The sequence below is a fragment of the Myotis yumanensis genome, unplaced genomic scaffold (assembly GCF_028538775.1).
Source record: "Myotis yumanensis isolate MYYU_CA2020_CCGP unplaced genomic scaffold, mMyoYum1.0.hap1 SCAF_13, whole genome shotgun sequence".
NCBI classification, from domain to species: Eukaryota; Metazoa; Chordata; class Mammalia; order Chiroptera; family Vespertilionidae; genus Myotis; species Myotis yumanensis.
In genome coordinates this window covers 56,323,980-56,394,870 of record NW_027223764.1, presented here as the reverse complement: position 1 = coordinate 56,394,870, position 70,891 = coordinate 56,323,980, and the positions used below count along the sequence as shown (strand labels likewise).

General features: G+C 50.4%; 1 protein-coding gene across 3 annotated transcripts; it reads right to left on the bottom strand.

Annotated features, from left to right (window-relative positions):
• Positions 1 to 29,654: 29,654 nt before the first annotated feature.
• On the bottom strand, positions 29,655 to 58,758 carry TMEM273 (transmembrane protein 273). 3 transcript variants are annotated; one of them, XR_011473608.1, is made up of 7 exons: positions 58,651 to 58,758; positions 42,044 to 42,097; positions 41,134 to 41,274; positions 39,834 to 39,864; positions 38,651 to 38,674; positions 31,606 to 32,185; positions 29,655 to 30,913 (listed from the first exon to the last, which is right to left on the bottom strand). XR_011473608.1 is itself a non-coding variant. In XM_070433178.1 (6 exons), the coding sequence occupies exons 1-6, from the start codon at positions 58,694 to 58,696 to the stop codon at positions 30,792 to 30,794; spliced, it is 321 nt and encodes a 106-aa protein (XP_070289279.1). In that variant the 5' UTR covers positions 58,697 to 58,758; the 3' UTR covers positions 29,655 to 30,791. The 3 variants fall into 3 exon arrangements, 2 of the variants coding, with proteins under 2 accessions (XP_070289279.1, XP_070289280.1); XM_070433178.1 differs by lacking the exon at positions 31,606 to 32,185 and having other exon boundaries at positions 29,655 to 30,816; XM_070433179.1 differs by lacking the exons at positions 31,606 to 32,185; positions 38,651 to 38,674 and having other exon boundaries at positions 29,655 to 30,816.
• Positions 58,759 to 70,891: the final 12,133 nt, after the last annotated feature.

Sequence of the window (70,891 nt, the reverse complement as noted above, 5' to 3'; positions counted from 1 at the left end):
CACCTGGGGCTGTGCGAGGTCTTCCTTCTGCCAGGAGACCCTCCCGAGGCCCCTGGGGTCACTCTCTCACTCCACTCTCTATGAAACAGCACTTCTTCGGAGCAGCCTGCCTGGACACCCGAGGTCCCCGAGGGCCCCCTCTCCATCTGTCACCCCACCCTGCTTTGCTTCTCATGGTGTTTGTTGCCCTAGATGTGGGTATCTGCATAATGGCTATCAATGCAGCCTCCACATGGAGACCTCATTCGTCTTTTCAGTTACACCCCTGACATCTAGAATAACATGTGACACATGAACAATCACCCTAGAAATAATTGTCAAATTAGTAAACAAATAAATGGCCACTTTGGCTGCTGACAAGGGCTCCCCCGGTGGTGGCGCTGCCTCCTCCGGGCCCCATAGACTCTGCAGCCAGTGGGCTGGCTCTCGCCCATGGCTCTGAGAGTCCCCTCCCGTTTTTCCACCTGCACAAACCTCACTCCCGGCACTTCCCTCCAGCACACCGTCCCACCTGCCACCTCTCTCTCCTCCAGAATGTCCTAGTGATGAAACAGTTTGCCGGGAGCCGGTCCATCCTTGCTGCTTGACACAGTCGCTGCAGAGAAGAAATGTCTGCACAGCATATGTTTCAAGGGACCTGGCGTATATGGCATACTGTTCTTAATATGTTTGCTCCCTTTAGCACTATGTGTTTTAACCAAGGTCACCTCTCCGAGAAAGGTTGTTTTCCCAGGTAGGGATTTTTCCCTGAAGTTAAGGAGGGGATAAAACCTCTTAACTAAGTGCCAGGCGGGTAGTTACAAACGATCACCCTTAAGCTACATAATCTTTACTCCCTGGAATGGAGATAAGAAACGCCCTAACCTTTGTAATAGAAATTGACAGGATTAAAATCGGCTGGTATAAATACTGATGTAACAAGACAATAAACATCAGATCCTCATCAGATCCACATCAGCTCCTCATCAGCTCCTCATCAGCTCCTCATCAGAATCTCATCAGATCCTAACCAGAACCTAGCCAGAGAACATGGCAAAAGATCCTGGACAGAACCTGGCTACAGAACTTGGCTGGAGAACCTAGACAGAATATGGCAGGAGACCCTGACAAGAGAACCCGACTATGATGATCAACTGAAGGCTGTCTCCATGTCATTCCTTCTTCGCCGACTCTGTCCACACCTTTGGGGACCCCTGGACCCGCTGGGGCTGGACCCCAGCAACAGTTCAAAAAGGTGATGGACTAGGAGTTATTCCAAAAGTCACCCAGAGCCACCCCACAGCCAACACCCAGGCATCTACTCCTCTCCAGAACCGGAGGCCGCTGTGCGCAGATGAAGTCACAGGCTTACAGACCAACGAAGCCACACTTGTCCCAACAAAGACAGGGTGTCTTTGTGGAAGAGAAAATACTGTAAATGTGTTTTCTTCCTAAATCAATCCAGAGACCTGCTTTATAAAAACAAGGGGTACCAGAACAAAAACAAATAGATCAATGGGAGATAAAGGTAGCTTGGAAAAAGGTCACATTTCATAGTCGAGTTTGTAAGGGACAAAGTAAATAACAAAAGGCTCAGTATATGACAGTGAAAATCTTATTCACCACTTTTTAAATCAACTTTGGTCTTACCTCAGGTGAAACAACTAGGAATATTTTTATATAGTTTGGGAGTTTGTTTTAATTAAAAATGTTTACAGCCAGGCCAGTGTGGCTCAGTAGTTGAGTAATGACCCATGAACCAAGAGGTTACCATTTCGATTCCCCATCACGGCACATGCCCGGGGTTGAGGGCTCGATCCCAGTAGGGGGTGTGCAGGAGGCAGCCGATAGATATTTTTCTCATCAATGTTTCTGTCTCACTATCCCTCTCCCATTCTCTTTCTCTAAAAAACCAATGAAGCATATTTTTAAAATATGTACAAAGATGTGAACAATAATATAAATGCAGCTGCTGTCAAATGGAACTGGAGCTGCCAGGCCAGAGGAACTGCCTAACGTGTTTTAGGCCTCAAACCGTGGAATGTCAAAAACTGGGCGAAATGGCTTCTGAAGTGGGCTGAGGAACATTGTGTCTCAAAAGCACTGTTTGCAAAGAGGACAAGAGGCAGACATGACTCCTGGACTGGGGACCACTGGGCGAAAAGTTAGAAACTTTGTTTAGAATTAGCGTCACTGCGTTCTGGCATCTGCACCGATAGAAATGCCTGCCGTGGATGTGCGTGTGCCCGTCCCTGCCCCACGAACGCCCAGGCCTCGTCTCCTCACCGGGACAGGGTGGGGCTTCCTCCCGAGTTAATGATCCCCCAGGAGCTCTTCTTGCTCTCACTTTGAACGGCCTTCTTATTCTTAAGTTAGCAAAGAAAATGTAAGTTAACATTTGTTAGTAAAGGGTAGCTTTTCTAAACGTAAGTGATAGCAAACTTCACAAGCATCTTTGCCATCTTTTTATAAACTGTATTGCTTTAAAAATCTCACTGTCTCCATTTGCATGTCTCTGACTTTGAGTGAAACTGAAATGAATAGTTCAGTAAGGAAATGAGAGGCAGTTCCCAGGAGAACAATGCGGAGGGCTGGTGACCACATGGTTGTTCAACCTCCTGTCACAAGAAAATGACAAATTAAAACATCATGAGATGCACAATAACATTTCACCCATAAGGTAAGGGAGAATAAAAAGTATTGACAGTTCTGAGTCCTGGTGAAGAAGGACACATGGAAATAAATACTCTTAGATCCTTTTGGTCACAGGATAACTTTCTCAAAGGGGTAGCACTCATTAAAATTGAAAGTGGCAATGCTCTCTCTTTATTTTATTTTATTTTATTTTATTTTGTTACGAAATATACAAGTTTACTGGGTAAAATCCATAGCACAGGTAGTCACCCACTGGCATCTACGTTTATGGTTTGCTTCCTTAGTCCATTCACCTCTTCTTCTGCTAATGGGACCCCGATTTTCTACGGGGTTTTTACCCTCTCAGCCATCCCAGGGATGCTGAGCTAAACTCCAGCTCCAGAGACGAGCCCAGATTGGTTGAAGCCAATCCTATGTTCCTGTCTACGTTGATGGTTCTGAGTTGGGCACAGTTTCATCTAGGCATCAGGAGCAAAACCAGGACCGTAGGAACAATAAGAAGAGCCCTGGCTACCCTGGCTGGTGTGCCTCATGTGGTCGGGTGCTATCCTGTCCCAAAATGTTGCCTGTTTGATTCCCTGTCGGGGCATGTGCTCTGGTTGCAGGCTTGATCCTCAGGAGGGGGAGTGCAGGAGGCTGTCAGTCGGTGTTTCTCTCTCACATTGATGTTTCTCTTTCCTTCTCCCTCTCTCACTAAAAATCAATAAAAATATTTTTAAAAAGAAAAAAACCTTTTGTTCCTCTGAGTGGGAACAGGACTGCAGAAGCATTGGCTGTGTGACGGCGGCCCTCGGGCCTGGGGCCCTGGTGGGGACTGAACATGAAGTGGGCTCTGGGGAGGGCACCTCACTTGTCATGGTTTCCTGAGAAACATCCGCATTTGGTGCTGAGGGTGTAAAATAGCGCATAGAGAAATACCTACTGCCGTAGAGCTCATATTAAAAAATGCAGGACACACTTCCAAGATCCATCAAAATAAAGAAATGGTTACATAAATTGCAACATAAGCAAATTGTGGAATATTATACTGCAATAAATAAAACTAGAGAAAGGGATCTGCATGTACTAACAGATTTATATTAAGTGAAAAAGGGGAATCCCACTTATGCAAAAATTAAGCATGCTAACTCCTCCCGTCAAAAGCCCAAGCCAAGTCCGAGGGTACCTATGTCTGTAAAGGCACGGAGGCGACCGAAGAAATGGGAAGTGGTGACTCCGGAAAGGGAAGGGATTGGGTGGGGCTGTGGGAGATTGTATTCTCCAACGGTGGCCCCACCCCACCAGTATATCTCCCATCCCATCCCGTGTGCTCGTCTCACAACACAAAAGTGTCCCTCCGTATCCAGAAAGACAAGATCCCTTTTCCTGAACCGGGTGGATTTGCCTCAACCAATAGGATGCAAAGGAGTGATGCTTGGAGATAGATGGTCAATGCCAGGTCATAAAAGACAATATGGCTTTCTCTTTGTTCTCTCTCTCTCTCTCTCTCTCCCCGCCCTCTCCCTCCTTTGGACTCAGCCGCCATGCTGTGAGGAAGCCCAAGCTCCATGGAGAGGCCCATGGAGGTGTTCCAGCCAACAGCTTCAGCAGAAGCCCTGGTCAGCCACCAGAGGTGTGAGTGGAGGAGCGGAGCCTTCAGAAAACCCGTCTTCCAGACTTTGAGTCTACCAGCTGGGGCCCCAGGCAACTTAGAGCAGAGAGCAGCCATCCCTGTCAAATGCAGGCGTCTGTCCTGCCTGCATCCCTGACCCTCAGGAACTGTGAGCAGAGTAGAAAGTGTTTCCCACGCTAGGTTTGGGGCGATTTTTTATGCAGCCACAGTGGTTGGGTGGACTGTGATGGTCCTTGCCATGTTTAATGTTGTAGGGAGGCCGCTCATGGGCCAGCATCTGATGGTAGTGAGCCTCCTGCCCCTGAGCACTGTGGGTCCCCCCACCACCCAGGTACTTATGTGTTCAGTCCCACATGCATGCACAGCAGTTACACAATTGTTAGCCTGCACCCCGTGGGAAACCAATTTACAGCGCTTACACACAGTTACTTTTATGTTAGTCTTACCTTTTCCAGTCAAAATCCCCCTCCCCAGTTCCCGGGTCAGCCCTCTTCCCCAGACTCCTCCTAAGTCCTCTCCAGTCCTCTCAGCAGCCCTGCCAGGTCCGTACTGCTAGCTCCACTGTGCAGAGGGGGCTGGGCTCTGGGTTAGGGGAGGGTCAGTGGGAAGGATGGGTGGGTCCTTACACTGCCCAGAGGCCGGGCTGCTTCGCCAGGCTGTGTTACGCTGTCTCTGGGTGGCTTAGAGCAAAGCCCCCCCAAGCTGGGCAATGTCCTTCACCCTCAGGTGGCCTCTGGGCTGCTCTGGCCAGGGCCACAGGAAGACCCTCTGTCCTGGCCCCTCCTCCTGCTCCAGGCAAGCGTGTTTAGCGGAGGCCACCCTTACAGGGGCCTGCCCCAGGGGGTGGGGGAGGATGTCTGGCCCAGGCAGCCCAGCCCCCATCTTCCAGCTGCTTCGCAAGCCTTGCCAAGGCTCACGCTTCATTGCGCAGCCAGCAGGGTCCTTGCGCAAAACCCCAAAAGGACCCACACAGCACTTTGCTGGCGCGCTGACTCCTGCCAATTCGTTCCACACACAGCACGTGAGCCCTGACCCTCATCCAGAGGCCGGTGCTTTCCAGTCTTCACTTCTTTCCTGAAACTCTTCCAGAGACGCCACCGCCGGCTTCCGTTCCCTTCTCACTCCGGAGACTGGCTGGTGCTGCAGTGGAGGCGACAGGGAGAAGCGATCCTTCATCCCAGAGCAGCGAGGGCCAGGATTCGCCTGCCCCTGGCCCGGGAGCCTGATGCCCCCGGCACACCGATTGTGGCATTGCTCTGGCTGAGCTGCTGTTGTCAAGTGTTTCAAACGGGCAACACTTCTCTTCACACCGGAAAGGGGAGACTAACCTCCCTTCCAGCCCCTCCCAGAGCACCCTATTGTCAGGCTCCACACGTGGGAGAGCTGAGCCGCCAGGTGCTGCTGGGTGGGGGCCTGGAGTGGAGTTTCTCCCAGTGAAGGTCACTCTTCGGGGCTTATTGTTGCCTCCACCTTTGTGCTAAGCTTGCGGAGAATCGCGTGAAGCTACCGACATGGTGAGGCTTACAGGAGGGAAGTGCTTTGTGTGTCCATTTTCTGTGGCTTCTTGTAACTGTTTGAGAAGAAGTGAGTCAGTGGACCCCGTAAGGAACACTCAGCCGCAGAGAAATGGACTCGGCAAGCCCTTCCTCCTCCGCCCCAGGCCTGGGAAGGGAGCTGTTTGCCGTCAGACTTAATAACAGGCTACTGCTGCCGCGGTTTGTTTGGAGCTGCCTCCGGGGTTTGACCCAACCTCAGGGCGCCCACACAAATAGCCTGGGCTCCTCTGTCCCTGGAGGAGGGGGCACCCCTCCGGCTGGGCCCTCAGCGTGTCCCTGGCTGTGCTCCAGACCCAGCACCCCCAGCGGGCCCCCGAGCTGCCTGCCTCCAGCCCAGCGCTGGCTCCCTGGGGCCAGGCCTGTGTAATGAGGGTTCTGGATGCAGAAGTGCCTTTTCCAACATCTGCTTCCCGGGAAGGGTGACCTCAGCTGGGAGGAGGGGCTCCCTGGCCGGAGGCCACGCACATGACCAGGACTCCAGGATCCCAGGGCCACTCCCTCTGCATGTTCTTAGAGAGCCACGCTGGGAGCTCTGGGGGAGGGGCCAGGGGAGGGTCTGCCCTCCCTCTCTGTCCAAACGGTGCTGGCCACAGGCCACCTTGGGCACAACTCTCAGCTGCCAGTTGCCAACCCATCTGAGTGAACAAACCTCGGGCGCATTGGCTCCACTTGGCAGGAGAGCTCCCGGAGCCCCCAGGCCAGCAGTGAGCCGCCAGGGTTCCTAAGTGTGCCTGCCGGCCAGTCCCGCCCGCTCCGCTCACACCCAGGCATCCGCAGCCCCACGCAAAGCAGCACGTGTGCTCCCATTTAAACAGAGCAGACTGGGAGGCTCTCTTTTTCTTTGAATATTTTTATTGATTTTTGGAGAGAGAGGAAGAGAGGGGGAGAGAACAATGGATTGGCTGCCTCCTGCGGGCCCCCTACTGGGGATCGAGCCTCCCATCTGGGCATGTGCCCTGATAGGAATCGAACCTGCAACCTTCAGTGCATGGGACGGTACCCAACCAGCTGAGCCACACCGGCCAGGGCTGGGTGCTTGCTTTTTATCCGCACGAGTAGAATGGCTATTACAGGCCCTCATCGTCAGACTGGCTTCTTCCCATTCAGTTCTTCAGAGACAGTGTCTCCTGGGAGATGATGCAGTCCCTCACAGGCGGCCAAGGAGGAGGCCAGCCACTGCCCCTTCCCAGTGCACCACCCCAGCCTCCTGGCTGATTCCAGGCCTCCCGGGGTGAACAGGGGCAAGGTGGGGGCTTCCAGGAAGGCTGGATAAGGCTGTGTGGATTCCCTCAGGAAATTCCCCAAAAAGGAATCTGACCAACACTTAGGCCGGAACCTGCGACCACCCATTCAGACATACATGAGGGCTGGGGGTGTAGTTTTCAGTGTACAAATCTTGCCTTTCCTTGGTTAAATTTATTCCTAAATATTTTATTCTTTTTGATGCTATGTAAATGGAACTGCTTTTAAAAATATCTTTTTTGTACTATTTATTACTGTTGTTCAGAAAACAACTATTTTTGTTATTCAACTTTGGTGAATTTGTTTATTAATTCTAATAGTTTCTGTGTGGATTCTTCAGGGTTTTCTATATATAAAATCATATCATCTGTAAATATAGTTTTACTTCTTCTTTTTCAATTTGGATGCCTTGTATTTCCTTCTGTTTTCTAATTGCTCTGACAAGAACTGTAATAAAATGTTGAAGTGAGCCCTAGCTGGGTTGGCTCAGTGGATAGAGCGTCAGCCTGTGAACTGAAGGGTCCTGGGTTCGAATCTGGTCAAGGGCACATGCCTGTGTTGCGGGCTTGATCCCCAGTAAGGGGTGAGCAGGAAGCAACTGATCGATGGTTCTCATCATTGATGTTTCTATCTCTCTCTTCCTCTCTGAAATCAATAAAAATACATATTTTTAAAAATGTTGAAATGAAGTGGCAAAAGCTGGCACCCTGGTCTTGCTCCAGTCTGGGAGGAAGGCCCTCAGCCTGGCACCACTGGGTGTGATGCCAGCCGTGGCTTTTCATATGCAGCCTTTCCATGTTGGGGAAATGCCCTTCTGGTCCTAGTATACTGAGTGCTTTTATCAGAAAAGGCTGCTGGGTTTGGCTGAATGCTTTTCCTGCATCAACTGAGATAATGACGTATGTGAGGCTTCTCTTAATGTGGTGCCTTACGTTACTTGGTTTTCAAATGTGGAGCCAGCATCGCATTCCCTGGATGGGCTCCCCAGAAGGGAGGTCTGGTCCCAAAGGCCCCGCTTGCTCCCTGAGCTCAGCCAGTGCCGTGGGAGGAGCTCATGGGGAGGTGGACGGGGCGGGCACTCCCACGGCGCACGGGGCAGCGCCTGAGCATGTGCCTCCCTGACCATCTGTCAGGAGAACCAGCCAGCACCGTGAGCACGGCCACCCCTGCTGGGGAGGAAAGAGAAATCCTGCCAGTGTTGGCGGGAAGGAGGTCACCTTCGCTCGGCTCACTTCGCCAGGGGAAGGAGCTGTCCTCAGAGCCCGTGCCTGGTGCTCCTGCCCGTCAGAAATTCAACAAATACAGCAGTCAGTCCCTCCTCCCCCAGCCACGGTTTCCCTTTCCACAGTTTTAGCTACCAGCCGTCAACCACAGTTCGAAATATTAAATAGAAATTTCCAGAATAAACAACTCAGAAGTGTGCAGTTGCGTGCCATGGCGAGTGGCGTGATGACATTCCCAGCATCCTGCTCCGTCCTGTGAGGGATGTGATTCACCCCTTTGTCCAGCGGGTCCATGTTGTATGTACGTGACCACCTGCTGGTCTGTTATGAGATCACAGTGCTTGTGTGCAAGTCACCCTCATTTTACTTAAAATGGCGCACAGAGCAGTGATGCTGGCGATTGGGATAAGCCAAAGAGAAGCCTCAAAGTGCCTCCTTCCAGTGGAAAGGGGTGTGTGTGTGTGTGTGTGTGTGTGTGTGAAGGGTTCAAAGTATGTGTAAGTTCAGGCATCCAGTTGGGATCTTGGAACATGTCCCCCCCATAAACAAGGGGGGCTACCATGTGATGAAGGTCAGAGGCAAACACATAAGAATTTTTATTATTTGTAGGAGAACAATAGAAGCATGTGCATATTATTTAAATTTTTATTTACATTTTAAAACAATTCCCAAAATTGAAGATAACCCAGCAAATTTATTATTACTTTATTGGATACCACACATAATAGGCTATTTATAGAGCACAGCTTCACAGGCAGGGGTACACTTTAATGAAATATCACTGTACAGGCAATTTTTTGTGTTATTTACATCCCATAGTGAAAAAGGTATGAATGGCTCTTACACACCCAGATTCAAGTCGGCTTCCTGGAAACGTACAGCCCACAAGCATTAGCAATGTGATGCAGAGCAGAACGCTGTAGGACTCACCACCCAACCCACAACCAGTGCAATTGATCACAATAAAGCCAAACTAAGATAATTAAAAAGCAAGAACAGCAGCCATTGAAAACTGATCTCTCAAGACCACTGATGAGGTTCTGGAAATAGAGCGTGCGTGCTTCCCCTAATCGCCAGCCTTCTCTCTGCACGAGTCACATGCCGGGAGCCGCTGCACAGTGTGGGAGCCAGATGTCTTAGCAGGGCCCCGCATCGCGTTGCCTGCAAAGCCTAATACTGGACTACTTTCAGACACAACCACCAAACATCTGGAACCAAAATATCCAGATTGCCAATGCATAGCCCTCAGTGAATGCAAACAGTGAAGTCAGTGTAACATGCGCTCATTCTTGTGAGATGGAAAAATGACTTTGAAGCGCTCAGCTGTGCGGGGCCTCCAGTGGTTCTCTGAGCCAGCGAGTGCGGGCCAATGACAGCCAATTATTAAGTCTCTCAATAACTTTTGCAAGCCAGTTGTTTAATATAGTCATTATCAAAATTAAAGTTATAGACACTTATAATTAAATTATCTACACTAATAAAAGAGAAACATGCAAATTGGTGTCACTCCGCTACCCTTCCCATTGGCTAATCAGGGCGATATGCAAATTAACTGCCAGCCAAGATGGCGGCAGGCAGCCAGGCAGCTTGAAGCGAACATGAGGCTTGCTTGCTTCAGTGACAGAGGAAGCTAACGTTCCCCGCCTGCTGCTGCCAGCCTCTGAGCTTGCAGTTTGAAACATTGTTACAAATATAGAAGCTAAACAAAACCCCAGAAACCTGCTTTCAGCCAGCCGGGATCTCAGAGCTGGAGTTGAAACAGTGTTTCGATTATAGAACCCAAACAAACCAGATACCTGCTTTCAGCAGCCGAGGCCTAAGAGCTGGAGCCAAGCCTCAGAGCTAAAGCTGGCCCAGAATAAAAAGAAAAAAAGGAGTGGTTGGGAGCTTCATTCACCCGCCAGCCTGAAAACAGACCTCAGCCCCTCACCCAGACTGGCCAGGCACCCCAGTGGGGACCCCCACCCTGAAGGGGGTGTGACCAGCTGCAAACAGCCATCAGCCCCTCACCCAGGCTGGCCAGGCACCCCAGTGGGGACCCCCACCCTGATCCAGGACACCCTTCAGGGCAAACCAGCTGGCCCCCACCCGTGCACCAGGCCTCTATCCTGTATAGTAAAAGGGTAATATGCCTCCCAGCACCGCGAGGCCTACTGGCACCTGGGATCAGCGTGACAGGGGGCAGCGCCCAAACCCCCTGTTCGCCCTGCAGCTCTGTGTGTGACAGGGGGCGGGGCCACAACCTTCCTATCTGCCCTGCTCTGTGTGTGACAGGGTGTGGCGCCCCAACTGCCCCACCACAGGCCCTGCTCTGTGCCTGATAGGGGGGAGCCCCCCAACCCCCTGATTGGCCCTGCTCTGTGGGTGATAGAGGGCAGTGCCCCAACCCCCTGATCTGCCCTGCTCTGTGCGTGACAGGGTACGGAGCCCCAACCCCCCTGATGGGCCCTGCTCTGTGAGTGACAGGGGGCAGCGCCCCAACCCCCTGATCGGCCCTGCTCTGTGAGTGACAGGGGGCAGCGCCCCAACCCCCCAATCAGCCCTGCTCTGAGCCCGACCAGGGGCTGCACCTAGGGATTGGGCCTGCCCTCTGCCACCCGGGAGCAGGCCTAAGCCAGCAGGTCATTATCTCCCCAGGGGTCCCAGACTGCGAGAGGGCACAGGCCAGGCTGAGGGACCCCCACCTCCCCCCCGAGTGCACAAATTTTTGTGCACCAGGCCTCTAGTAATTAAATAAATTGTATGAAACACAAAAGTATAAATAGGTACAACTCATCAATTCCTAATTATTTCACTACATCATGTGACACACTGGCAGCTTGGAAGAGGGCTTAGAGGGAGAACTGACACAGGATAATTGGCAAAGGCTAAAATCAAGGCCTCCCCCGCACCCTGCCCCTTGCAGGTTGTGAAACATTCAACATTGTACTGCATCACTGGGGCTCCTACAGGTATTTACTGGAGCCCACAGTTCAGGTTGCAAAGATCAGCCCTTTAGACAACTTCTCCCCAATAACTCTACTTTCCAGAAGTTTCCACAATACAGGCCATATCCTAATCCTTCTGAAAAGCTCTTAGGACCCTCCCATCTACATGTGGGCAACAATTTAGGAAGGGCACTCTCACCCATCACTTTGTAATGCCACAGCAACCTAGGAGCGTGGGCAAGGGAACATTCTTTCCCTTTAATAGTGAAGGAACCGGGCCTCGGAAAGGGGAGCGGGGCTCCTGGGCTCGCACACCTGCGGGATGGGAACCTAGCTTCCTTGGCGACATAAGGCAGAGGAGGTGGGCATATTTCACTTCAAACCAGTTTAAATGAGCACCAGGTCCAGAACTGGGTGCTCTGGTGGGGAAATGGATTGAGCAAATCCTCTGGCAGTGTGCAACAACAGCCTTAAACTAAGGGGTGTCTGTCTCGATAATCCTGCTTCTAGGAATTCATTCCCAAGGAAATCAGAGGAGTGCCGAAGATTGTGCTCGCCCGTTTTGAGTGGTGTTACTTATACTCATGGGCGCGGAAGCCACCTATGTCCCAAGGCAGGAAGTCGGGCTACGTTGATTGGCTGGTATTAGCCTCACATGTGGATTTGTTAGAAATGTAAATTCCTAGGCTCCCCCCAGCCCCCCCCCCCCCCCGGTGTGGACCAGCAAACTGTGCTGAAAGAAGCCTGCCTTTCGATTGACTCAAATGCCCTATGACCGAACCCCTGGGCTAGTTAACTATGGGACAACTAAACAGTGGAACACAAGGTGGTTCATGAAGAACATGGAAAAGTATGTTCACAGTATAATAGGTAAGACATATATCATGCAATTCCAGCTCTGCAAACCTAGTATATGCATATATGCATGGTCACACAAATGATGCATGCCAAAATGTGAACAGCATTTATAGTTGGAAAAGGAGTTCCCCATCCTTTTATCTTTATTTTCAATTTTTTGTACAATAAACACAAGAAAGTGTTTTAAACATAAGCAATAAATTACTTCTAGTTTTATTTAAATGAAATGAAATTTAAAAGTAAAATAAAATGTAGGTTTGCTTTGTAACGCCCCTTGGGCCCTGCCCACCATCTCTGGGGTGCTCCATGCAGATTCCCATGCACTTCCCCCCAGGGCAGCAGCCCCTGCATCACAGGCAGCATTGGCTCCCCGGCACAGAAAGGAGGCTGGGCCTTGAGCAGAGACTGTCCCGTCCACACAGGGTTAAAGTCACTGCCAGAAAGAAGCCGTGGGAAAGACATGACATTTGTTTGCGAGGAAACATAAACAAGGACAAATGAAGACAGAGAATGTGGCTCAGGGAGATCTGATCAGAGCCAGCTGAGCAAGCAGGCCTGGTGCGGGGCAGAGAGAAGCGAGCCCCGTGGAGGGAGCTCCCGGGGGGCGGGGGCCCAGCAGCAGGTCCGCAGCCTTTCTGCCAGGAGAGCTGCCCCAGGGGGTGTGGCCCAGGACACAACACACCTGGGAAGCTGGGCTTCTGGTTGCCAGGATGGGAGGAAGGCCCACCCAGAGTCTGTCCTTTTAGCCCCATTCGTAGAACAGAACAGAGTCAGCATTTACCGACCACTGACCTTGGGCCAGACATGGAGCAGGTGTTTCATTATGTCATTTAATTCTTATGATGGGCCTAGAGGAGGCCACTGCCTATGTCACCTCATCTGCCCCCTCAGCCTGACTCAGCCGTGCCTGCAGCTGTCCTCACAGCATCCACCCTCCACCCACCCTACCCCTGTCTCTGGGCCGTCCTTTCCCTAATTCTGTTCCTACCACGTTGCTGCCGTTTGCAGAGCGGCCTTACACTTCACTATGTCCACTCCCCTCCCTGGGCCTCTCAGCCAAAGTCACTGCCACGACCCCTCAGGTCCGCAGGAGCAGCTCCGATGTCTCTCTCTCCCGCAGCCTGGCATGGCTGCTAAACCTGAGGTGCAAGCTGGCACAAAGAGGGCAGGAGGGACACGCTTCCACCCCAATGTCGGGCCCAGCAGCCTCGGAGCCAGGCTCCGCACAGCACCGGGGGTGGCATCATTATACCTGACACCGTCACTCGCATGCCACCCTGGCCAGGCGGCACACACGCTGCAGTTTTACGAGGAAAACTCTCTGCCCTAGAGACATGTCCATGTCGGTGCCAACAGACACACACACAACACTTCCCATTCAGTGTGGTTCACGGCAACAAAAAATTAGAAACGATGCACATTAAAAACTGAGGATAACACTGGAGATAATTTCCATCAATAACAAGATGGAACGTGTTTGAAAGCATTCGTGAGCAGGTGGGGGAAGGCTGCTGCTTAGGTCCTGTTGGGCGGGGAGTGAACTGAGAGAGACTCGAAGAAGGTGGAAGCAGTCACTACTGCAGCTGTTACCTCCAACACCGGGGAATCAGCCTACTGGGCTTTCAGCTTCCTTCTGAGTAACATTGGTCATTTGCATTTTCTGGGAAAACCATCCATTTTACCTAGATGTTCAAATTGACTCCTATGAACGATTCTTTGTTATGCAAATACTCTTATATTTTCAAAGTCTGTCCATCAGTAACAATGAACGTTTACTGAACACCTGCTTCCTGGCTGTCACCGTTCTGGGCTCTGGGATACAAAGTGAGTGAGAGACAGATCCCGGTCCTCAAGACGCCGCGTTCCTGCGGGGGAGGGTAACACAGATCCTCCCTCGGCTTCTGATGTTCAAGTGTCAGGTACGCCTGCTTCTTGAATGTGTGTTGCTGTCCCATTTTGGATGGCGCATCATGGAGACTCTGGGTGCTGAAGAGGTTGGTTTCTAGTCATTGTGTTTTCCTAGATTTTGTATTTGTCTATTTAGCAGCCATTCATCACAGAGCCAAACTGACAGCCAAAGTTGCTTATGCCTCCCCTGCAATCCAGCTTTCGCAAGTAGGTGAAAATCATAGCGTAAACCCTCCAACCAATCCGGGTCCATAGTCCCAACGCCTCCTGATGTCACTGTCACACATGAAGACAATAGTCCCTGCCTTCAGTCACCTGCCCGGATATCAGGGAACTGGAGACCACGAGAGCCAGCGCCTGCCAACCTCACCCACACTGGCCGTCCGAGCCGGCTCCCCCTGCCTGGCCTCCTGTGGGAAACAGTGTGAAGGCTCGGGTCACGCTCCGCCTTGCGCCTGTCCCCCCCCCAAACGGGGGCCCCTGGGGCCCGGCATGGCACGGGGTTACCTTCTTCTTTGGGAGAATATAAGGAATACAGTCATTTGCAATGACATTGACGTGTGTCATCACGTAGTCACCTAAAGTCTGGGCACAGTCATGTGTCTGTCAAGTTAAATCACGGCGAGTGACCTGGCGTCTGTAGACCTGGGCCCGGGTTTTGTGGGTGGGTCTACTCCAGTTTCCCTCCAGTCCTGGGGCAGCACCGTCAGGGTTTCAGGGAAGCAGATGTGTTACTGGGAGACCAGTGAATGTTCTCAGGGAACAGAACCAGCCGGATGTGCAGAAAGCGATTTCTGTTAGGTAACTGGCCTGGGCAGTGAGGAGTCGGTAGGTCCACGCCTGCCAGTTCAAGCCCGAAGGCTGTGCCGTGAAGCATCCTCCTCCTGGAGGCGCTCCGTCTGGGGGGCTCACGCCTTCCGCTGATGGCAGAGGCCCACCCACATGGAGGACAGCGGGTGCAAGTGTTAATCTCATCCACACCCCCCAGAAACACTCAGGGAGAGGTTGCCTGCTTATCCAGACACTGTGGCCCAGCCAAATGCCCAATAGACCAACCCGCGCCCCACGGTCCTCTGACGTGTCAGGGTTTGAGCACCACACTGTTCCTCAGCTGCGGGCAGCTGCTCAGGCCTCTGCTCAGCGCTCCCCGGCGTCCAGCTGCTGTTTTCCAGGGGCCCTTGGCTGTTGCCCTCTGCGTGCCCAGCGAGAAGCCAGCAAGGATTTCAGGGGGGTTTCTGAGCAGAATTCAGGTCTCCCCATCTAAGGCTACTTCCTTTCTGGGATTGGTCCCCTAAGTTCCTAATCATGATAAATGCCTCAAGTCCCACCTAGTACTCCCGCCCAGGGAGACAGCCTCTTTCTGCTTAAACTCCACTGCCCCTGTGCAGTGTAAACAGGACAGCAGGTCAGCGTGGGCCCAGCTCAGTGTGGGGCAGTGTGAGCCCAGCTCAGTGTGGGGCAGTGTGGCCCAGCTCAGTGTGGGCCCAGCTCAGTGTGGGGCAGTGTGGGCCCAGCTCAGTGTGGGCCCAGCTCAGCATGGGGCAGTGTGGGCCCAGCTCAGTGTGGGTCCAGCTCAGTGTGGGGCAGTGTGGGCCCAGCTCAGTGTGGGCCCAGCTCAGTGTGGGGCAGTGTGGGCCCAGCTCAGTGTGGGTCCAGCTCAGTGTGGGGCAGTGTGAGCCCAGCTCAGTGTGAGCCCAGCTCAGTGTGGGCCCACCTCAGTGTGGGGAAGTATGGGCCCAGCTCAGTGTGGGCCCACCTCAGTGTGGGGCAGTGTGGGCCCAGCTCAGTGTGGGCCCAGCTCAGTGTGGGCCCAGCTCAGTGTGGGGAAGTATGGGCCCAGCTCAGTGTGGGGCAGTGTGAGCCCAGCACAGCGTGGGGCAGTGTGGGCCCAGCTCAGTGTGGGGCAGTGTGGGGCCAGCTCAGTGTGAGCCCAGCACAGCATGGGGCAGTGTGGGCCCAGCTCAGTGTGAGCCCAGCTCAGCGTGGGGCAGTGTGAGCCCAGCTCAGCGTGGGGCAGTGTGGGCCCAGCTCAGTGTGAGCCCAGCTCAGCGTGGGGCAGTGTGAGCCCAGCTCAGCGTGGGGCAGTGTGGGCCCAGCTCAGTGTGGGGCAGTGTGAGCCCAGCTCAGTGTGGGCCCAGCTCAGTGTGGGGCAGTGTGGGCCCAGCTCAGTGTGAGCCCAGCTCAGCGTGGGGCAGTGTGAGCCCAGCTCAGCGTGGGGCAGTGTGGGCCCAGCTCAGTGTGGGGCAGTATGGGCCCAGCTCAGTGTGGGGCAGTGTGAGCCCAGCTCAGCATGGGGCAGTGTGGGGCCAGCTCAGTGTGAGCCCAGCTCAGTGTGGGCCCAGCTCAGTGTGGGGCAGTGTGAGCCCAGCTCAGTGTGGGGCAGTGTGAGCCCAGCTCAGTGTGGGGCAGTGTGAGCCCAGCTCAGTGTGGGCCCAGCTCAGTGTGGGGCAGTGTGAGCCCAGCTCAGTGTGGGGCAGTGTGAGCCCAGCTCAGTGTGGGCCCAGCTCAGTGTGGGGCAGTGTGGGCCCAGCTCAGTGTGAGCCCAGCTCAGCGTGGGGCAGTGTGAGCCCAGCTCAGCGTGGGGCAGTGTGGGCCCAGCTCAGTGTGGGGCAGTATGGGCCCAGCTCAGTGTGGGGCAGTGTGAGCCCAGCTCAGTGTGGGGCAGTGTGAGCCCAGCTCAGCGTGGGGCAGTGTGGGCCCAGCTCAGTGTGGGGCAGTGTGGGGCCAGCTCAGTGTGGGCCCAGCTCAGTGTGGGGCAGTGTGGGCCCAGCTCAGTGTGGGGCAGTGTGGGCCCAGCTCAGTGTGGGCCCAGCTCAGTGTGGGCCCAGCTCAGGGTGGGACAGTGTGGGCCCAGCTCAGTGTGGGGCAGTGTGGGCCCAGCTCAGTGTGGGGCAGTGTGGGCCCAGCTCAGTGTGGGCCCAGCTCAGGGTGGGACAGTGTGGGCCCAGCTCAGTGTGGGGCAGTGTGGGCCCAGCTCAGTGTGGGCCCAGCTCAGTGTGAGCCCAGCTCAGTGTGTGCCCAGCTCAGCGGGGGGCAGTGTGGGCCCAGCTCAGTGTGGGCCCAGCTCAGTGTGAGCCCAGCTCAGTGTGGGCCCAGCTCAGTGTGGGGCAGTGTGGGCCCAGCTCAGTGTGGGGCAGTGTGGGCCCAGCTCAGCGTGTGGCAGTGTGGAGCCCTCCTACTTCTCTTCCTTTAAGGCTCGATGTCCCTCTGGCTTCTTCCTGCTTTGAGTGGCTCTTCTGTGCCGTTCGATGTTTTTCCTGTGTTTTGTGCTGTGTTTATAACTGTTATTGAGAGAAGGGTTAGAATGATTCACTACTCAGTCATTTCCAGCTTCAGAAGCCCTCGAGAGTTTTAAACAATATTTTGAGATTTACAGCGAAGAACTATTGTGTGCTAGCATTTTACTATTTTTCAGTTTTTCATTTCTTGGGGTCGGTGAGATCACTTTTGTCCTTTGGCTGCCTAGTAGGACCCCGCGCCTCCACTGCTGCTTCTGCAGAGCTGCTACCGCAGCCTGCTCCTTCCCTGGGGCATCAGGTTGGACTTCATTTCAGGGCTACACTGTCAGGTACATAAGCTTCATGATGCTTCTGTCATCAACGTCAAGTGTCCTCTGTCCCTGTCGAGCTTTTTAGTTGAATTCAGTTTTTCCTGGTATTACTATTTCTACATCTGTCAGATGTTTGTTAGCATTTGCCTGGTATCACCTTTTTCACCTCTTTATTTTCTATCTTACTATAATTTTTATTTTAGTTATGCTTCTTACAAACACCAGGTGGCTGAATTTTTAAATCAAAATAAATATTTGTTTTAAATAGATGTATTTAACTAATTCACATTTATTTTTATATGTTTATACATATCTCTGCCACCCTGATTTATTATCTGTTTATGATGTTTTCTTGTTTGTTCTTCCTCCTCCCCCTTCTCCTCCCCTTTCTCCCCCTCCTCCTCCTCCTCCTCCTCCTTCTTCCTCTTCTTCTGTTGTTTCTCTTAGCCCTGTAATTGCTTGGAAACTTTCCAGCCCCACCCCCTGTTAATTCTAGGAGCGTCACTCAAATTTATATCATACAAATTTAATACTATATGTTTCTATCAATATAGTATTAAGAATTAATCAACATTCTATATTATGGCCCTAACAATATAATGCTTTTACTTCTCTCCCTCATTTTTCTTTCATATAACTTCCCATGCTGATAGCATGTAAAATTTAATGTAGTTAATAGTGCTGTAATTTTGAAAATGATCATTACCTATTTAAATTTAAACATAAATGTTAGAGTTTCTTGGCTCCCTGCCACTTCTTTTATTCCATAGAGTCCTTTAAAATTTGTTTTTAATTTTGCTGAAGTTCATCTTCTAGTCATGTTTTCAGAAAGAATTTCTGGATAGTAAATTTACTGGGGTTTTCAATTTCTGTCATCTTTTCCTCCCCTTCTCACTTGAATGATTGCTTGAGTGTAGAATACTGTGGGGCATACTTTCCCCTGAGAATTTTAAAACTACTGCTCCTTTATGTCCTTTCATTCAGTCCTGCCAATAGAAGTCTACTTTTGGTCACATCTACACTAATAAAAGAGAAACATGGTAATTAGCGTACGACCACTACCCTTCCCATTGGCTAATCAGCATATCCTTATGCAAATTAACTGTCAGCCAAGATGGCGGCCGGCAGCCATGCACTGAAGCGAACAGGGAGGCTTGCTTGCTCCAGTGATTGTGGACTCCAACGTTCCCCGCCTGCGTTGCCGGCCTCTGAGCTGCAACTCTAAGAAATATTGTAAAAAATATAGAAGCTAAACAAAACCCCAGAAACCAGCTTTCAGCAGGCGGGGGTCTCAGAGCTGGAGTTATACATTGTTTCGATTATAGAACACAAACAAACCAGATACCTGCTTTCAGCAGTGGAAGCCTCAGAGCTAGAGCCAGAGCTAAAGCTGGCCCAGAATAAATAAAAAAAAAAAAAAAGAAAAAAAGGAGCGGTTGGGAGCTTCAGTCAACTGCCAGCCTGAAAGCAGCCCTCAGCTCCTCACCCAGATTGGCCAGGCACCCCAGTGGGGACCCCCACCCTGAAGGGGGTGTGACCAGCTGCAAACAGCCATCATCACCTCTTCCAGGCTGGCCAGGCACCCCAGTGGGGACCCCCACCCTGATCCAGGACACCCTTCAGGGCAAACCAGCCAGCCCCTACCCATGCACCAGGCCTCTATCCTATATAGTAAAAGGGTAATATGCCTCCCAGCATCGGGATCAGTGGAGCCGCGAGGCCTCCTGGCACCGGATCAGCGTGACAGGGGGCGGCGCCCAACCCCCTGATCGCCCTGCGGCTCTGTGTGTGACAGGGTGCAGCGCCCCAACCCCCCCCCCCCACAGGCCCTGCTCTGTGTGTGACAGGGTAGAGCCATAACCTCCCCATAGGCCCTGCCCTGAGTGTGAGAGTGGCGGCGCCCCAACCCCCTGATCGGCCCTGCTCTGTGGGTGATAGAGGGCGGCGCCCCAACCCCCCTGCCCCACACGGGCCCTGCTCTGTGTGTGATGGGGTAGAGCCATAACCTCCCCATCGGCCCTGCCCTGAGTGTGACAGTGGTGGCGCCCCAACCCCCTGATCGGACCTGCTCTGTGGGTGATAGAGGGTGGCACCCCAACCCCCTGATCAGCCCTGCTGTGTGTGTGACAGGGGGCGGTGCCCTAACTCCCCTATCGGCCCTACTCTGTGAGTGACAGGGGGGAGCTTCCCAACCCCCTGATTGGCCCTGCTCTGTGCGTGACAGGGGGTGGCGCCGCAACCTCCCCATCGACCTTGCCTTGAGTGTGACAGGGCGGTGCCCCAACCCCCCAATCAGCCCTACCCTGAGCGTGACTAGGGGTGGCATCGCAACCTCCCAATCCGCCCTGCTCTGTGCATGACAGGGGGCAGTGCCCCAACTCCCCAATCAGCCCTGCTCTGAGCCCGACCAGGGGCTGCACCTAGGGATTGGGCCTGCCCTCTGCCACCCAGGAGCAGGCCTAAGCCAGCAGGTCATTATCTCCCGAGGGGTTCCAGACTGCGAGAGGGCACAGGCAGGGCTGAGGGCCCCCTCTTCCCCCCTGAGTGCACAAGTTTTTGTGCACCAGGCCTCTAGTCCTATATAATAAAAGCCTAATATGCTAAGTGTCCGGTTGGCCAGTAGGCCGTTCAACCAATCAAAGTGTAATATGCTATTGATATGCTAAGCTGCTCAACTGCTCGCTATGACGTGCACTGACCACCAGGGGGCAGACAGTCGACTGGGGCAGTGTGGGCCCAGCTCAGTGTGGGGCTGCTCCCGGGTGGCAGAGGGCAGGCCCAATCCCTAGGTGCAGCCCCTGGTCGGGCTCAGAGCAGGGCCGATTGGGGAGTTGGGGGGCCATCCCCTGTCATACACAAAGCAGGGCGGATTGGGAGGTTGCGATGCCACCCTCAGTCACGCTCAGGGTAGGGCTGATTGGGGGGTTGGGGCACCGCCCTCTATCACACTCAAGGCAGGGTCATTATCTCCCGAGGGGTCCCAGTGACGTGCACTGACCACCAGGGGACAGATACTCTGACCGCTAGGTTAGCTTGCTGCCGGGGTCCAGACAATTGGGACTGAGTGAGAGGGGCCGGACATGCCCTGGAGCCCTCCCACAGTCCTTCCCCGGTTGGCCAACCTCCCGTGTCCTTCCTTGACCCTGATTGTGTGCTGGTGGAGTCCCTCGGTCTGGCCTGCACCCTCTTGTAATCCAGGACCCCTTGGGGGATGTCAGAGAGCCAGTTTCGCCCTGAAACGACAGGTCACTATGATGCACACTGACCACCTGGGGGCAGACACTCAAGGCAGGAGCTGCCCCCTAGTGGTCAGTGCTCTCCCACAGCGGGAGCGCCGCTCAGCCAGAAGCTGGGCTCACAGCTGGCGAGTGAGTGGCAGTGGTGGGAGCCTCTCCCGCCTCCAAGGCAGCACTAAGGTTATCTGATGCGAGCCTAAGCCCACAGTTGGACATCCTCCCAGGGCTCCTGGACTGTGAGAGGGCGAAGGCCAGACTGAGGGACTCCCCCCTCCCCCAAGTGCATGAATTTCATGCACTGGGCCTTTAGTTCTCATATATTTATAGGTCATTTGCTTTTCTTTGTTCTTGGTAGCCTCAAATTTTACTTTCATTTTTCTGGGTATAGCTGGCTTTGGATTTATCTCACTAGAGCCTTCCTTTAAACTGGGTTTCGGCAGCTTTCTGCAGGATGGTAGTTTATTCTCTCTTTTGGTATGTCTCTTTGTTCTGCTTCTCGCTTCTCCTAGCACACCTGCTACATGACCATCAGCGGTTCAGAATCCTTCCCCTTATCTCTGACCTATCGTACATCCACTCACTGTCTTTATGCAACTTGCTTTGTGAAGGAGAAACAGAGTTCATAATATCCAGACAAACAGGGCACTGAACATCTTGGCACCTTGCCTGCAGCACAGGCTTCCTGCTCCTCCTCCCTGGCAGCCTGACCCTGGCACAGGCTACCTGGCCCTCCCATAGCATCACCATGGCCTTCCGCAGCCCTGGGCATGGCCACATCAGGTCCCAGGACGCTCTGCCCTCTTCCCTGGTACAGAGCTCCTTGCGCCCTGGCCAGGCACCACTCTGCTGTGGTCATGAATCTTTCTTCCTTCCTGGGTTCCACAGTGCCCTGTGCCTGCCTCTGGAGTGCCCATGCTGGCCCTGCTTGCCTGCAGCTTCCTCCATGTAAGCACCACACCCGTTCTGCTCGCACCAAGGTGGGTACCCAGCTTGTAGTGGGTAGCATTGTAGAGCATGTACAAGTTCTGGACACTGTCCAAACTGTTCCACATGCATAACCATTGGGAACTCATAGCGCCCCACTGTGGCCACTCTCCCCAGGCGACAGAAAAGGGCATTGAGGTCAAGCCGAGGGACTTGGCAGAGTCGTGCACAGAGGAAGTGGCAGACAGAGGAATTAGAGTTTGGCATTTGGGTTAGAGCCCTTACTCTTAGCCAGGCCCAGAGAATGGTCCCGCCACGAAGGAGCATGTGGGTTGCTATGGTGAGTGCAACTGCGTCTACAAAGCGTGGCTTGGAGGTGCAGACAATTTAAATGAATAAAGTATCCATAGGGTCTAGGTGACGGTGGCAAGTGCCTGAGCAAGTTTCCTCTTGTTCTGTCACCTACCTTCCTTCTGAGACCAGCCATTTCTTATGGACGTCAGCCCCACACATACCCAACCCGAATGCATGCGAATCAAGGCCTGAGGGGGTATCAGGTGGTTCCTGTGACCTGACCTCTAAAGCTGGTGGAGCTGCGCCAAGAGGCACCTGCATCAGCGAAGGCAGGCTCTGGAGGATGGGCCCTGGAGGGTGGGCCCTGGAGGATGGGGCCCTGGAGGATGGGCCCTGGAGGGTGGGCCCTGGAGGGTGGGGCCCTGGAGGATGGGCCCTGGAGGATGGGGCCTTGGAGGATGGGCCCTGGAGGATGGGGCCTTGGAGGATGGGCCCTGGAGGGTGGGCCCTGGAGGATGGGCCCTGGAGGGTGGGCCCTGGAGGGTGGGCCCTGGAGGGTGGGGCCCTGGAGGGTGGGGACTTGGAGGGTGGGGCTCTGGAGGATGGGGCCTGGAGGGTGGGCTCTGGAGGATGGGCCCTGGAGGGTGGGCCCTGGAGGGTGGGCCCTGGAGGATGGGCCCTGGAGGGTGGGCCCTGGAGGGTGGGGCCCTGGAGGATGGGCCCTGGAGGATGGGGCCTGGAGGATGGGCCCTGGAGGGTGGGGCCCTGGAGAGTGGGGCCCTGGATGGTGGGGCCCTGGAGGATGGGCCCTGGAGGGTGGGTCCCTGGAGGGTGGGGCCTTGGAGGGTGGGGCCTTGGAGGGTGGGCCCTGGAGGGTGGGCCCTGGAGGATGGGCCCTGGAGGGTGGGGCCCTGGAGGGTGGGGCCTTGGAGGGTGGGGCTCTGGAGGATGGGGCCTGGAGGATGGGCCCTGGAGGGTGGGCCCTGGAGGATGGGCCCTGGAGGATGGGCCCTGGAGGGTGGGGCCCTGGAGGATGGGCCCTGGAGGGTGGGCCCTGGAGGATGGGCCCTGGAGGATGGGCCCTGGAGGGTGGGGCCCTGGAGGATGGGCCCTGGAGGATGGGGCCTGGAGGATGGGCCCTGGAGGGTGGGGCCCTGGAGGATGGGGAAGAGTCCACTCAAACTCGCCTTGGAGGATGTCCGCTGGTGGCAGGGGCACAGCCTTGCTGCAGCAGCAAACGCCCCACCCCAGCGTAGGGGTGATCCTCCGACAGGATCTGAAGTCCTTTCTGGTCTGTCAGTGGCTGGACTCACAGTATGTTGTCAATACATAAGAGCCACCTCCTGATTTAAACTCAGGAAAGGACAAAAACAATCAGACCCACATTGTAAGGCTTTCTCATGGGTCATTTTTTGTGAAGAATGATATGGGCCACTTGCCTCACTGGCTCGGCTCTTGCCAGTCCTGCTGCTGACCTGCGCACAGGGGTCAGGGGATGCCAGCTGAGCAGCCCTCACTAACAAGAAACGCCTGCCTTGCTTCATTAAAAAAAAAACACACGTTTTCCTTTTTACTGAGCCTACCCAGTTCAAACTTAGGTGACATTTGTCAGTTATCTGGCTAATTTTATTTATATGAGTAAAGATTATATTTTATTATAAATAAAGATTTTATTTATAATAGAAAAGATTAGGGAAGACTTGGGTTTTTGTTTGATTATAATCAATTTTATGTTACACTTAGGAGAAATCTATCATCATGAGAAAATCATGAGACAAATCCTAGGTTGAGGGACAGTCTACAGCAAGCATGTCAAACTCAAAGGCTAACACAGACCAAGTAAACAAGGTGTAAGTTGATGTGGCCACAAAAAAACAAAAGCTTCAATTTTCATAGATGCGTAGGTTTATTTCGATAGAGATATGCTGAATACAAAGGGCAAGTGCCGAGCCAGTGAGGCAAGTGGCCCATATCATTCTTCACCATAAAATAATAGAACATTTTAATAAAAATTAATATTTTTTCCTGAACATTAATTTACCAGACACTGAATAACTGTACAAATTAATAAGCATAACACAAATAAAACTATTTTTATTTTTCTCCGAAAGCAAAATATTTTCTGTTGCGCACACCAAGCAAGTCAGTCCAAGACAAATGACGTGGCAGTTGACTGCTAAAATATTCGCTGCTAGTATTAGTGGAAACGGTGCGCCTGCGTGTAAGGTGTATAAGGGACATGAGTGCAACGTGATTATACTAATCAGTCATTAGCGAACGCTGTAGTTCGTTATTAATAATCTACACTAATAAAAGAGAAACATGGTAATTGGCGTACGACCGCTACCCTTCCCATTGGCTAATCAGCATATCCTTATGCAAATTAACTGTCAGCCAAGATGGCGGCTGGCAGCCAGGCAGCTGGAAGCGGACATGAGGCTTGCTTGCTCCAGGGACTGCAGACTCCAACGTTCCCTGCCTGCCTTGCCGGCCTCTGAGCTGGCAGTTTGAAACTTTGTAACAAATATAGGCCGGGATCTCAGAGCTGGAGTTATACATTGTTTCGATTATAGAACCGAAACAAACCAGATACCTGCTCTCAGAGCTAGAGCCAGAGCTAAAGCTGGCCCAGAATAAAATAAAAAGAAGGAGCAGTTGGGAGCTTCAATCAACAACTGCCACCCTGAAAGCAGCCCTCAGCCCCTCACCCAGACTGGCCAGGCACCCCAGTGGGGACCCCCACCCTGAAGGGTATGTGACCAGCTGCAAACAGCCATCATCCCCTCATCCAGGCTGGCCAGGCACCCCAGTGGGGACCCCCACCCTGAAGGGTATGTGACCAGCTGTAAACAGCCATCATCCCCTCATCCAGGCTGGCCAGGCACCCCAGTGGGGACCCCCACCCTGAAGGGTATGTGACCAGCTGTAAACAGCCATCATCCCCTCATCCAGGCTGGCCAGGCACCCCAGTGGGGACCCCCACCCTGATCCAGGACACCCTTCAGGGCAAACCAGCCAGCCCCCAGGCCTCTATTCTATATAGTAAAAGGGTAATATGCCTCCCAGCACCGGGATCAGTGGAGCCGCGAGGCCTCCTGGCACCGGATCAGCGTGACAGGGGGCAGCGCCCAAACCCCCTGATCGCCCTGTGGCTCTGTGTGTGACAGGGTGCGGCGTCCCAACCCCCTGATTGGCCCTGCTCTGTGTGTGACAGGGTGCGGTGCTCCAACCCCCCCCCCACACACACACAGGCCCTGCTCTGTGTGTGACAGTGGCTGTGCCCCAACCCCCTGATCGGCCCTGCTCTGTGGGTGATAGAGGGCGGCGCCCCAACCCCCCCTCCCCCACAGGCCCTGCTCTGTGCTTGACAGGGGGGAGCTCCTCAATCCCCTGATGGGCTCTGCTCTGTGCATGACAGGGGGCAGCGCCCAACCCCCTGATTGGCCCTGCTCTGTGAGTGACAGGGGGCAGCTCCCCAACCCCCTGATTGGCCCTGCTCTGTGAGTGACAGGGGGCAGCTCCCCAACCCCCTGATTGGCCCTGCTATGTGCATGACAGGGGGTGGCACCGCAACCTGCCCATCGACCCTGCCTTGAGTGTGATAGAGGGCGGTGCCCCAACCCCCCAATCAGCCCTACCCTGAGCGTGACTGAGGGTGGCATCGCAACCTCCCAATCCGCCCTGCTTTGTGTATGACAGGGGATGGCACCCCAACTCCCTAATTGGCCCTGCTCTGAGCCCGACCAGGGGCTGCACCTAGGGATTGGGCCTGCCCTCTGCCACCCGGGAGCAGGCCTAAGCCAGCAGGTCATTATCTCCCGAGGGGTCCCAGACTGCGAGAGGGCACAGGCCGGGCTGAAGGCCCCCCCCCCCCTTTCCTCCCCCGAGTGCACAAATTTTTGTGCACTGGGCCTCTAGTCTATACTAATAAAAGAGTAATATGCTAATTAGACCAGGAGACCTGCCAGACGTCCCTCCGGACAAAGCTGGGGGCTTAGCTGGCCTGCAAACTGCCCCAGGCCCCTCACCCAGGCCACCCGCTTCCCAGCAGAGACCCCCACCCCGATGGGGGTGTGTGGCCGGCCTGCAAACAGCTGTCAACTGGCCAATCTGCAAACAGCCCCTCACTCAGGCTGGCCACGCCCCGCAAGGGGACCCTCACCCCTATAGGGGCATGGCCAGCCTGCAAAAGGCCCTCAGCCCCTCTCTCAGGCTGGCCCCATCCCCCAGCGGAGACCCCCAACCCTGATCAGGGTGTGGCCGGCCTGCAAACCACCTCAGGCCCCTTGTCCAGGCTGGCACCGCCCCTTAAGGGGACCAGCACCCTGAGCTGGGACCCACTTCAGGGCAGACCAGCCGGCCCCCACCCGTGCACCAGGTCTCTATCTTCTATACTAATAAAAGGGTAATATGCTAATTAGACTGGGAGACCTTCTGGTAGACCTTCTGGACTTCCTTCCGGACAAAGCCATGGTGGTGGGGTTGAGGCAGAGGTGGTTTGGGCGATCAGGCCGGAGAGTGGGGGGGGGTAGTTGGGGGAGAGCAGGCCAGTGGGGGGGGAGGGGCAGTTGGGGGCGAGCAGGCAGACTGGGTGGAGCAATCAGGCTGGCAGGCAGAGTGGTTAGGGGTGATCAGGCAGGCAGACAGGCAGGTGAGTGGTTAGGAGCCAGCAGTCCTGGGTTTCAAGAGGGATGTCCAGCTGCCAGTTTAGGCCCTGTGGGATCGGGCCTAAACTGGCAGTCAGACATCCCTGAGGGGTCCCAGATTGGAGAGGGTGCAGGCTGGGCTGAGGGATGCCACCCCGTCTCCCCCCATGCACGAATTTCGTGTACAGGGCCACTAGTTCTATATAATAAAAGCCTAATATGCTAAGTCTCTGGTCGTCTGGTTGGCCATTCAACCAATCAAAACATACTATGCTAATGATATGCCAAGACCACTCAACTGCTCGCTATGACATGCACTGACCACCAGGGAGCAGACACTCTGACTGGTAGGTTAGCTTGCTGTTGGGATCTGGCCCATCGGGACTGAGCGAGACAGGCTGGATACACCTTGGAACCCTCCCATGGTCCCTCCCTGGCTGACCAATCTCCCGTGTCTCTCCCCGGCCCTGATTGTGCACCGGTGGGGTTCCTTGGTCTGGCCTGCGCCCTTTCGCAATCCAGGACCCCTCCGGGGATGTCAAAGAGCCAGTTTCAGCCCAACGGTGGAAAGACCAGTCACTATGATGCACACTGACCACCAGAGGGCAGATGGTCAATGCAGGAACTGCCCCCTGGTGGTCAGTTTGCTCCCACAGGGAGCTGCTCAGCCAGAAGCTGGGCTGGTGAGCGCAGCAGCAGTGGGAGCCTCTCCCACCTCCACGGCAGCCTAAGGATGTCCAACTGTCAGCTTAGGCCCACTCCCTGAGGGCTCCCGGACTGCGAGAGGGCGTAGTTTGTCCAGCTCACAAAGAAGCATGTGGCAGGAGAGCCCACATGCTCGACCGTGGTTCTGACTGCTCAGAGGGACCATACCTGAGGAGAGAACCTGTCAGTTGAAATTCCAGGACCATGAACACTCAGACCCAAACGCACTAAGTGAAGCTCAATGTTGGTGGCCCAAGTGACTGCCCTGCACCCTGCATACACCCTGGGAGAGGGCTGTCGCCAGTGATAATGCACATGGGGAAAATCGTATTCTCTGCAGGATGATTAATTTATCTGACACATCTGGGATTATGACAAACTAGAGGCCTGTTGCATGAAAAGATTCATGCAACAGGCCTTCCCTTCCCCTGGCTGCCTGCACCGGTTTTCCTTTGGCACCGGGGACCCAGGCCTTCGCTCCGGCCCGAGCCGCCTTCAAAGCCTTCGCTGCTCTGGCCGGAGCCGGATTCAGTCTTCACTCTGCCGCTATATGCAAATTAACCGCCATCTTTGTTGGCAGTTAATTTGCATATCTCGATGATTAGCCAATGGGAAGCGTAGGGAAGGTACAGTCAATTACCCTGTTTGTCTATTATTAGATAGGATGACTCAAAAGGGTGAGAACCAGCCAGCAGGATGGACCCTGGGCACCCCTGGCCTGGCCCATTTGGCTTCATGTCCAGGCATCAGCCCCTCACGTCCACCGGCTCAGCGCCCTCCATCTGCACACTCCATCACCTCCGCTGATTCCCCCCTGCACTCTCTCATGGGTGCCGGAGCACATTTGGAGTGACTTCCAACCTGTGTGTTTGTAACCCCAGTTCACAAGCTTGAACAGCTGCAGGAATGTGGGCTCGCGCTCTCTCCAAAAGCAACCCGTGCTTTGGCTCCGAGTAGTTGCAGACGAGCGGTAGACCTGTCCCAAGACAGGGCGCCTGGGTCCTCCACACCCAGCACTGACACCAGGCCTAGGAGTGGTGGTGCTGAGCTGGCCTTTCCCTCACCCCCAAGCCTACCTGGCCACAAGTCTCGCCTCTTCACCTCCAAACAGCACCCCAAGCCCATCCTTCCTCTGCACCTTTGCTGCCAGCTCACAAAGCTCACCTCTTGCTTGAATTGGGCCAGGCCACTCTCACCTCTTGCTTGAATTGGGCCAGGACTCTGGGGCTGAGGAGTGTTGTTGCATATCATGATTCACTTGAAAGTCACAACTCTGATATTCTCCTCTCCATCTGCTGTTTGTCTATCTCTCAACTATTTTAAAACTTGGATGATGAAAAAGGATGTCATTTATTTACTTATGCAAGCCCCATATACTCTAGAATAGAATATACCAAAGAATATATTAGAATTCTATGTTATGTATACTTTCAACACACATAGAAGAACATAAACAAATATTGATTTAATTTTATGTATGGATTTAGTGTATGTACTAAACATTATCATTAAGTTTGTAGATATAGAGATTAACACAGACTTAATTTGTTGATCTTGCCAGATAACCCTCCCCCAGCTCACCTTCTTCTCGCCCAGGTACTAGGCTCTGGCATCAGCAAAGCCATCTGCAGCCACCTCACCTACGCAGGGATGGCTCTTCCTCTGGCGTCCAGTGTCATCTGTCCCCTCTGCTTTGGACAGGGTCCTGCCCACCAAGATGGACTGTCTGGGACCCACAATGTGTTCTGGGGGCCCAGGGCCCACTGGCTTATTCCAGCCACTGGCCTCTGCTAGCACGCTCCCCACGCACAGCCCGAGGCCGTCCAAATGGCCCCACTGAAGACATTGCACCCAGAGACACAACCACTTCCCAGGCTGCTCCCAAGCACGCCAGGAGGTCCGCCCGCCAGCACCTCCATCCCCAGGAGCCGGTCCCACGCGAAGGGCTGTCGAGGGGGAGGGCTGTAGGGCTGCCACAGAAGGGGGCCACGGCGCTTGGGTTTGGATATAAGCCCAGGAGACCCATTGCAAAGGGCCCCAGCCCTTCCACCTCCGGGCACGTTAGCCCCTACAACCCGAGGAGAGAGCACTGCCTCCACACACTTCTCCATGCTCTTCCACGGGAGGCCTGGTGGGAGGTAAACACAACCAGAGCCCAGAAGAGGAGCTGGGAAAAGGTGGCAGAGGTGGGGACGGGGAGCGGACCCACAGTTCGGTCAAGCCCACAGAAAATGAAAGGATTACTGAGCACTCAGAGGCATCCCCTTCAGTTCACAGGTGTCTCTGCCTTTCACAAATCCGATATCTTAATTAAAATGCTGTCGAAAGAAACAAATCAGTGAGCAGAGAGCTTACACGATGGTTTATTCTCTTACACACAGAAAATTGCGTATGATTATCACATTTCTGCTTTAGGTTATCAGTTAACAAAGGCTGCTAATGAGCTACATTGTTATCAAGTCAGATGAAAGATGCCCTGGGAGTCCAGGCAAATTGTCGAAACGCAGCACTTCATTTTGTGATATAGCTCATCTGTCATCACACACGAGGAGAGTAATCCAACACAAGGAGCACCGTCCATAGAACCACCCGATCTCTGTCGAGTGCAAAGGCACAGAGGGCTCCAGCTGCAGCCCCACAAACACAGGTCAGCATGACAGGGCAGAGCCGTGTGGACGGGCTGGGCCGCAGAGCCTTCCACTGAGGGGAACAGTAAAAAGATGTTTGCGAGCCTCTCCATGACCAGGCACGCACACTGTAACAATAACCAGGGAGTAATCCTGTGAGTGTAACAACAATCGCTTACACTGGGATAGCTTTCTCCCGGGCACAGCATCTGCTTCCCATGCAATTCTTTACTGGCCCACCATGAGCGCTGCAGGGCTGCGGGTCAGTCCGTGGCCAGCAGGCGTGTCCTCTCGCTCCAGCCCAGCCTGCCATCTCTTCTTTGGAAGATCAGTGTTTCGTCTGTAGAAAGAGAGACTGCTCACGGTCTCTGTGCATCAGGGCGCCTGCATGTTTCTGGGGGCTTCTTCCGGCAGCTACGAAGGTGAGGCCAACAGTTCTGTAAAATGCTGCTTACCTGTCGCCAAGATGCTGGTGCTTAAGAGGCCGTGTCTTGAGTTTGGTCCTCATTCCCTGAGCATGTTCTGTGGGGAGGTTCCATTGACATGGAGTCCATGTCACCATGGAAGCCTGAACAGCTCCGCGTGGGTACCACGCAGGCAGAGAGGACTGACTGGCTTCCATCCTTCCTCACTCCTGGATGCGGTGCTCATGCCACCCGCTATGGGCAAGCTTCTTGCAAGAGAGGCGATGCTTTCCTCCAGGACACAGGCACGATGGGTTCTGTTCATGCTATTATTTGCCCGGATATTGACGTCCATCACCAGCTTTGGATATTCAAATTCAAGACACTCCCCACGCTGCAGTGGGCGGCGTCAGACTGCCAGGCCCCTCCGGAAGTGGCTGCTCATTTAGAGTTCAATCACTTGTGCCTCTCTGGAAAGGAAGAGAACCATATGCTATGTGACACACCATTAAACAGGTGTGAAAGGTCATCAGCAATCTCAGCGAGGGGCCTGGGGGCCAGTGGCTTCTATGGAAGAGGAGTGTTTTAGGTGGAGCTCAACATGCGGCTGCTTTCTGCCACCAAGCCAAGACCACACACCCATCCACCTTGATGACAAAAAGGGAAGAAGTCATTCCCCTAGGGTACTAGGCACATCGAAGGGAAAGTGCCACTTTGTGAACTTGAAGAGTTTGCAAATCTGGGCAAATAGAAGAGGAACAGGAGGACAGACCTACAGGAATGTAACTGGAAAGTGATACCTTCAGGTCTGAACTATACGCTGTTATAGAGGTGAGGCTATGTTGTACTTAGTGCATCAGCTTTGACGGGAGGGAACGCAGCATAGATATATATTAAAACCCAGGAACAGAGAAGAACAGGTGAGCTCACCAACCCAGATCGCAGTACAGTAGAAAGTAGGGCCGAGACCCTGCGGTGGTCCCTCCTAGCTAAGAGCCTCCCAACACCTCCAGTTTGTGACTGAACTCACCTCAACACTTAGTTTCACATAAATATTATCTATAGTTGTTGCAGAAAGACATATTTATGCCTTCATTGCATACTTGCCATTCCATTGTGTGTATTTAGTCTTAATGTCTTGATGTTTAATTAATATCGCCCCTTGGGGGAAGAAGCAGCAATAGCAGAAGGATGGGGCAGAGGAAAACACCAACAGACCAACCAAGCCCAAGGGCAATAAAAGGGCGGCAGGTACTTACCCATCCATGTGTGGGAGAGCAAGGCAGCGGCTGGGGTTGCAGAGCTGAAGGCAGCAGAGCCGATGGAAAACAAGCAGGTTGGAAATGAGCAAGGATGGTAAGAAAGACCAGTGGAGAAGGGGCTTCTAAGAGTGGGCCTAACTGCAGTCAGGTGATGTGCTTCTTCTTGAAAGTATGATGGACCAGGAGGACATAGCGTTTAAGTTGGCCTAGAGGCCCAGGCTGAACAGAAAGCTCATTCTTCCTTTTGTCTTGAACGAGTCCTGAGTTGAAAGGGCCCCTTCAGAGGAAGTCTGCAGTGGCTGTCCCTAGCCAGCACTTGCGCTTGAATTCCTGATGCCCAAAGAAGATGGGCAGGCCATGAGACCATCTCCTCCCATCCCCGATGGCCCAGAGCTGGGGACAGACACCTGCGAGCCACCTCCCGGAGGAAGTTGCTCTCTGCCAGGGCAGCCATTCCTCTTCAGGTGGCTATGTCACCAGCCCGGCAGAGCCAGCCACAGCCTGCAGGAGAAGATAAGCTGGGCAGGAGCTGGGAGAGTATCGCTGGCTAGATTAGCAGGTAAATTAGGTTGCAGACCTAGACTGGGCATCAAGAGAAGGAGAAAGTCTTTTGGAGACTGTAGGATTATAGTGACGGCATAAACCCGAGTCTTCTACCACATCCTACAACAAGTATACAGATTAACAGGGAGAGGAGGAGAAGAAACAAAAACTCTAATAACAAAGGGTCTATCCAGCCTGGTTTGCTAGGAGAGTCCCCGGGGAGCTAATGCCTGCTCATGCTGAAAAGACTTGTGACCAAATCCAACACACATTTCTGATTTTAAAAACTCAATAAAATAAGAATTGATGGGCGCTTCCTTAATGTGATAACATGCACATACTTCAGCCCTCAGGCCAGTGCTTACTTAGTGGAAAGCACTAGTGTATTTCCCACCAAGATCAGGCACAAAACAAGTCTGCACACTGTTCCCACTGTTATTTAGCATTGATGGTCTTAGCAGATACAATCAGAGAGGAAAAAACAATTACAGGCATAAGAATTGAAAAGATCTGGAGTTCGACATGCCATCATAAAATTTAGAACATGACAAAGGTGACACATAAAATACCAAGAAGGAAACCAATGCAAACAACAGCAGTATCCAATAAGGCAGCTGCTACAATGTTAACCTGCAAAACCAATCCAAAGCAAGCAATCACCAAGGAGGAGACAAACTAGGAAACTCCATTTACAAAAGCAAAAAACACATCAAATATTTAGGAATAAACAGAAACTAAAGTGTGGAAAACCCATGAGAGTAAAATCTGAAAATTCTTCTGGGACACACAAAAACAGACTTGTAATTGCACACCAATATCCCTGATGAACATAGATGCTAAATTCCTCAACAAAATATAAGCAAATTGGATCCAGCAACATTAAAAAGATCATACACCATGACCAAGTAGGATTTATTCCAGAAATGCAAGAATGATACAATATTCTCAAATCAATAAATGTGATACATCACATAAAAAATTGAAAGACAAAAATCACATGATCATAGCAATAGATGCAGAAAAAACATTCAACAAAATCCAACACCCATTTTTGGTAAAAACTCTCAGCAAAGTGGGAATAGAGGGATCATAACTCAACATAATAAAGGCCATATATCAAAAATCTACAGCCAACATCATACTCAATGGGCAAAAACTAAAACCATTTTCCCTAAGAACAGGAGCAAGATAAGGATGTCCACTTTCACCACTCTTACTCAACATAGTACTGGATATCCTAGCCATAGCAATCAGACAAAAAGAAAACAAAAAAGGCATCTAAATTGGAAAGGAGGAAGTAGAACTGTCATTATTCACAGATGACATGATATTGTACATAGAAAACCCTAAAAGGCTTCACCTAAAAACTACTAGATTTAAAAAATGAATCTGACAATGTAGCAGGATACAAAGTTAACACCCAGAAATCTATGGGTTGTTTTTTTTTAATAGACCAATGATGACCTCTCAGAAAGATAAACTTAAAAAAGTCCCATTTACTATTGCAACAAAAAAATAAGATACTTAGGAATAAACTTAATCAAGGAGATAAAAGACCTGTACTCAGAAAATGATAGGACATTGAAAAAAGTGACGGGAAGATATAAAAAAGTGGAAGAGTATACTACGTTTATGGATTGGTAGAATTAACATCATTAAAATTTCCATGCTACTCAAAGCGATCTATAGATTCAATGCAATCCCTATTAAAATACCAATAGCATATTTTATAGATCTAGAACAAATACTCCAAACATCTATATAGAACCCAAAAAGATTCCAAATATCTGTAGCAATCTTAAGAAAAAAGAACAAAGTTGTAGGGAATTTCAATACCAGATATCAAGTTATACTACAAAGCCACTGTAATCAAAATAGCCTGGTATTGGCACAAGAACAGACATACAGACCAATGGAACAGAACTGAGAAGCCAGACCCACGTCATTACTCTCAGTTAATATTTCACAAAGGAATCAAGAGCATACCATGGAGTCAAGACAGTCTCTTCAATAAATGGTGTTGGGGAAATTGGACAGATACATGGAAAAAAATGAAACTAGACCACAAACTTATCATCAGAGAAATGCAAATTAAAACCACAATGAGGTACCATCTCACAACTGCCTAATGACTACCATCAATAAGTCAACATACAACAAGTGCTGGCAAGGCTGTGGAGAAAAGGGAACCCTTGTGCACTGTTGGTAGAAATGCAGACTGGTGCAACCACTATGGAATACAGTGTGGAGTTTCCTCAAAAATGAAATATAGAACTTCCATTTGACTCAGTGATCCCACTTCTAGGAATATATTCTAAGAGACCTAAAACACCAATCAGAAAGAATGTATGCACCCTATGTTTATAGCAGCACTATTTTTAATAACTAAGATCTGGAAACAGCCCAAGGGCCCATCAGCAGATGAGTGGATAAAAAAAGCTGTGGTACATTTATACCATGGAATACTGTGTAGCTGTAAAAAAGAAGGATCTCTTAACCTTTGGAACACATGGAGGGACCTGGAGAGTATTACGCTGAGTGAAATAAGCCAGTCAGAGAAAGACAAATATCACATTATCTCACTTATTTGTGGAATCTAATGAACAAAATGGATACAGGGACATGGAAACATGCAGCAGACTGATGAATCTCAGAGGGAAGTCAGGGGAAGAGATTAACCAAAGAACTTATATGCATATATGCATAGACCATGGACAGACAGTGGTGTGGTGAAGGCCTGGAGAGGACTTGGGAATGGGGAGGAGGGGGTCAATGGGGGAAAATAAGGGGCATCTGCAATACCTTCAACAATAAAGATAAATAAATAAAAACAACACTGGGGGAAATAGGGTGGTTTTAAAAAATGATATTGAGATAACTGGGTTGCCATATGGGAAAAAGAGGAAACTAAACTCTATCTCATACTACACACTACAACAAATGCCAGTGGACAAATAAAAATATAAACCCACACAAGGACTGGAAAAATTGTATATTTGTGTATATACTAGAGGCCCGGTGCATGAAAATTTGTGCACTGGGTGGGCGGTCCCTCAGCCCAGCCTGCCCCCTCTCACTGTCCGGGACCCCTCAGGGGATGTCCTACTGAAGGCTTAGGCCTGCTCCCCAGGGGTAATCTGGCCTCCCTCTGCGGGAAGTGACCAGGCTGATCAGGTGAAGGCACCACCCCATCACCCCGCTGCTGCTGCCACTGTCAGCCGCAGCGGCTACAAGGCCTGAGCCCCGGGCCTTGCAGGTGCTGTGGCTTTGTCCAGATGGATGTCCGGAAGACGTCCACCCTAATTAGCATATTACCCTTTTATTAGTATAGATAAAACATTTATTTAATTTTATGAAATATTGTATATATGTAAAATTTTTAATCCATTATAACTTGTGAAATGAACACAGAAAGGGTAAGATAGAAATTGTTGGCACCAGTTGCTCAAGGTGTGGTGGAGTGGACAGGGATGAGAGCAAGACCTCGGGTTTGCATGCTCTTCATACTCAAAAACACAATTAAACTAAAGGATTAAGAAAGAAAACAGGAACACGGCAGACGGACTCAATCAAATATTTCTCACTGTGTCAAATTGGTAATGCAACCTCAAAGAGAAATAAACTCAATATGAACACAATACTCTGTACACACAGAAGGCTAAATTCTAAAAAGAAAAAAAAGGAACTGTAAAGGAATGTTCAAGTTGCTAAGTAAGTGTGTAGCTGTGTTCTGTTGTAACTCTGTCAGTGTGTATATTATATGATACAGCAAACGAGTAAAACCTTTCATATGGTTGAGAAGCAGAGCTTTCACTTTGGAGAAGCCAGGGGAAAATATAAAATAAGAAAAGCTTAAGAAGAACCTTAAGGCATTGAGTTTGTGATTTTAATATACATTTTCTGAGTGTCCATTGAGAGGGTGGAGATGCAATAATGCTTCAGTAGCTATGAGCACACATTGTGCCCAGACCTTGGTTTGTGAAAACTATTCCACATCAAGAAAAGGAAAGGGAGAGAGGGAGAAAGGGAGAAAGGGAAGAAGAGAGGGAGAGGAGGGAGGGAAGGAGGGAGGGAGGGAGGGAGGGAGGGAGGGAGGGAGGGAGGGAGGGGAGAGAGGGAGGGACCCTGGGGGAAATGTGATTCCAGTATGAGCAGGAACAGTACAAGGTGAACTGGCGTTACTGTGTTGTGTCAAAGTCTAGGAAATGCTCAATGACTAATGGGGTCCTGTAAAAGCCATGAAGAAGTGACTTGTACTGGATAAACTTGGGATAATTAGAGCATAAAAAGATTCACGATGGCAATGAATTAAAATGCATTGAAGTTCATAGGAATAATGTTCAACTAAATGAAAGAAAATGGGCTGGGGAGAAAAATTCCTTCTTTGTAGAATGCCAGCTGTTAAGTGTAGAAGAAATGCTAGAATTAGAAACTAGGTATTTTGTGATTCCCAGTGAATAATTGATTCAAACGTAACTCAGGAAGATACATTGAGTCACTGGGTGAAGAACTGTTGGGCACCCTTGGATTGTTTACTGGTTACCAGGGGGAAATCGGACCTCAACTACGTGGAGTCCAGCAGTTGCGTCCTGGACCAGTGAGCAAACACAGCGACCCCCAGAGAGGGGCCTGGCGTGGGTGCCTCCTGAGGCGGTGCCACAGAAGATGCAGGGGTCACCTCCGTGGCAGTCTCGACAAAATTCTCCATCTGACTTACTCAGGAGGACAGAACCTAACAACCAGAAAATGGGACATCAGACAGGGACAGGCTTGGGCACTGCCAAATTGGCAATGCCTCAGGGCAATGATTTCGCCCGGTGCACTGCAGGAATGTTTAAAACCTGGAGTGCCCGGCTATTTACTCAGGGGCACCGGCCTCTTCTCTTCGACTGTCACATAAAAAATGACAACAGCCAACACAACAATAGCTGTCGTGTGAATGAATTAAAATGATAGCTATTTTTTGTGTCAGATCTGCAAAAATATATCTTTTGGTGTTCCACAGAATTTTAGTAATTAATTATGTGCCATGAGATGAAAAAGGCTGAAAATTGCTGGCATATGAGGGGGAAGCAGTAGGGTTGTCCAATAATGAGAGAGAAAATAAAGAGACAAAATCAAATACAATGATCCTGGCTTAGGGAAACAGAGCTATAAAAGATGCTTTTTAAACAACCAGAGAACTCTGAAGGTGGGCTGCGTAAATGATATTGAGTTATCATTCATTTTTCTAAACACGGTCATTGTATGGCGAGCATGTGGGAGGTAACAGGATAAGGTATTTAGGATGAAATGTCCTGGTGTCTACACCAGTTGTCAGTGGATCAGAGGAAACAGATGTATACAGAGAAAACGCAAGTGGCAAGTGCTACCTGTGACTCCAGCGCAGCGGTTCTCAATCTGTGGGTAGCGACCCCTTTGGGGGTCAAACGACCCTTTCACAGGGGTCGCCTAAGACCATCGGAAAACACATATATAATTACATATTGTTTTGTGATTAATCACTATGCTTTAATTATGTTCAATTTGTAACAATGAAATTGGGGGTCACCACAACATGAACTGTATTAAAGGGTCGCGGCATTAGGAAGGTTGAGAACCACTGCTCTAGATGAAGGGTGTGTATGTCTGTCTTTATTACACAGTTCTTTCAACTTTGCGATATATTTACAATGTTTCCCAAGAAGGGAGAGTGAGAGCACCTGGGCAGTGCCTGAGGGCAGGCCAGCAGGCCCCGGAAGAGTGAACCAGAACCAAGGATTCCGATAACCCTGGAGGAGGTGCCTCCTTCCTGGGAGCAGGTGCCCCCTCTGCAGGCCCCGCCCTGCATGTGCAGGCCTTGTCCACTGAGACCCCAAAGCAGAGGTGAGAATCCGATGCCTCGCCAAACTGATAGCTTGATGACACAGAGAAAAGTTTGGAATTTTTTTTTCATCAAATGGAGTAAATGGGCTATCTGTTTGACAGGCCTCTGTCAAGAGAAGGTCTCAGTAAGTAAAATTAAAAAATTAACGGCCTGAGCAGTGTGGCTCGGTGGTTGAATGTTGACCTATGAACCAGGAGGTCAAGGTTCAATTTCTAGTCAGGGCACATGCCCGGGTTGCAGGCTCAATCCCCACAGGGGGGCGTGCAGGAGACAGACAATCAGTGATTCTCTCTCATCATTGATGTTTCTATCTCTCTCTCCCTCCCCCTTCCTCTCTGAAATCAATAAAAATATATTTTAAAAAATGAACTATCTTGCTGTTAAAACCCAGTTTTCTCAGCTCTAATCGGGCAAATGCCCCATAGTTTCATTTTACATCTTGCCAAAGTTCCACCTGCTAGGATTTTCTGCAAGTGTCCCTAAAAGAGGCTGGCTCCTGGTCTCACAGCCTCCCTGGCCCAGGACGCGTGCCCTTGGCTAGGGGCCGCTCCGCTCTCCTGGCGTGAGGCGAGCCAGCGCGGGCCCGGCCTGTCCTTCTCCTTCAGTCAGTGCTGCCTCCTGCAACCAACTCACCTTTCGGAGAAGTTGAGGTTTGACCTGCAAAGCAGAAGCAGAGGGTAGACATCACTCCTATTTGTGATAAGTATGGTAAGTGACTTATTAAATCGTTCCTGGGTGACAGAAAGCACATGCAGTTTTGCTCTAAGAGACTGACTTGCTTGTCCTTCCGTCTAACTTCTCCCCACTCAGCCTGACTCCATCTAGTGTCAGTTTCGGAAATCTGAGTTGTTCCTCCCTTTGCTTTGAGAATCCCTGCGCCGGTGGGGAGCTCCCACAGGACCCAGGCCAGGAGCAGCTCCTGCACACGGGGAGGGCATGTCCCGGGGGGAAGCTCGGCGGCCAGCGAGGCCCAGCCGCCCACCTCTCCTCCTTCGCTTCTTCCTTCCTCCACCACCCGCTGCCTCCTGCTGCCTGCAGCCCCTCTTCCTGAACCGCAGGCACAGGGCTTGTTGCTGGGTGACCATCAGCCACCTGGCCTGCAGTGTGGGAGTCGCCTCCTCCGGCTCTGGCATGTCAGAATGATCCAGAACTCACACACATGCAAGATGGAGGGTTCCCTCTGACCCGGTCACACACAGCAACAGGAAACCAGGGGCTACTTGCTTGGGCTGCACTGTCCACAGCAGATCTTCCCAAACTCAGACATGTGTCAGTCATTCGTCCCACATCATCACAGCCCCTGCCGCCCACCCTGCTAGTGGCCCGCATGCAGACACACGGCCAGGGTAAGCAGTGGGCGTGGTGAAACCTGACATTCTTGTGAATTCCAGTTCTAAGAAGTCCCTGAAGCAGAGCCTGCGACCAGCTCTGGAGACTTCCAGGGGCCCTGGAGTTTCCAAAACTAAGTTTCCTGAACTCAGAGAGTCCCTCTCGGCGTGTGGGCGTCCGGCTGGCCAGGGAGCATGGCTCAGCCACAGGCGGAGGGAAGATCACTCTGCTGACTCTCCGTCTGAGCGTTCACTCCATCGCCCGGACACAGGGCCGGAGCGGCTACATGGTCTGCAGCACAGGCCCAGTGCCCAGGGCGAGCCCAAGCCCACTTGGCTGCTACACCCTCTCATGACACCTGCCCACGGCCAGAGGAGCAGAGTGGGAGGAGGGGCCATGGGAAGTGTTTCGGAAAAGGGCTGGGGCTGCCAGGCCGGGAGCAGAACAGAGAAGCAGGAGGGACGTGGTCCCGCAGCAGCAGCCTTACCGTGGGGCTCTCTTCTTTGACGTGATGGTATCTAAACAGAGAGAGCAGGGTGTTAGGAAGGAGGCGCTATGGTCGGTGTACAGCTCGCTCAGTGTCAGGCAACAGGGGGTGGGGGGTGGGGAGTGGGGGATGGGGGATGGGGGCAGAGCCAACTGGACTGGGCAGGGTTGAGAGGCTCCCTGGGGGGCGGGGGCGGCACTGGGGCAGTGGTCTTGAGCTGAGGGCTCGCCCCCGCCCCCGCCCTTGGCACTGCCAGGCGGGGGAGGCCGAGCCTTCCCTAAGCAGCCCGCCCTCCCCTCTTCTCCACCTGCAGCCCCTGGAGCTTCTGCCCTCAGGGGTCTGACACGCGCCTGCTCTGTGATGAAAAGGCTGTAGCTCTCCCTCCCTCCTTGTTCGCAAGGATACAAAATCAATGGTAAACAAACTCCTATGGCAAATTGAGTTCCTTGTGCAATTAGACACGCTAGCATCCCAGGAAGGCCCCGAGAGCTGCTGCTCCCCCTCTTCCTGGCCCAGACACCCACCCCCATGCCTTCTGCATATCTTCACAGATGACCATTGCATTTTCTGGAGACACGCTGAAGCATCTCCTTCCTCGCCCTCGGGAAAGCCTCATGGAAAACTGCATCATCTATCATCATGCCATTACCCCTCACATGGGGGTGGCTTTTGCAGGCCCCGCCTTGAGACAAAAGGGTGTCCATCGCTGTTGCATTTTGCCATCAAAAGTCACAAACTGCGTGGCTGGTGTAGCTCGGCTGTGTCCCGTGCACCAAGTTTGCAGGTTGATCCCTGGTAGGCGGAGTGCAGGAGGCAGGTGACCAGTGTTCTCTCTCACAGGGACATTTCTCTCTCCCTCTCTCTGCCTCTCTCTCTAAAAAAATCAATAAAAAATCTTTTTAAAAAGCCACGCACAAACTGACAGCCCAGCGTCTGCGTGCGCTGTGCCCTGAAGGTGCCTCCTGGATCGAGGACTCCCTGTTTTTGAAAAAATGCAACTGGCCACGCAGTCGGTGCTGGCAGCCCCTTCCGCCCGCCAGCCTCACTACCCTGGGATCGAGTCCATCTTTCCCACCTTCCTTCAGGAACCTGATTCTTAGGACATCGGAAGCCACTAAGGAGCAAAGCACGGAGACAGACAGAAAGACGGACAGGGCGGGGGTCACTATATTTATTTGCAGCCGTGGCTTTTAGTTTTTCTCTACCAAGGGCTCTACAGTGGCCCTGGGTGCCTTGTGGGGTGGCGGCCGGGAACATGTCCTTGAGGGGACAGAGCCGGCCTAGCGCCCCGTGTCCTTACCGCTGACTCCCACGTTTGCGCTCCGCAGGTCTGAGGAATCAAAATCGAACAAGTGCTTCCTGATCATGCAGATCTTCAGGGCCAGGAAGCCGGCCGAGATGGCCACGCCCAGCGCCGTCCCGATGAGGGCGTATTTGATGTCTGAAGGGTGAGGAGACATTGAATGATGGCTCTGAGGGGCCACCACCTGCCAAGGGCTTCCAGGCCACCCCCACATTCTGGACGAAGCCCAGGGTCATGCGTGTGACCCACTGAGGCCGACCTAACGTCCACTCTCTGGAGGGCACATTGGCTCTGGCTCCTTTACCCAGACCCTCCTCTCGGAACTCCGCCCGGCTCCCCTGGGCTGTGGAACTCTTCCAAGGGACCAGCGGTCCCTTTCTCTGGCCTCCTGTAGGCCTTCCTCACCACACTTCCATTAGTTCCTTTAATTGCCTGCTCTGTGAGCGCTGAAGGCAAAGGAATGAGGCCTGGCTCCCGGGGAACCTGCTGGCCACTGGGGAGCACAGGGCTCCCTCTAGTGCCCGGTGACGGGGCCGGGCTGACCAGGGAGGCCACTCTCCCGCAGGAGGTCACCGTGCCTGCCAGCGAACTCCCAGTTGGAGAGGAGCTGATCGTGCGGGAGGGAGGGGCCTGGGCACAGAGCAGGGCCGAGCCTGCTGTTGGGACAAGGCTGTGGGCAGGCCAGTAGGTGCTGGAGCTGCATGTTAGAGTGTGGACAAAGGTGGCCCGAGGACTCACATTCCCTTAGGACAGGCCCTTGGGCAGGACAATGTCCAGGAGAAAGCCGTACTAGCCACTCAGGCAGGCCTGCGGGGAGTGCCCTTCCTCTGTGTGACAGCTGTGAGAGGCCAACCGCTGCCCCACCCGCCTTGGTCTCCCGGGCAGAATCAGCTGGGCAGGCACCTACCAGTTTCGGCCCCAGTGGACTTGCCCGTTGCCAACACTTGAGCTCCTCCAACATCTGCAAAGAAAGAAAACCCCGAGTCTGTCAAAGCAGAACCGCTGGTGTGAGCAGGCCAGGCAGGGCTGGGGGGCCAGAGCCTGTCCTCGGCCACCCGCTCCCGCACGTCGGGAAGGCCTGCTGCAGGGACCGCTCCGCTGGGCCACCACCCTCAGGGGCACAGAGGTGGCCCTGGCTGCCTCCGACTGTCTTGGAGTCTTGATGGATTGCCAGAGCCCCGCAACACCCAGGCCGGGAGAGAGGGTTCATTGGTGCAGCCAGGCTGGAACTGGGACAGAGAAAGAAGAAAGGACAGAGTGAGTGAGGTGAAAAGAGCCAGAGAGCCAGGAACACAGAGAGAAACGCAAGGAAACATGCACACAGGGACACGCGGAGGGTGCGCCCAGCTCAGCCTGCAGGCCGGAGCCGGGAAGGAAGAGGAGGAGGAATGTCTAGTGTCGAAAGGCCTGGCACCCAGCACCCTTCCTTAACCTCGCCCGCCAGTAACTCTGACCTCTCAACTCCTGGCCCTCTCTAGCAGGGAGCCCATGGCCTGGGCTCAGTTCAACCCCTATTCCTCGCCCCACCCCCATGCTCCATCCTGTGTCCACCCCAAGCCCCAAGGCGCCCCTACATCCTCGGCCCAAACAGGCTCTCCAGGCTGTCCTGCCTCCGGCCCAGGGTCAGGGACTGAGTGAGCACCCGCCCCAGCCACTGCTCTGACAGCTGCAGGCACTCAGACAGGCCACACCCCTCCCCAGGAATCCCTGCTGGCCAGCTGCTGCAGGCGGCCTGTCCCTTCTGAGGGAGGGAAATCCTCCAGGCAGCCCTCCCCCTGCACTCCATCTCTGCCCTAAGCTCTAAGGAGCCGCTGTGTGAGGTCCATCCTGAGCTGCTGGCCTGCCGACCCCACCCCTGCCTCCTGGGCCCTAGGCCCCCTGCAAGTCCAAGTGCTGATTTTCCCAGGCTCTGCAGTGGACGGAGGATGGAGGAGGGTGGAGCGCCCTCGCGGGGCTGGCCTTCAAGCACAGCCAGGGCTCTCAGTGCTTCCACGGTCAGATCTGAGAGAGACACGGGAAGAAACTAGAGCCACTGCACTTGGAAGTTCTGGGTTCCCTGCAAACAGGAAGAGAGAGCCAGCATTCAGCAGACAGGCTCTCAAACCAGGGAAGGTCCCCGCTGCTGAGCAGGAGCTGGCTGTCCCAAGGCTGGTCTCCCTGGGGGCAGGCAGGACCGAGCCAGCCGGCAGACGCACGGAGCTGTGCTAGTAGGCACAGTGCTCGTAGGCAGTGCTGACCAAGTCTGCCTTGGCGGCCGGCGCTCCTTGCACTGTCCGGCTGAGCCCGGAGCAGGGGGTGCCGAGGCGAGCACTGCCCTTGCTGCTGCCTGGAGCAGAGCAGGGGCTGCCTCTCCCCAGGGGGCGGCTCAGGTTCCAGGGTGGCCTCACCCACGCAGTGTCTGCATGTGCCCAGGTCAGGCCCTGAACCCAGGAGCTCTCGCCAGGCAGACACCTGAGGCTATGCCTGCCAGAGGCTGCCTCCTTTGGCTAAGGTGCACAAAGGCACTATGGCTGAGTCTAGGGTCTCTGCTTCTTCCTCATGCCCATTGGGAAGTGCTATTGCCAGACGACCTGATACTCTACCACCATTCCCCCCTTCCCCTCCAAAAACAGCTGGTTTCCAGCCCCCTCTCTGCAGCCCCTCCCACCTCAGTCCTGCAGAGCACAGCCTGCCCTCTGCAAGTGCTTCCCCACAGGAAGGAGCCTCCTGCAGGAGTCAGTGGGGGAGGCCCAGTGGCCCCTTGGAAGGGCAGCCAGCAGAGAAAGGCAGCCAGCAGGCCTGCTCCCTGCTCCGGAGAGTGAGCGGAAGGCGCAGCGAGGCCTTGGCCCATCTCCCTTGGAATCTGACCCTCGCAGCGCCGTCCCTGACATCTGGATCCCATGCTGTGCACCCCTGTTGGGCCTGCCCACAGGGGGGCCGCACTCTGCGCGCCCTATTTGGGAAGAATCGGGCTGTGTGGTTGCAGCGTGGGGCAGTGGGGCAGCGGTGTGCACGGCGCTCGGGTGTTGTTCCATATGTATCTGAACAAAAATAGGGAAAGGTGGCCCGGAGTGTTTGTCAACTGAGGCCTGGCCATTCTCACCTTGGAACTTAAATATTGCAGAATGGCTTCTACCTTTGTATTTCACAAATTCCCACATTCTCAGCTAGAGGAAAGACCCCAGGTGTCTAGAAGAGGCATTCGTCACCTCCTAGCTGAGTCCGCACTAGGAGCGAGGCACTGCCGTGTGCTCCCAATGGCCTGGCAGGGAAGACAGGGTTGCCCTGAAGAGAAGGCCAGCGTCATTGGTGATCCTGACACCTGCCTGAAAACCTTGCCCACAACCGGAAGGGAGTCTGAGCAGCTCGTGTGCAGTGGACACTGCTGTGCGGCTGACCCACCTCCCCTGACCTTGGCCCCTCAGCTACTGGCAGCACCTGAGTTTTCCTTTGGGGAATCACCTGCATGCGATTGCCCAGGGCTGGCTCCAGGATGGACCTGTGACCCATGCCTGATTAATTAGCATATTCCTTCTTCCTGTCAGCAGTGATTGGTCATGGGCAGGGCAAGTGATCCAATTCAGGTCAGTGAGACTCAACTCTGGGACTTCAGGGACAATATGAAGAAACAGGGGCCTCTTCCAGGATTGGTCCTTGTGGGCTCAGAGAGGCTCCCTGGGTGGAGGGGACCTGTGAGATGGAAGCGGGTCAGACCGAGAACAAGCCCTAAAGACAGTTCTGAGCCCTTGAATCCAGCCGTGCCTAAAGCACCTCTTTTCTTCTAGATGATTCAGTCACCTCAGTAAGAAAACACCTTCTCCATCCTGATCTCATCTGAGCTAAGTAACTAATCTGAATCCGAAGAGTCCATGACATAGGTGGCAGGTCCTTCCCAGGGAGCCCCTGGAACTTGGGTTGGCGAAGCAGGAATGGGACAGAGGACAAGGGTTTCACAGCACAGCCTCACCGGCCCCAGTTGAGCGCCGCCTGCTGCTCTGCGCTTTCACCGGCTGCCCTTCTGTGCGATGCCTCGTGTCCGTGGAGAGCTCTTGCTTATCCTGAAGACTTACCACCAGGGCCCCTCCTCTAAAATCCTGTGCTCTCTGTTGGTCCAGGATCACCCTGCCACCCCGCCTGAGAATGGAACACCCACCACCCGGTGGGTGGGACGCACGGGCACACTCCTGCAGCCACTGCGGGGGCCAGACCCGGCTGGAGAGCGCGGAAAGGGAACTGGAGTGCCAGTGAGAGGGGCAGCACAGTTATGCTTCACACAGTTTGACCCTGGCCTCACTTTTCTCATCTGAAGGTGGGGTATAAGCCCCTGACATAAGAGAGGGCTCCCCAAGACAGTTCCCTTCTCTCTGCCATTTGCAGATGAGGCACACGAAGCCCAGATGTGGCAGCTGTTGCCTGGAGGCGCCGGAGGCCCAGAGCAGGAAGCTGGCCACCGTGAAGCAGGCCTGGGCTCCGCAGCGCTCCTGCTCCCGTGGCTGCTGGGTTTGCACAGACCCTTCCTCTGACCCGGTTTCGACTCGCAGACACCACAGGCTCCCTGTGCACAACCCAGAAACCACCTGGAGTTGCTCCTCAATGCTTCTCCGGTCTCATTAAAGAGACCGCAGGTGCCAAACCTCAGATGAGCAGGCCACCGGTCCGGCTCTGCTGTCCTTGCTTCCTCTGAGGGCACGAAGGCTGAGGGAGCCACGGCTGCCTGAGCTGTACAGTCTCGAGACAGAAAGCAAAGGAAAGAGAACAGCAAAGCAGAGAAGGGGAAGGGGAAGGGGAAGGGGAAGGGGAAGGGGAAGGGAAGGGGAGAGGGAAGGACAGGGCAGGGCTGCCTCCAGGGACCATCACCCTCATTTCAGGGGAAGCACATAACCCTCTCAGGGTCCCACACCCGAATGGGGGCGTTGAACCCGGCCAGCTGGGCTCCACAGGAGTCTCTCACATGGGCCCAGGGGGTGGGGGCTGGGGGAGGAGCACACTGTGTCCTGTGGCTCAGGTGGAGCCTAGAGGGTCTTTGCTCTTTGTGGCCCAGGTCACCTTGGGAGCCCTCCCTGAAGGTCTCCAGAGCCTTCTGGGCCTCAGTCCATCCCTGAATTCTGTGGGGCTGAGCACAGTCAGCAGAAAACTGTGACAGACAGGGCATCCCAGCCAAGTCCTGGGTCTCAGCCACGGGCCCCAATGTCCCAGGACAGCCCTCTTGCCCCTGCAGCTGCCCTGCCTCCTGGCTGCTCACCTCCCTCCACGTGGCTCACCTCTCAGCCTCAACTCAGGCCCTCCATCCGGGCGGCCCGGCCCACCCCTCCTGCCCTTCTGTCCCAACCAGATGCGGTGCCGGGGACCCCTCCATGCGCATCCTCTCACAAACAAGCGCCAGTCAGGGCCACAGAGCAGTGGCTGAGCGAGGGCAGATTCCTGCCCTGAAGGAGGCCACAGATGCCAAGCAGACTGGCATGAAAGCTGTGCTCCTGGGACCCTAAGGAGCACGGAGTGAGCGTCCCTGGCCCAGGGGATGGCGCACCGTCCGCACAGGGGTGAGGCGATGATGTGAGGCCTGCAGACCACAGGGCCGGGACGATAATGGTGGGGTTGGGAGCAGGAGCAGGGGTGGGCACGTGAGGGAGCTGGGGCCTGTGCACACAGCAGACACTTTGGGGCGCTGTGGCAGCAGTGAGCAGCTGCTGAAGGATCACAGCGAGGCGGAGACGTAATCAACCTGCTCTCGGCAGAACTCCTCCTCCAGGGAGCCCTCCGGGACACCCTGGGTTGGATTAAGGAGCCTCCTCTGTTTCTCTCTCTGTTTCCTTCTGGGCTGAACTGTTCTCCTGATAGACTGCCCTTCCAAGTTGGGCCCTGACTCACTCATCATTGGGTCCCAGAAACACCTGGTAAAAAAAGTCAGTATTTGCTTAATGTAGGAGAAAGCCCTGTGTCCCCGTGTCCCAGGCCTCCGGGACAGCCTTCACCTCTCCCCCTGCACCGACTCCGTGGCCACGAGGCCGAGGCTTGCACAGGTCCCGCGCGGGCACAGTCCCGTCCTGGGCAGGAATGCCCAGCTGCGCGAGCATCTGTTCGTTCAGACAAGCAGGAGAGCGCGAGCAGTTCATCTTCCTGGGAACCATTAGCTGGTCATTTCGTGGAATCAGATTTAATAAAAGAAGCGGTTCAAGCAATTCTGGTGGGTAAATGAGGGCCTGGGTGTGGCAGGTGCTTACGGCCACTTTAAAGGGGAAGCACGCGCGGTCTGACTGGGAAGTGAGTGGAAGTGCGTGGACTTGTGGCAGCCAGGCCAGCGCTGGCTTCTCAGCCTCTCCGCTGTGGCCCCACCCAGGGAGCCAGGACCACAGGGGTCTCCTGGCAGGCACTCTGCCAGGCGCCCCTCCTGCCTTCACCTCCTGGGGCAGTTAGCTGGTGACAGCATTTAGAGCAGTGGTTCTCAACCTTCTGGCCCTTTAAATGAAGTTCCTCATGTTGTGACCCCACCATAAAATTATTTTCGTTGCTACTTCATAACTGTAATGTTGCTACTGTTATGAATCGTAATGTAAATATCTGATATGCAGGATGGTCTTAGGCGACCCCTGTGAAAGGGTCGTTCGACCGCCAAAGGGGTCGCGACCCACAGGTTGAGAACCACTGATTTAGAGGAATGAAATGTGAAAAAGCGAAGATGCTGAATACTGACCTCCAGAGAGACACCCCTAGAACCAGTGCTGGAAGTGACCCCTCTAAGACTAGGAGGGGGTAGTTCGATACATTTAAGAAAAGAAGTATTTGTTTATAGATTAAAGAGTACATTAGACATGCACTGTGTATAAGAAAGGTTGAAACAGGGAGTCATATAGGGGTCTGGGAAGAATTAATTCAATTTACATTATTTCTAATGGGGGAAAAATGATTCAGTTTTCAAACAAATCGCTTCTCCAACAGCCTTCTGAATGAATTACATTCAAGAACCAAGGTTCCACTGTATTAAAAAATTCAACCACCCTATCAAACAACAGGACCCAACACTAGCAGAAAACACATTCCCTGTAAACACTCCTGTAAGATATATTAAGAGAGACAATACTACAGGTCAAACCTGAACAAATTTGGAAGAACTTAAATCATACAAAGTGTGTTCTCTGATCACAATTGATTGAACTGGAAATAAATAATAGAACGATTACATGAAATTTTCCAAACACTGGGAAACTAACAATACTCCTAAATAATTCATGGGTCAAAGAAGTCCCAAGAGAAATCAAAAGATTTATTAACTAAGGACAATGAAAACACACGTATCAACTTTGTGAGACACAGCTAATGCAGTGCTGAGAGGGCAATTTATAGCCCTGAATGCCATTTTTTACATTAGAAAAAAGGAAAATCTTAAATTAATAATCTAATATTCCACTTGAAGAAACCAGAAGAATATCAAAATAAAGCCAGAGCAAGCAGGAGGAAGTAATAAAACAAGAGCAGAAATCAATGCAATTGAAAGCAAAAATAATACAGAAAACCAGTGAAACAAAATACTGGTCCTTTGAAAAGATTAATCAAAGTGACAGACATGTGGCAAGATTAACAGGGGAAAAAGAGAGAAGACATCAATTACCAAGGTCAGAATGAAGCAGAGATTTCACCACAGACCCTGCAGACCTCAGAAATGGAAATAAGGAACTACCACGAACAACTCTATATACATAAAAACCTGATGACTTACATAAAATTCCTCAAAAAATCCAAACTATCACAGCCCTGGCTGGGTGGAGGGTCATCTGGTACACCAAAGGGTTGCAGGTTCGATTCCCAGTCAGGGCATATACCTAGGTTGTGGGCTCCATCCCTGGCCCCAGTGCATATGGGAGGCAACCAATCGATGTCTCGATGTTTCTCTCTTACATCGATGTTTCTCTCTCCCCTTTCCTCTCTACAAAATCAATTAAAAAACATATCATTGTATGAGGATTTTAAAAAAGAAAAGAAAAAATTACAAGTTATAGTAACCCACCCAATATGAAATTTGGGACATTGAATTCATAATCTACAAACTCCCCCAAAGGAAATCTACAGCCCTAGAGCATTTTATGGGAGAATTCTAACAAATGTTTAAAGAAAAATTAGCACCAACACTCTACAATCCCATCCAGAAAACAGAAGAAGGAACACTCCATCATTCATTTTATGACGACAGCATTATCGTGACCTTAAAACCAGATAAAAACAATGCAAAAAACAAAACTGCAGACCACTGTCTCTCAGGAATATAGATCCAAAACCCTTACCAAAATGTTTTCAAATAGAAGTCAACATGATAAAAGAATTATACATGTGACCAATGGAGTCTATTCAGGGATGCAAGACCTGTTCGATATCAAGAACCTATGAAAGTAATCCACCCTAGTAACCAGCTAAACAAGGTAAACATCACATAGTCATATTCAGTGAGGCAGAAAAGGCATTTGACAGAATTCCACACCATTCATAACAAAAACTCTCAGAAAACTACAAACAGAGGAAAACTTCTTCAACTTCTAAAAAAGCAAAACACAAACCATAGCTGGCATCATACTTAATAGTGAGAACCAAGATGATTTCTCACTAAGTTCAAGGATAAGGCAAAGATATCAGCCATCACCATGCCTCTTCAGCGTAGTACGGGAAGGTCCTGCCAACCCAATAAGTGAAGAAAAGGAAATAAAAGGTCTAATACTAGAACCAGTTTGAAAGGGAGACACCACTGTCCTAGGTGCAGATGACACCATGGTCTATGTAGAAAATCCCAAGACATCTAAAAAGTAACTCTTAGAACTACAAGTGAGTTCAGCAGGAGGCAGGGTACAAGACTAACACGCACTTCGATTGCACTTCTGTGTACTAACAATTACACACAGAGAGAGAAAATGTAAATACAACACAATTCATAATCACTTAGAGATGCTTGGGTGCAAGTCTGATAATACATGTACTGGTTTCATATGAAAAACTCTACAAGGCTGATAAGAGAAATAAAAAAAACTTAAATGGAAATATTTATGAAATTCATGGAAACTCAGTATGGCAAATATGTCAACTATACCCAAATTGATAAAGAATTAATGTAATTCTATCAAAATCCAAGCAAAATTTTTGTTGTTATAGATAAGATTATTGAAGGGTAAAGAAACTAGGATCGTTAAAAACTTTTTTTAAAAGAAGAATAATGTAGGAGTTACTCTCCCATCTTAAAATACATATACCTACAGAAATCAAGACTGTGTGTTATTGGCAAAGTACCAGACACATCTATATAATAAAGAGCCAGGGCCATAATACTGAAGGTTGGATCAGACCAGAAGTCAGTGCTGGCGACCCAGCACTGACTGGGGCGATGCAGACCCAGCACTGACTGCCTAGAGGGCTGTGGATCAGGCCCAGAGAGAGGCCTGCAGACAGAGAGGCAGGGTCTGATCTGAAGCCTCTGTGGCAGCCATTGATCAGAACTTGCCTCTCTTTCTCTCCAGGTCTGGCCAACAGCCCTGCCTCCATTTCTCTCCAGGCCTCCACAGGGGCTGCTGATTAGCCCCGCCTTTCTAATCAGGCCCCGTTGATAGGCCCAGAGACACTGACTGGCATAGAAATTGACCAATCAGAACCAAATCTGGGTCAACTGTGAGGAGCCAATAGCTGTGTAGGAGGTGGAGCTTTTGATGCTGACTGGCATAGAAACTGACCAATCAGAACCAAATTGGCCAGCAGAGGAGGGCAGTTGGAGGCAAGATCAGACTGGCAGGAGAGGGCAGTTAGGGGCAATCAGGTTGGCAGGGGAGAGCAGTTATGGGTGAGCTCATGCTGGCAGGGAAGGGCTGTTGGGGGAGAGATCAGGATAGCAGGGGAGGGCAGTTGGGGGCTATCAGGCAGGCAGGCAGAGAGGTTAGGGACAATCAGGTAGGTAGGCAGGTGAGTAGTTAGGATCCAGCGGTCCCAGATTGTGAGACGGGTGTCCCACTGCCGGTTTAGGCCCGATCCCTGTGGTCTGACATCCCCCGAGGCATCCCCAATTGGATTGGGTGCAGGCTGGGCTGAGGAAACACCCCCTCTGTGTACAAATTTTGTGCACCAGGCCTCTAGTATGTGTGTGTGTATATATATATATATGATTGCCTAAATGATTGCTACAACCGGACAACCAGACCAGATAACCGGCCGGTAGTTATAACATGCACTGACCACCAGGGGTCAGATGCTCAACATAGGAGCTGCCCCCTGGTGGTCAGTGCACTCCCACAGCCAACCTCCTGCAGCCAGCCAACCTCCTGCAGTCCCTCTCCCTGGCCGGCCAGTCCCAATCAGCTCTAATCGCCAGCCAGGCCGAGGAACCCAACCAGTGCACGAATTTGTGCACCAGGATTCTAGTCTAAATATATATATAAAAGCCTTAAGGACCATTTGAGTATTTCACTGTTCAACCGGTACCTGTGACGTGCACTGGCCTGCAGGGATCAGGCCGAAACTGGCAGTCTGACATTCCCTGAGGGGTTCCGGAATCAAGAGGGCACAGGCCAGGCCGAGGGACCCCACTGGTGTATGAATCCATGCACTGGGCCTCTAGTACATAAATGAAAAGGAAAGGGTAACTCAGAAATCACCCACACAAGTATGACCACCTGGTTTTTGCCCAGGGAGCAACATCAGTTCAATCGAGGAAGGTGGGCTTTCAGCCCAGCATGCTGGAGCAGCTGGGTGTTTATGGGGAATAGTATCTTGACCCAAATTCACAAAGGAACTTAAAGTGGGTAAGAGATTTAAATGAAAAGTATAAAACTATATCACTGTTAGAAGAAAATGTAAGATAAAATCTCGATGACTTGGAGCTTGGTGAAAACTTCTCAGACATGATATCAAAAGCATGATCCATAAAAAAAATCAGTAAATTAGACTTAATTAAAATGAAACATTTTTGCTGTGAAAGACCCTGTGAAGAGAATGAAAGACAAGCTAAGGGACTGGGAGGACATATTTGCAGATCATATATCTGATTAAGGACTCATGTGGAATATATTAAGAACTCTTAAAATTCGGTATTTAAAAAAAGACAACACAAAACAACTCACAAGCAATCCAGTTAGAAAATGAGCAAAGCCATGACGAAAAGGCTCCCCGTATCAGGAAATCTCTCTCGCTTCCTGGGGCCCAGCGTCTCCCTTTCCCCGGGCTGACTCTCTGAGAGGCCTGGGGTATGCGTTTCCTGTGTTACACTGCGGTGATTTGTTACACGGAAAAAGAAACAATTCATCAAGAGCTCTCTCTCACTGGAATCCGCACACCATCTGAGCCATCCTCTTGGCAGGAGCCTGGAGCCGGGGAAAGCTGTCAGGAAAGATTTTTACAAAGATCTCAGGGACTCTGAGCCAAGGAATAGAGTGATGACTTTGACTTGTAAGATAAAAACGAATTTAATTCTCTGTACCCTGCCTCTGCCATCTTTTCATTATAAATTAAGGTGAGGGAAAAGGCTGTTCTCTTCAATAACTCTGGCTCCTTTAATGAAGGATGTTTTAGGCAACTGGAACATAATTAAAGTGATATTGTATTTCTTTTATTAACGTGATTATAGTAATGCATAGATTTCAGTGGGTGCTTTCCAACGGGATTAAAATGGAGACAGATGGCTGGCATTTGGGTTGGAATTAGAGTCCATAGAAATATATTACACGCCAGCTTCGTAAAAGGAAGGTGCGGCCCAGCCCATGTGGCTCAGTGGCTGAGCGTCGACCTATGAACCAGGAGGTCAAGGTTCTATTCCCCCTCAGGGCACATGCCCAGGTTGTGGGTTCGATCCCCAGTGTGGGGTGTGCAAGAGGCAGCCAATCAATGATTCTCTCCCATCATTGATGTTTCTATCTCTCTAGCCCTCTCCCTTCCTCTCTGAAATCAATAAAAATATATTTTAAAAAATAAAAATAAAAAGGAAGTTGCAAACCTCTAATAAAATGTCTAAAAATTGTATCAGTTGTTTTCAATAGCTATTCTTAGAGCAATATTTTAGCAAACTTTAAAAATATTGATCGGTTGATGGTTAAATTGCACATAATTTATTTAGCATTGTGACAAGCACAATCCAAAACCTAGCTGTAAGTCTCTGTCATTATGCCCAAAGCAGGCTGGTGTCCTGTGGCTCCACTGTGACGCTGCAGGGCACAGGGCAGTGTGCGTTCTCGGGTGGGAAAGGGAAACCGGAATCTAACCATTAGGATATCGTGCAGGCCCCAAAGATTCTATGAAAAATGTCCTGTGAAAGAAAGGGAGGGAAGGTCTAAAATGCCAATGTCATGAAAGAGCCAAGGCTGAGATGTGAGGTCACAGAAGGCGACGGGCGTGGCTGCTCGCGGTGCCCAGCCTCCGCCGGCTTTGGCTCAGGCGCAGTGAAAGCTGCAAGGGCGCCGTGGGTCAGCCGGGGCCATGGCAGGTTATGTAACAGCATTTGTCGCTGTTAAATTTCCTGAAGCTGATCGCTGTGCTGTGGTTATATAAGAGATTACCTCTAGAGAAATACACATGAATGCTTTTAGGAGTTAAAATAAAACACACACACACACACACAAACATGTTGTGTGCAACTTAACTTTCAAATGGCTCAGAAAGAAAGTTCTCTTTCTCTCTCTCTCTCTCTCTCTCTCTCTCATAGATTTGATTATATCACATTTAGAGACTTCTGCAGAGCAAAGGATGCCACAAAGATGAAAGATAAACAACATACTGAGAGAAGATATTTGCAAATATTTGCAACACATGGCACAGACAAATAATTAATATCCAGAAAAAATACACAGAAGACCAATAACCAAATAAAACTAAAATGAAATATACAGAAAAGGAACCTAACTGTGTGGTAAATATAGGAAAATGGTTCTTCTCATTAGTAATCAGGAACACATAACCTGAACACTTGGCAATAACATTTTACAATCCCCCCACTGGCAAAGCATGAGAAGTCTGATCACACCAAGTATGCCTGCATCTGTGGGGTACAGAGAGCCCAGCCCTCCCGGTGGGAAGCGATTTGGCAAAACCAATAACGGGAGCCGTGCACACCGTGACTCGGCATCTCCTCTCCCAGGTGCGCCTCCTGGCACACACTGCACCCCAGGCCTGGGGGCGGGACCAGGGGGGCCGGTGGCGGCAGCAGCGCAGTCATGGAAAGCGAGGAACCACTCAGCCCCACTTGCACCAGAAAGGACAACGAAGCCACATGCAGTGTCGGGACCAACAGCACAGGCAGCTGCACGAGTACGTCAGGTTCATGTGGTCAGATGCGGTGGGCGCTGCCACGTGTGGACTGTGCTGCGTGCACCCAGGACCCAGGTCACGTCTTTACCACCTAGATTCTCAACCTTCTGGCCCTTTAAATACAGTTCCTCATGTTGTGACCCAACCATAAAATTATTTTCATTGCTACTTCATAACTGTAATGTTGCTACTGTTATGAATCGTAATGTAAATATCTGATATGCAGTATGGTGTTAGGCGACCCCTGTGAAAGGGTCGCGCCCCACAGGTTGAGAACCGCTGACCTAGAATGTGGCACAGGAAGGAAGTACAGCCAAACCCAGGTGTGGCGGAGAGGGTGGGCAGGGGGGGGAGGGAAGGGCGCAAGACAGAAGAGGGAGCCAAAAGGCTTCAACTCCATCTCTGATGTGGTTTCTTTGCTGAATATGTCAACTTATCATCTAGATACTTTTAAATACATTTACCTTTAAAACAACCAAAGTTTTAAATGTGTTAATTCATGATGTCAGGTCCATGAATGTTTATTATATTGATCAGTTTTTTAAAATATTTTTAATCCTGGCCTGTGTTACAGAGACACAGGTTCAATTCCCAGTCAAGGCAAATCGATGAGTCTCTCTCACATTGATGTTTCTCTCTCTCTCCCTCTCCCCCTCCTCTCTTCCTTCCACTCTCTCTAAAAATCAATAGAAAAAATATCTGCAGGTGAGGATTAATAACAAAAAATACTTTTAGGATATTCAAAATCCGTTTTTTTCTAAACTCTCCCATTACTGTGGGGGGTCCCCTGTGAGCCTGATGTCACTGGGGTGACAGGCAGAGATGCTCCTCTCTCGGGTCCCTGAGGCCTCTTACCCACCCTCACTTTGCCCCCGAGGGACCGGCTGGGCACCTGGCCTCCCAGGTCACTCATTAGTAAGTTGTACTGGGTAACCCCCTAGGGCCCTCCCCCAGCCCATTAAGGGAAAACCCTTCTCCTTGCTGCTTTCAATAGGCTGCCATGTTATACTTTTTTTGTTCACAGAAATTTATTTATTGGAATTATGAATATACTAGAGGCCCGGTGCACAAAAATTTGTGCACTCAGGGGTGGGGGGTCCCTCAGCCCAGCCTGTGCCCTTTCGCAGTCTGGGACCCCTCGGGGGTGACCACTTGCTGGCTTAGGCCTGCTCCCCGGAGGATTGGGCCAGGATGGCAATCAGACATCCCTCTGGCAGCCCAGCAGCCTTCGGGGGATGTCCACTTGCCAGCAGGGAGCAGGCCTAAACTGCAGTCGGACATCCTTAGTGCTGCTGAGGAGGCAGGAGAGGCTCCCACCACCATTGCTGTACTGGCAGCCATCAGCCTGGCTTGTGGCTGAGCAGAGCTCCACCCATGTGAGAGCGCCCTGACCACCAGAGGGCAGCTCCTGCATTGAGAGTCTGCCCCCTGGTGGTCAGTGTGTGTCAGAGTGACCAGTCATTCCCAGTCTTTCTGCTGTTAGGGTCAGTTTGCATATTACCCTTTTACTATATAGCAGGGGTCCTCAAACTACGGACCGCAGGCCACATGCAGCCCGCCGAAAACATTTATCCGGCCCACCGGGTGTTTTTGCCGCCGCTGCCTGTCCTGCTTAGCAGCCGACTCATCCAGGGCCCGCAATGTGCATGTGTGGAATGTCTGAGGAACTGTGATCTGGCCCCCAGTTTAAAAAGTTTGAGGACCTCTGCTATATAGGATAGAGGCCTGGTGCATGGGTGGGGGCTGGCTGGTTTGCCCTGAATGGTGTCCCGGAACAGGGTGGGGGTCCCCCTTGGGTGCCTGGCCAGCCTGGGTGAGGGGCTAAGGGTCGTTTTCAGGCTGGCGGGCAACTGAAGCTCCTAGCCTCTCCTTTTTTTCTTTTTATTTTATTCTGGGATTTATTTACCTTCTATAGCTGTCACTGGAGCTGAGAGCCGGCTCCAGCTCTGAGGCTGCAGCTGGCTGAAAGCAGGTATCTGGAGCTTGTTTAGCTTTTATAATTGCAACTTTGTTGCTTAGAGTGTAGCTTAGAGCAGGGCAAGGCAGGCGGGGAATGTTGGCTTCCTCCGTCACTGGAGGAAGCAAGTCTCATGTTCGCTTCAGCTGCCTGGCTGCCGGCCGCCATCTTGATTGGCAGTTAGTTTGCATATCTCGCTGATTAGCCAATGGGAAGGGTAGCGAAGTTACGGTTAATTACCATGTTTCTCTATTATTAGGTAGGATATGATCATTATGAAAAATTCCAACACAGAGAAACTAAAAAAAAAAAAAAATGCCTGGTCATCCTATTTTCTAAGAAGAATAAAGGATACTATTCACCATTTGCAGTCAGGTTTTGGTTAGGTGAGCAAACAATCACAAAATCTAATCGCACCATCGTGACTGCTGATCTGCGGCCGTGTCACTCCCCCTCTGTCGGCTTCAGGCCTGGGTGTGTCTTTCACCAAACACCCTGGGTGTTTGAAACCACAGAGCATAGGGCGTGAGCCAGATTCCTGCCGATATGGCTGTTTCTGCTTTTCACCGTGGTCAGCAATGCTGGGTGAGAGTCTATTAAATATTTGGGGAGCTTCGCCCTATTATTTCATTAAGATAAGCCCTGAAGTTGGGATTTCTGGTTTATTGCCAAATTGCCTCTGGGAAGGTTGGATCAATGAGTTCCCTGAGAATCCGGTGGTGAGTGTGCAGCTCGTGTCAGATGCTGGCTGCAGGCTGGGTGCTCAGCACGCGAGACAGAGCGAATTCCCAGCCCAGCCCTGGGAGGGGTGCTGTTAGCATCCCCAAGTCACAGAGAGGAAATGCACCCACGGAGATGAGCAACCTGCCCCTCTCTGAGCTGCTGAGTTCAGCAAGGGTGGATGCTCAGGGGGTTAGGGCAGAGGCTCACTCCTAACCACTTCTCTACTCGGAGTTCTGAAAGCACCACTAGCTGGGACACCGTGGCCACGTCCTAACAGCCTCCCCCGTAGAATGCAGGCAAAAGCGGGACCTGCTCCCCGGCTGCTGTGGGCACTGAGTGAGCGCATGCAGCGTCTAACGGAGGCAGCAGTCCCGCAGGCCAGGGAGGCACTAGGAGACCTCAGGTGTGCTTGCTTCTTTCCTTATTGGTGAGCTCGAGCACTGGAAAGGCTTACTATTGGTTGGTAATTCTTTGTATAATCTGCACAGTTTGGGGTCGGGCTTCTTAAACTTAACTTCCTTTTCCCGCAGGACAGACGATCTAAATAGGTCAAAAGCAGAAGCAGGGTTAGAACTTCTGCCACCTTCTGCCACTTTACTGAGCGCACTGGGCACGAGCTGCCCTGCAGGCCCTGGTCTTGCTCGCTGGGCCTCCCGTGCCTCGTTGCCACTGTCAGGGAGTGTCCCCACGTGTAAAGTGGTGGATGCTGTGGCTGTCTGTCTGCAGTTTTCTGCTGGGCTTGCTGCGGGCCTCAGAGGCCCGCCGTGTGAGTAACGTTAGGCCGCCTGCTGGCCTCTGAGTCTTGGCCCAGGGCGAGCTCTGGGAAAGAGCCCCTTGTCTACAAGAGGCGCCCGCTGCCTTTTCGAGAGAGAGCAGTTGCTGGCAAAGGGGGTTTTGCCAAGTTGCGTGGCTCTGGCCTCCTCTGCCTGCCTCCCTCTAGCACATTTCTGCCGTCCCTCTGTGCCTTCCCTCTGCCTCTCTCGGTTTCTTCCTGTGTCGCTGGCCATCTGCTTCTCCCCCCACATCTGGCTGCGCTTCTCACTGGCCTCTGCCTCTGCCCTGGTCCTTCTTTGATGCACAGGGTTAGAGGGTAAGAAACAAAGGTGCCTCCGCATAAGGCGGCCACTTCCCTCCCTGACAGACGCTCCCACCAGCTGTGGAGGGGCATCCACGGGCCTGCATTTTCTCATCTTGTGGAATTGTTTTGATTTGACTTGATTAAGTTGAACTTAATGTGCACACTATCCTGAAAGATAAACATTATCACCCACTCTATTGGCTCAGAAACTGATGCTCAGCGGGCCTGAGGTTTGCTCTGTGGGCAATGGAGCCATCACAGTCACAGCCAGAGGTGCCTGGGTCCCAAGCCCAGAGCTCTTCCTGCTACATCACCCTTTCCGGTTCTCCCAGGCCCGGGAGCATTTGTAAGCTGCAGCTGGAGTGAACCAGACAAGAGCAATGCTCACTGTCGATCAAAGTGAGCACAGGGACACAGCCATGCTTCAGGGACCGAGCCCCAGTGGGCAAATGCTCACCCAGTCCCTCACCACCCACCCCCAGCAGAGTAACACCCCCTCACCGCACCCCCCACTTACCCAGGAGGAGGAGGAGGGACCTCAGAAGACCGGCCGCCCAGCCCATGCTGGCTGCTCCCGGCCCTGCAGAGCGGCCGGCAGGCTGTGTGGCCTGAGCTCCTGGGGACCACAGCCAAGCCCACGGGTCGGAAAGGGGAGGAAGCCACTGCCACGCCCCACGCTGCTTAGTTCCTCCCCAGCCTGTCTGTGGGCAGGGCTGCCGGAAGGCCCGACCCGGCCTCTGCCCAGGGTGGAGGGCTGTGGCCCACGGTGAGGGCCACTGGGACATGTTGGGCGCTGGTTTGCCTCCTGTAACCCGCCCACCCCCCCCCCACCCCCCCCCCCCCACACACACACACACAGCACAAGACGGAAACACAGCTGGGTGCAGATTCCTGCCCAGAGACCCAGGCCTCGGGGGGGCAGGTAGAGGGAGGACGAGGATGTGGGCAAAGCTGCTGGGCCTGGTGCCCAGCTCCTGCAGGGGTCAGTCCCCGCCTTGGGCAGGTCAGAAAGCTGCCATCACCGGCCCACGTCTCAGAATAACATTTTAAATTCCTCAAATAAAGTATAGGGATTATAGAAGAAGCCAGCTAATACTGAAATGCGGTTATAAAAATACTTAGAAAACGGACTTATGACATAGAAATATATGTGCTTCTATATCCACCCAGTAAGTGGGAGGGAGACATCTACTGCACTGACACTGGAGGGTGTGATGCACGGGCGTGTGCGCACTGGGCGATGCCCACACTGATGCCGCAGGGGCACAGGGTCAGGCTGGCGCTCCCAGGAGGAAGGCGAACTTTCCAGGAGACACTGCAGACAGAGACGGGACTTCCCCTCCAAGCGCACAGACCCGAGGGGCGCCCCGGGGGCCCCAGCGCTCCCCACAGATGTGGGGCCCAGGTGTCTGTTCTCCTTTTTGACACCTGCCAAGCCACGAACTCAAGTGTGTAAGAAATGCCGCTGTTTGACAGTGCAGCCTTGGGCTGTGGTTAGCAGAAGTAAGAAGGCAAAGGAAAGAAATGTGGGCATTTAGGGGCAGGCCACAGGGAATCACATAGATAAATGTGATCCGGTCTCACCATAAATACATATATATGTGGTGTTGTTTCACTATTATTTCCTCATTATAAAAGTTATACTTATGCCTTTACATATGGCTTAATTTCTTTCCTTATCTCTGCGTAACTGTACACAGTTCTGTTGCTGACCCAAGAATAATATTGTGATTCTAAATTTTCTCAAATATGTCCAGGTCATGATAAAAAGTATAAAGTCCATTAAGGTACTAATGCAAATTTCATTATTAAAGTAATTAATCCTGAAATAATGAAAGCAGCAAAACCCAAAAGCAACTTTCATTTTCAATTTTTTCCCAGTGCTTCGTGGGAGCTGAGGACCGGGGCGGTCGTTAATGTGACTTTGGGGAAGCCATGGACTAACGCCAAGTTCAACAGCTCAAAGCTCCTTTGGCTCGGGCTCCAGCCAGAGAAACCTAGCATGGCTGCTAAGAGCCCACTTCAAGGGGAGCTTGGGGGACAGAGCATCTTCCTCCCGGTGGGCATTTAATTTCTTCCACGCGTCGCCACCTGCAGGCTGTGTGAGAAATAGGGAACTCTGGTGTACGCAATATTTCCCACACTATTGAAAAGAGGAACTTCATTCTTAGCCCATATCTCTTAGAAGGTTGCAAAAGTTAGCATTCATCAAATTTGAAGACCAGCAAAAATGCAAACCATGCAGATGCCCTGTGTCTTGACTTCAACCTTGGGTGATGGATTGTCTGTTATCTGGGCGTCAGGCAGCTTCTAAGAGAAGGCTGCAGATGATGGGAGGTCTCACATTCTACCCACCTTGCCAGGAGGATTACAACCTTCCCTGGCTTCTCTGCCTAGGAAACGAGGCTTGCGTCATTTACTAATTCCCAGTTCACAGATGGGATTCTGCCCAGAACCACAAGAATTTAGTACAAATATTAATTTCCTTTGTATTAACAAATGTTATAATCTAAATAAAGATTCTAAAAATGGACCTACATGAAAAATCTCTTCTTACCCAAACAAATCCCCAAATCTAACTGCTTGGGAAATACCCGACCAGGGTATTGCTTACTAAAGCAGACAAAAACGTTGGAGAGAGAAATAGTGTTGGGGTTGAGTCAGGCTTGTTAAAAAGAAATTTAGAGTCAGTTATAATGTAGTGATTAAGAACATAGAGTTGGGGGCCAGATGGTCTTGACCCAAACTTAACCTCTCTGCTTCTTAGTTTCTTTATTTTTAAAAGAGAAATAAAAATGTACTCATAGGGTTGTTATGAGGAGTAAGTGAATACGTGCATATGTTCCTCCTAAAACAATGATCGGTGCATTGTTACTATAAGTGTAAGTGGTTGATGTACTTTTTTGTGATGTTGATTTACAAAAAGTGAACCCAATTGTGAGTGGCCTATAAAATGAATACTACAAATCTATACTGACAGATACAAGGGGTGGCTTAAATAAGTGGGGACTTCCCACACATTCCCTCATGCATTAGCATAAGGCCCCTGGGGACCAGCACAGGGCCTCACAGAAGAAAACTGGTGAATCCCCAAGGGCTACACTGACAATTGTGAGAAATCGTGTGGAGACAGAAGGTGGTTGAGTCTCAACATGTGCGGTGGAAAGTGGCAGCCAGGCACCACACCCCAGGCTCAGGATCAGGGAGAGCTCTCTACTTGACCTTCCCTCACTTGAATCGCCTGGATGAAGCAAAAATACAGCAGGCCAGCTGGAGTTGGTGCATTATCATCATGGCAGCACCGGAGGGAACTGACCAATGACACGTGGATGTTGATTGGCCTACCCCTGAGCACGTTCCAACACTGCCTCCGCCCCTTCTCCACTCTCAATACACATATGCCTACAGCACGGAAGCCAGCTGTATCTGGAACTGAGAGGAGGGCCAAATTACCGAGCAGTCCCATGAGGACTCCAAAGCTTTACGGTTTAGGAGCAGAGGAAGCATGCAAATAAGCAGTGCTTGAACCCAGAACCTAAAGCCAGAGGAATCTCCACCCATCACGACCCAGCCCTCTTAGTACAGCACAATTGGAGCTGGGATTTTGCTGATGTTCAGTCTATATCACTAACCAAGGCAACAGATCATCCTAAAATAATACGAGTTCACAGGGAAAAGTAACAAGACATCTGAAAAGCACAAGTGCTAAATATGAAAAGTAGAAAAGCCAACCATATGATGACAGAGGAATTAGAGTTAATGGAGCAGAAAAAAAAAACATACACCACACAATAATTTAACATAAGCATAAAAAAATATACCCAGAGAAGTAAGAGAGGCTAGTGGAAAACAGAAACAATCAGTAATGGGGGGAAAAATGGAGTCACTGGGTATAAAAGTATGTAAGTAAGGAGGAACACCATAGAGGACATGAACAGAAGAAAAACATAGCATAAAAATTAATTAGTGTGATTTTAAAAGGTTTAGTAACTCCCTCTGAAAACAGCATAAAGAAGAAAAAGAATAATAAATAAATGTTTAGAAGCTCAGAGGGCAGAAGTAAAAGTGTCAGCATCAATATAATTGGAATACTGAAAGAAGAGAAAAATGAAAAGGAATATCTGGAGAAATAATAAATTAAGTTTCTCAGAATTAAAGATTAATGATTTCAGACTGAAATGGCTCAGGAATGTTAAGAAGCATATATTCAGGTGGGGCAGTATATTTTATTTAAGTATATTTTATTGAAATTGAATAACGTCATAGAAAAAGAAAATTTTCTAAGAGCTTCAAGAGAGAGAATATACATCACTGACAAAGGAAAAATATCAGGTTATATCCAATATCTCAACAGATACAATGGAAGTAATCATAAAATGGAGTATGAATAAAAGAAACTTTAAACCAAGAATTTTATATCCAGCTAAACCCATTTAAATGCAAAGACAAAAATATTCTCAGTCATGCAAAACTTCAGAATCTCTTTCAAAACACTCACAAGAAATACACCAGCAAATAGAGAAATCTAAAAAGCCAATGAAAGATAATGGAAGTTAGTGTTAAAGAATGTTTTTAAGTCTATTACTCAAATGTGGAATTATCCAAAGAATAAAGGAAATATATTTCTTTTCTTACATTGCTTCTTTTTCCATTCTTTACTTTCTCTTTTGATTTTTGAAATAATTCTGGATATACACACAAGCAGACATTTTCAGAAATAGAATTCTAGATATTCTAACGTGCAGTGGGAAGTGGGATGAACATAAAGACTGGGAGCACGTCAGGTGGAAGTAAGCACATGCCAAAGCCTATTGCAAGGAAGACAGAGGTATTGGTGAGCTCAAGAAATTTATGGGGAGAAAATCATAGGAATGGATCATGAGAGGTTAGGGATAGATATAAGAATAACAAACTTCGACTGTTTAAAATTTAAACAAACAGAAGAAAAATCAGTTTTGTAAAGGAGAAAAACAATAAACAACAACAAAAAGTAGAGTGAAAGGAGAGTAAAAGAATACGGTGGAAATAAATTATAACATAAAATAATTATGAAATAAGTAAGTGGGAAAATATCATTGTGATTTAAGCATAAACAAAAATTTCTTAAGACAAAAATTATAATAGTAAAAATTGATAAATTATACTTCATTGAAATTAAAAACTGTGCAGCAAAAGACATAAATAACAGAGTGAAAATACAACTTATAAAATGGAAGAAGATATTGATAATACATGTATTTGACCAGCCCTCATTTTTAGGTCTTCGTGTTTCTATGACACAAGACAATTCTCAATAGAAAAATGGGCAGAAGACTGGAGGAGGCACTTCACCAAACAAAGGCTATGTCAATAGTAAGAAATATATGAATAGGCGCTCAGTTACATGTGTTAGCAGAGAAATACAAATCAAAATATCAATACAATTCCACTACATACCCACCAAAATAGTTAAAATGATAAAAACAGAAAATGCCAATAGTTAGTAAAAATGTAGAGCTAGCCCTAACCGGTTTGGCTCAGTGGATAGAGTGTCAGCCTGCAGACTCAAGGGTCCCAGGTTCGATTCTGGTCAAGGGCATGTACCTTGGTTGTGGGCACATCCCCAGTAGGGAGTGTGCTGGAGGCAGCTGATCGATGTTTCTCTCTCATCGATGTTTCCAACTCTCTATCCCTCTCCCTTCCTCTCTGTAAAAAATCAATAAAATATATATTTTTTTAAATGTAGAGCTACCAGATTCTTCAGATACTACTAAACAATGTTTGGCAGTCTCCACTAAGGTTAAGCATACACACACACAACGATCCAGCACTCCCGCTTCTAGTTGTATACCCAAGAGAAATGTATACGGGGAAACATGCGTGCACCACCAGACATGCACTGTAAACTTGTCATAGCAGCCCAATTGGCAATAACAAAACCCAGGAAATCATTCAAATGGATTCTATAGTGTAATGAGCACAAACTCATCAGCATCTTCACACAATATAGACTGATCTCACAAACATAACATAAGCGAAGGAAGTCAGTTACATTTATGTAAAGTATGAAAGTAAACCAAATTAATCTATGCTCTTAAAAGTCAAGCGTGCCCTCCTTTGGGGAGTAGTAACTGCATGGGGCACAGGGAGACTTCAGAGGTTCTGATAATAGACGGGAGGGTTCAAAGGCTTGATTTCTTTTTATGGAAAGTCTTTGAGCTCTGTATTTTAACAAATACAATGCAGTATGTATATTGAACTTCAATAAAAATTAAATATGTAAATATGGGTAACTCACTAATTATAAGACAGAAACCCTAATATTGGATTTTTAAAATTCTGCATATGTTGGCCATATATTGTTAAATGATATTCAGAATATCATTCTATATCCACCCAGTAAGTGGATATATTTTTAAAAGAAATTCATAAATATTGAAAATAAACAAAAAGTAGCAGACAAATACAAAATACAGAGAAGTCATTTTAATATTGAATAAAACAAAATTTAAGGTGCAAAATAACATGAAAGGAAACAGTGGATATTATACTGCTAAAAAACAAAGAAAATATTATACTAATATACAGTAGACACCTAAAGATATAATCCCAAAATATAAAAATTGACAACCGAAATAATTACAGGCAGAAATAAACAATTATAGTTGAAGGGTGTCACACATCTATTTTGAAAGGTGTCACACAGATATCAGTTAGACAAAAATAAGCAAGAAGTAGACTGGTTGAATATTGTCATAAATAAATTCATATTAAAATATTTAGGTTCAAAAAGGAGAGAATACAAATTTTGTGACACATCATTTCCTCTAATATCTCACTAGTGTCCTTGTGCACGGATTTGTGCCCACTGAAAGGAAATTAATTAGATGAAATATTTTAATATTGCTATTTGTCCTTTCTCTAAAATAGAAGTGTCAACCAAATTCACAATCGACAATGACAGATCGAAACACACACGTGCAACTGGTGCCAGCAAGAGCTTTATAGGTATCGTGCATGTGCAAGTCAACTTAGCCTTTTATAGATATAGAATGAACTTGCTTAATTAGACCTGCTTTCTGATTTAGCTAAACTTTTTCCAGCCCAGTGAAGCACCCCAACTTCTCTTTCAGGTAATTGTCAGCAACACAGCAGTAAATATCAACACAAAGCAGATTATTATTGTAGATCACACAGGGAGAACAAAGGGTGAAATATTTAACTGCAGCAGTGTGTGACTATATTCTGTGCAGTGAGAAAACCTGAATTCATTTTCAAGGTCCACCATTTCTTACTTCTTTTCAGTCGGGTCAAGTTGCTAAACTTTCTAAATCTCTGTTTTCCGGCTAATGAAAAGAAAATAGGATTCCACCGAGTCTCCTATCTACCTACTCCAGGACTTCTGTGAGGATCAAATGAGATGAGGCACAGGAAAACATTTCACAGACATTTGGTTAAACTGTAAAATGTTTGCACCTGGCTATAAAGCAAGTCGTGTTCCTGGGCTGAAAAAACTCCAAGGAGGCTAGTTGCTAGGGAGAGGAAACTGGGCATTGCTATGTGACATCATTACCTGGAACCTACAGCTACCGTTTCCAGGCTGGGCTGGGCTGTGGGCTGCATTTTTTGCCATGGGGTCTCAGCAGCATTGGCTGCAATTTGGTGGAGTGATGCTCTGGGGTGGTAGCGGGGCCTGTGTTCCACCTGGGGAAAGCCAAGTGTTGGTTTGTTGGCGCCAGGTCCATGAAGCCATTTATTTTTCAATTAGAGACCTGGTGCATGAAATTCATGCATGGGTAATGTCCCTAGCCCTGGCCAATGATCAGGGCTGATCGGGGCCTTCCTTTCCCCAGCTGCCAGCTGCCAGCTGCCAGCTGCCAGCCGGGAACTTCCTTCATTTTGCGCTGCCCATGCATGGTCAGTGCATGTCATAGCCAGAGGTCAAACTTCCGGTCAGTCAAACTCCCGAGGGGACAATTTGCATATTAGCCTTTTATTATATAGGATGGCCAGTGTGCACCATGGCAGCTCCTGTGTTGAGCATCTGCCCCCTGGTGGTCAGTGCGCAACATAGCTACTGGTAGGATGGACAGACACTTAGCCTTTTATATATATAGACTAGAGGCCCGGTGCACAAAAATTTGTGCACTTGGCAGGTGGGGGGAGGGGGGGAGTCCCTCAGCCCTGCCTATGCCCTCTTGCAGTCTGGGACCCCTCGGAGGATGTCCACCTGCTGGCTTAGGCTCACTCCCTGGGGGATTGGGCCCAAGCTGGCAGTCAGACATCCCTCTGGCAGCCCGGCAGCCCTTGGGGGATGTCCACTTGCCAGCGGGGAGCAGGCCTGAGCTGCAGTTGGACATCCTTAGTGCTGTTGAGGAGGAGGGAGAGGCTCCCACCACCACCGCTGTACTGGCAGCCGTCAGCCTGGCTTGTGGCTGAGCAGAGCTCCCCTTGTGGGAGCGCACTGACCACCAGGGGGCAGCTCCTGCATTGAGTGTCTGCCCCCTGGTGGTCAGTGTGTGTCATAGTGACCAGTCATTGCCAGTCATTCTGCTGTTAGGGTCAGTTTGCATATTACGCTCTTATTATATAGGATAGAGGCCTGGTGCATGGGTGGGGGCTGGCTGGTTTGCCTGAAGGGTGTCCCGGATCAGGGTGGGGGTCCCACTGGGGTGCCTAGCCAGCCTGGGTGAAGGGCTGATGGGTGTTTGCAGGCTGGTCACACCCCCTTCAGGGTGGGGGTTCCCACTGGGGTGCCTAGCCAGCCTGGGTGGGGGGCTGATGACTGCAGGCTGGTCACACCCCCTTCAGGGTGGGGGTCCCCACTGGGGTGCCTGGCCAGCCTTGGTGAGGGGCTGATGGCTGTTTTCAGGCTGGCCACACCCCCTTTAGGGTGGGGGGTCCCCACTGGGGTGCCTGGCCAGTCTGGTGAGGGGCTGAGGGCCTTTTTCAGGCTGGCCAACACCCCCCCCCCCCCCCCCCCCCGGCAACAGAAGCTCCCAGCCTCTCCTTTTTTTCTTTTTCTTTTTTTTTTTATTCTGGGATTTATTTACCTTCTATAATTGAAACTTTGTAGTCTTGAGAGGAGCTCAGAGCCTGCCAAGGCAGGCGGGAGGGAAGCTTGGCTTCCTCCATTGCCAGAGGCAACCCACTCCTGCTCGCTCCAGCTCCATGGCCACGGCTGGCTGAAAGCACGTATCTGGGGTTTATTTACATTCTATAATTGAAACTTTGTTGCTTTAAGTGGAGCTTAGAGCTGGCCGCGGCAGCTGGGAAGCTTGGCTTCCTCCATCATTGGGGCAACCAAGCCTCCTGCTTGCTCCAGCTCCATGGCTGCCGGCCGCCATCTTTGTTGGGTTAATTTGCATATAGTCACTCTGATTGGCTGGTGGGTGTGGCTTAAGGCATAGCAAAGGTACGGTCAATTTGCATGTTTGTCTTTTATTAGTGTGGACTAGAGGCCCAGTGCACAATATCACGCAGCCCCACACACCTGTGTGTGCCCCTCCCACCACGCTCGCAGCCCTGCCCACCCACCTCTGCACTCACAGCTATGCTCGCAGCCACGCTCACAGCTGCACCTGCCTCACCGCACCCACCTCACCTCACCCATCTGCCCGCTGACCGCCAGCCTTGCTGTGATTGAAGCCTGTGGACCACAGGGGAGGGCCGGAGAGGTGCTCCATGCATCTCATGTGACCGGTCGTTTGGTGTTTTGGTCATGTTGCCTCTTGGCCTTTTATTATTATGACTAGAGGCCTGGTGGACAAAATTCATGCATAGAGGGGTGTCCCCTTAGCCCAGCCTGCACCCTCTCACAATCTGGGACCGCTGGCTCCTAACCACTGGCCTGCCTGCCTTCCTGATAGTCCCTAACCATTCTGTTTGCCTGCCTCATCACCCGTAACCCTTCTGCCTGCCTGCCTGATTGCTCCTAACCACCTCTGCATTGGTCCCCTCCACTGTTGCTTCATCTGAAGGGAGGTCCAGAATGATCTCCAGAAGGTTGTTTGGCTGTCCAGTCTAATTAGCATATTATGCTTTTATTATTATAGATTGGCAAAAACTTAATCATGTTCTTGAACACATTAATTTCAAAGAGGCTGGAAAATAGTCTTGCATCCATGAGCCCTGCATAAAATTGAGGGCTATGTTATAAATGATTAACAAAACATTGTTTCAAATACTAATACAATAGACCTCCAGTACGACTTATCAAGGGGGAAAAGAGAAGTAACATAAATAAGATACTGTGGCATAATTGAGAGTTTTTTAAAAGAATTTTATCAATATTTACATAAATAAAAATAAAAACCTCAAAGAATGGACAAAAATTGGTAAAAATATAAAATGCCAAATTTAGTACAAGAAGAAATAGACAAATGTACCAATAGCCACAAAAAAATAAAATAGATAATCAAAGGCATGCTTCATTTTAAAGGTCCATGTTTATATTCCGTTATAAGTGAGTTCTACCAAATTTTATAGGAACAAATCATTCTTCTACAAATTTTTACAGAAAAAATAGAATTAAGTTGATAAAAGCTTGTATTTTTTGGATGCCAAAACCCAAATAAGGTTAGTAGAAAAAAGATGATAAAGATAAAGATTATAAATATAAATATAGATCTAGATAATAATATAAATATAAATATAAATAGTTTTACATGAAATATTAGTAAGTTAAATTTAACTCCTTACTTAAAAAAAAACTAATAAAAACTATGACCAAATTGGGTAATTCAAAGAATTCAAAAATGATTTAAAATTAAAAAAACTATCAATATAAGTGACTGTAATTGTGAATCAAAGGAGAAAAATTACATGATCTGTCGTGGCTGACCAGTAGACCCTGAGCAACGGATGAATGATTACTCTGACACACATTTCTGTGAAAGAGAGGCTAAGGGACTGCTTGGCTATAGGAACCAAATGGCCTCATTTGCCTGCCTCCTTAGGCTTTTTTTGTAACAACAGCTTAAACTTCTATCAGCAGTTAATATACAATCAGCTGCGTAAGTATCCTTGAGAAGACACATGCATCTGCAATGTCCTTTAAGCAAGGACATCTGAAGACTAAGCATAAAGATTGCAGTAAACACCCAGGGGCTCAGACTTGTTTGGAAAAGTCAAGACAGGGGCTGCCACCTTCGGCAAGGTCCCCCTAGAGGGCCCCAACCTTTCGGAGATTCCTCCTTACAGACTTTCCAACCAAGTTCCATGTTTCCCCACATCAATCATCCGATACAGAAAATACATTTAATAAAATTCAACACTTGGTTATGGTTTTTTAAAAAAAATTGCTTTGTGTTAAACAGGAAGAAACAAAACTGTCATTACTTCCAAATGAAATGACTACCTAAATAGAAACCTCAACAGAATATACAATTGTGAGAATTAATAAAGCAGCAAAGCCAGGAATTTGAATTCAAAGCAACTATATAAAGCAATAGCTTTCTTTATACAATAAAAAAATATATTCAAATATTAAGATCTATTCACAATGGTAACATAAATGATAAGTTATATAGCAATTTATTCAATGAAGAATGCACAAATCACTTTTGGAGATAAATCTCTGGTGAAGTACATTAAAAAAGACAATAAATGCAGAGAACACCATTTTTATATATGGAATAAGTTAACATTATAAAAATGACAGTTGTCTGCAAACTAATGTATAGATTCAATAAAACGACAAAAACTTCAGGTGAATTCTTAGAAGCTTCACATACTTATGTAGAAAATAGAAAACCAAGAATAGTTAGAGGATTCTGAAGAGAGCATGCAGACAGGACGGGGATGATGGTGTTGGTGGAGAGGAACTTGCCCTGACAGATACTGCTACTTACTAAGTGACATGACAGTGATGAAAACATGATGATGTAGGCGACGATGACGATGACGACGATGATTTCTTTATACAAATATCCTTCCCATTGTTCTTGGCCCCTCACTGCATCTCTCAGCTTTCATCTGGGGTCACTTTCCTCCTTGAAGAACACCCTCTGTTTACTTTTCAATGTGAATCTGCTGATGACAAGTGCTCTGTGTGTTTTTTCTGAAAAAGTCTTTATTTCATTTTCATTTTTATTGGATTTTTTTTTGCTGGAATTCAAGATAAGTAATACTTTTCCTTTACCATTTAAAATATTATTTCATGGACTTTCATTAGTTTTGTTTAAAAGGCAGCTTTATCGGAAGATCTGAGTTTTATGTAGTCTGAAGCTTATAATATTTAGTAATGCTTATCTAAAAAGGAATACAAAACTATAAATGCAAAATTAGGTTAAAATTACAAATTTATAAAAAGTTAAAATACTACATAGTTAGTCAAACCTAGAAAGAGAAAATATTTTTATTACCTAACTACCAGATAAAACTGTATAATATTTTTCCTTTATTTTTTGCAATATACTTTTGATGTCTCTTCATATGTCAAATACTTTTAAGAGTAAAGAGAGCCCAGCTTGTGTCACTCAGTAGTTGGGCATCTACCATGAACCAAGAGGTCACAGTTCGATTCCCAGTCAGGGCACACGCCCCGGTTGCCAGCTCCATTCTCAGTAGTGGGCATGCAGGAGGCAGCCAATCGATGATTCTCTCTCATCGTTGATGTTTCTATCTCCCTCTCCCTCAATAAAAACATAAAAACATTTTTTTAAAAGAGTAAAGAGAAAGTTTCCTCTAACATGTTTGAGATTTAATTTTGTTGTTTTAAAATGTTTCTTTAGCATCATACTTTATTAGCAATTTTTTAAAATGTATGATTATTGTCA

Coding starts and splice junctions, on each gene's coding strand:
- TMEM273 (XM_070433178.1), bottom strand. CDS start 58,696: ATGGGCTGGGCGGCCGGTCTTCTGAGGTCCCTCCTCCTCCTCCTGG. Junction 41,275..42,043: donor GTCCACTGGGGCCGAAACTG/GTAGGTGCCTGC, acceptor CTCACCCTTCAG/ACATCAAATACGCCCTCATC. Junction 38,675..39,833: donor TCAAAGAAGAGAGCCCCACG/GTAAGGCTGCTG, acceptor TCTGCTTTGCAG/GTCAAACCTCAACTTCTCCG.